At 41.1% G+C, this 72,089-nt stretch overlaps 1 long non-coding RNA gene across 1 annotated transcript; it reads right to left on the minus strand.

Moving 5' to 3' along the window:
* Positions 1-21,324: 21,324 nt before the first annotated feature.
* Positions 21,325-47,897, minus strand: LOC137773895 (uncharacterized). Its single transcript, XR_011075746.1, has 3 exons — positions 47,577-47,897; positions 37,148-37,351; positions 21,325-22,614 (listed from the first exon to the last, which is right to left on the minus strand). It is a non-coding gene; the product is annotated as an uncharacterized lncRNA (long non-coding RNA).
* Positions 47,898-72,089: the final 24,192 nt, after the last annotated feature.

Below are 72,089 nucleotides of genomic sequence, written 5' to 3' on the forward strand. Positions count from 1 at the left end.
TGAAATAGAAACAAAGAAAACAGTAGCACAGATCAATAAAACTAAAAGCTGGTTCTTTCAGAAGATAAACAAGATTGATAAACCTTTAGCCAGACTCATCAAGAAAAAGAGGGAGAGGACTCAAATCAAAAATATTAGAAAGGAAAAAGAAGTTACAACGGACACCACAGAAATACGAAGCATCATAAGAGACTACTACAAGCAACTCTACGCCAATAAAATGGACAACCTGGAAGAAATGGACAAATTCTTAGAAAGGTATAACCTTCCAAGACTGAACCAGGAAGAAATAGAAAATATGAACAGACCAATCACAAGTAATGAAATTGGAACAGTGATTAAAAATCTTCCAACAAACAAAAGTCCAGGACCAGACGGCTTCAAAGGTGAATTCTACCAAACATTTAGAGAAGAGCTAACACCCATCCTTCTCAAACTCTTCCAAAAAATTGCAGAGGAAGGAACACTCCCAAACTCATTCTATGAGGCCACCATCACCCTGATACCAAAACCAGACAAAGATGTCACCAAAAAAGAAAACTACAGCCCAATATCACTGATGAACACAGATGCAAAAATCCTCAACAAAATACTCGCAAACAGAATCCAAGAACACATTAAAAGGATAATACACCGTGATAAAGTGGGATTTATCCCAGGGATGCAAGGATTCTTCAATATATGCAAATCATTCACTGTGATATACCATATTAACAAATTGAAGAATAAAAACCATATGATCATCTCAATAGATGCAGAAAAAGCTTTTGACAAAATTCCACACCCATTTATGATAAAAACTCTCCAGAAAGTGGGCAAAGAGGGAACCTACCTCGACATAATAAAGGCAATATACAACAAATGCACAGCAAACATCATTCTCAATGTTGAAAAACTTTCCTCTAAGATCAAGAGCAAGACAAGGATGTCCACTCTTGCCACTATTATTCAACATAGTTTTGGAAATCCTAGCCACGGCAATCAGAGAAGAAAAAGAAATAAAAGGAATGCAAATTGGAAAAGAAGAAGTAAAACTGTCACTGTTTGCAGGTGACATGATACTATACATAAAGAATCCCAAATATGCCACCAGAAAACTACTAAGCTAATCAATGAATTTGGTAAATCTGCAGGATACAAAATTAATGCACAGAAATCTCTTGCATTCCTATACACTAACAATGAAAGATCAGAAAGGGAATTTGAGGAAACAATGCCACTCACCTCTACAACAAAAAGAATAAAATAACTAGAAATAAATATACCTAAGGAGGTAAATGACAGGTGCTCAGAAAACTACAAGACACTGATGAAGGAAAACAAAGATGACACAAACAGATAGAGAGATATACCATGTTCTTGGATTGGAAGACTCAATATTTTGAAAATGACTATGTGACCCAAAGCAATCTACAGATTCAGTGCAATCCCTATCAAATTACCAATGGCATTTAAAAATTTTTTTTTACAGAACTAGAACAAAAAATCTTAAAATTTGCATGGAGGCACAGAAGTCCCTAAAGAGCCAAAGCAATCTTGAGGGGAAACACGGAGCTGGAGGAATCAGACTCCTTGACTTAAGACTATACTACAAAGCTATGGTAATCAAGACAATATGGTACTGGCATAAAAGCAAAAATATAGATCAATGGAACAGGATAGAAAGCCCAGAGATAAACCCATGCACCTATGGTTAACTAATCTATGACAAAGGAGGCAAGGATATACAATGGAGAAAAGACAGTCTCTTCAATAAGTGGTGATGGGAAAACTGGACAGCTACATGTAAAAGAAATGAGAACACTTCCTAACATCATACACAAAAATAAACTCAAAATGGATTAGAGACCTAAATGTAAGACCGGACACTATAAAACTCAGAGGAAAACATAGGAAGAACACTTTTCAACATAAATCATAGCAAGATCTTTCTTGACCCACCTCCTAGAGTAATGGGAATAAAAACAACAATAAACAAATGGGACCCAATGAATCTTAAAAGCTTTTACACAGCAAAGGAAACTACAAACAAGATGCAAAGACAACCCTCAGAATGGGAGAAAACATTTGCAAATGAATCAACAGACAAAAGATTAATCTCCAAAATATATAAACAGCTCATGCAGCTCAATATTAAAAAAACAAACAACCCAATCCAAAAATGGGCAGAAGACCTAAACAGGCATTTCTCCAAAGAAGACATACAGATGGCCAAGAGGCACATGAAAAGATGCTCAACATCACTAATTATTAGAGAAATGCAAATCAAAACTACAATGAGGTACCACCTCACACCAGTTAGAATGGGTATCATCAGAAAATCTACAAACAACAAATGCTGGAGAGGGTGTGGAGAAAAGGGAACCCTCTTGCACTGTTGGTGGAATGTAAATTGATACAGCCACTATGGAGAACAGTATGGAGGTTCCTTAAAAAACTAAAAACAGAATTACCATATGAGCCAGCAATCCCACTACTGGGCATATACCCAGAGAAAACCGTAATTCAAAAAGACACATGCACCCCAATATTCACTGCAACACTATTTACAATAGCCAGGTCATGGAAACAACCTAAATGCCCATCGACAGACAAATGGATAAAGAAGGTGTGGTACATATATACAATGGAATATTACTCAGCCATAAAAAGGAACGAACTTGGGTCATTTGTAGAGACGTGGATGGACCTAGAGACTGTCATACAGAGGGAAGTAAGTCAGAAGGAGAAAAACAAATATCGTGTATAAACGCATATATGTGGAATCTAGAAAAATGGTACAGATGAACCAGTTTGCAAGGCAGAAACAGAGATACAGATGTAGAGACCAAACGTATGGATACCAAAGGGGGACAGCTGGGGGGTGGGAGTGTGATGAACTGGGAGATTCGGATTGACATATATACACTAATTTGTATAAAACAGATAACTAATTAGAACCTGCTGTGTAAAAAAAATAAAATAAAATTCCAAAAAAGAAAAAAAAGACCTCTGGGATAACATCAAACACACTAACATTCACATTATAGGGGGTCCCAAAATGTAGAGAGAGAGAAAGGGGCCATGAAAATATTTGAAGAGAGATTAGCTGAAAACTTCCTTAATGTGTGAAAGGAAAAAGTAGCCCAAGTCCAAGAAATGCAGAGTCCCATACAGGATTAACCCAAGGAGGAACATGCCGAGACACGTAGTAATGAAGTTGAAAAAAATAAAAATAAAGATAAGAGAATATATTAGAAGCAATGAGGGAAAAGCAACAAATAACATAAAAGGGAACGCCCATAATGCTATCAGCTGATTTTTCAGCAGAAACTCTGCAGGCCAGAAGTGAGTGGCATGATATATTTAAAGTGATGAAAGGGAAAAACCTACAACCAAGAAGACTGTGCAGCAAGGCTCTCATTCAGATTTGACAGAGAAATCAAAAGCTTTACAGACAAGTGAAAGCTAAAAGAATTCAGAAAGACCAAACCAGATTTACAGCAAATGTTAAAGGCACTTCTCTAGGTGGAAAAAAATGGCCACTACTGGTAGCAAGGAAATTAAAAATGGGAAGGCTCATTGGTAAAGGCAAAGATACAGTAAAGGTAGGAAATCATCCACACGCAATCTAGTAGGGAGGTTAAAAGACAAAAGTAACAAGATCATCTATATAAAAAGTAAGAAGTTAAGGGATACACAAAACAATTAGATGTAAAATATGATATCCAAAAGAGTGATTGTGAGAGGAGGTGAGTAGGAATGCAGGATATTTAAAATGCATTTGAAAAATAAGAGATCAGCCACTTAAGACAATCATGTATATATAGAGAATACTATATCAAATCCTCATGGTAACCTAAAACCAAAAATTTATAATAGATGTACAGACACAGGCGAAAAAAGGAATCCAAACACAGCGCTAAAGAACATCATCAAATCACAAGATAACAAAAGAGGAAAGAGGAAAAAAAGACCTACAAAAAACAAATCCAAAACAATTAACAAAATGTCAATAAGAACACACATATTGATAATTACCTTAAATGTAAACAGATTAATTGCTCCAACCAAAAGACAAAGACTGGCTAGATGGATACAAAAACAGGAACCAGATATACACTTTCTAAAAGAGACCCACTTCAGATATAGAGACAGATACAGAATGAAAGTGACGGGTTGGAAAAATTATTCCCTGCAAGTGGAAATCAAAAGAAAGCTGGAGTAACAATGCTTATATCAGAAAAAATAGACTTTAAAATAAAGACTGTTACAAGAGACAAAGAAGGATACTACATAATAATCAACGGCTCAATCCAAGAAAAAGATATAAGAATTGTAAATATATGTACCCAACACAGAAGCAACCCAATATTTAAGGCAAATGTTAACACATATAAAAGAAGAAATTGACAGTAACACATTATTAGGGGATTATAACAACCAACTTATATCAACAGACAGATTGCCAAGACAGAAAATCAATGAGGAAACACGGGCCTTAGATGACACATTAGACCAGATGGACTTAGATAATATTTATAGAGCATTCTGTCTGAAAGCAGCAGAATGCACATTCTCTTCAAGTGCAACATTCTCCAGGATAGATCACATGCTAGGCCACAAAGCAAGCCTTAGCAAATTTAAGAAAACTGAAATCACATCAGGCACCATTTCCAACCACAACACTATGAGATTAGAAATCAACAACAAGAAAAAAAACTGTAGGGGATATTGGTTCAAGATGGCAGAGTAGAAGGACATGCTCTCACTCCCTCTTTTGAGAACACTGGAATCACAACTAACTGCTGAACATTCATCGGCAGGAAGACACTGGAACTCACCAAAAAAGATACCCCACATGCAAAGACAAGGAGAAGTCGCAATGAGACAGTAGGAGGGGTGCTATCACAATAAAATCAAACCCCATAACTGCCGGGTGGGTGATTCACAAACTGGAGAATACTTATACCACAGAAGTCCACCCACTGGAGTGAAGCTTCTGAGCCACACGCCAGGCTTCCCAACCTGGGGGTCTGGCAACGGGAGGAGAAATTCCTAGAGAATCAGACTTTGAAGGTTAGTGGGATTTGATTGCAGGATTTTGGCAGGACTGGGGGAAACAGAGACTCCACTCTTGGAGGGCACACACAAAGTAGTGTGCACATCAGGACCCAGGGGAAGGAGCAGTGACCCCATAGGAGACTGAACCAGACCTATGTGCTAGTGTTGGAGGGTCTCCTGCAGAGGCGGGGGGCAGATGTGGCTCACCAAGGGACAAGGACACTGGCAGCAGAAGTTCTGGGAAGTACTCCTTGGCGTGAGCCCTCCCAGGGTCTGCCATTAGCCCCACCAAAGAGCCCAGGTAGGCTCCAGTGTTGGGTTGCCTCAGGCCAAACAACCAACAGGGAGGGAACCCAGCCCCACCCATCAGCAGACAAGCTGATTAAAGTTTTACTGAGCTCTGCCCACCAGAGCAACAGCCAGCTCTACCCACCACCACTCCCTCCCATCAGGAAACTTCCACAAGCCTCTTAGATAGCCTCATCCACCAGAGGGCAGACAGCAGAAGCAAGAAGAACTAAAATCCTGCAGCCTGTGGAAAAAACCCACATTCACAGAAAGATAGACAAGATGAAAAGACAGAGGGGCTATGTACCAGATGAAGGAACAAGGTAAACCCCAGAAAAACAGCTAAATGAAATGGAGATAGGCAACCTTCCAGAAAAAGAATTCAGAATAATGATAGTGAAGAGGATCCAGGACCTCGGAAAAAGAATGGAGGCAAAGATCAGGAAGATGCAAGAAATGTTTAACAAAGATCTAGAAGAATTAAAGAACAAAGAAAGAGAGATGAACAATACAATAACTGAAATGAAAACTACACTAGAATGTATCAATAGCAGAATAACTGAGGCAGAAGAACGGATAAGTGACCTGGAAGACAGAATGGTGGAATTCACTGCAGTGGAACAGAATAAAGAAAAAAGAATGAAAAGAAATGAAGACAGCCTAAGAGACCTCTGGGACAGCATTAAATGCAACAACATTCGCATTATAGGGGTCCCAGAAGGAGGAGAGAGAGAGAAAGGACCAGAGAAAATATTTGAAGAGATTATAGTCGAAAACTTCCCTAACATGGGAAAGGAAATAGCCACTCAAGTCCAGGAGGTGCAGAGAGTCCCATACAGGATAAACCCAAGGAGAAACATGCCTAGACACATAGTAAACAAATTGGCAAAAATTAAAGACTAAGAAAAATTACTGAAACCAGCAAGGGAAAAACGACAAATAACATACAAGGGAACTCCCATAAGGTTAACAGCTGATTTCTCAGCAGAAACTCTACAAGCCAGAAGGGAGTGGCATGATATACTTAAAGTGATGAAAGAGAAGAACCTACAACCAAGATTACTCTGCCCGGCAAGGATCTCATTCAGATTCGATGGAGAAATCAAAAGCTTTACAGACAAGCAAAAACTAAGAGAATTCAGCACCACCAAACCAGCTCTACAACAAATGCTAAAGGAACTTCTCTGAGTGGGAAACACAAGAGAAGAAAATGATCTACAACAACAAACCCAAAACAATTAAGAAAATGGTAATAGGAACATACATATCAATAATTACCTTAAACGTCAATGGATTAAATGCTCCAACCAAAAGACACAGGCTTGCTGAATGGATACAAAAACAAGACCCATATATATGCTGTCTACAAGAGACCCACTTCAGACCTAGGGACACATACAGACTGAAAGTGAGGGGATGGAAAAAGATATTCCATGCAAATGGAAATCAAAAGAAAACTGGAGTAGCAATACTCATATCAGACAAAATAGACTGTAAAATAAAGAATGTTACAAGAGACAAGGAAGGACACTATGTAATGATCAAGGGATCAATCCAAGAAGAAGATATAACAATTATAAATATATATGCACCCAACATAGGAGCACCTCAGTACATAAGGCAACTGTTAACAATTCTAAAAGAGGAAATCGACAGTAACACAATAATAGTGGGGGACTTTAACACCTCACTTACACCAATGGACAGATCATCCAGACAGAAAATTAATAAGGAAAGCCAAGCTTTAAATGACACAATAGACCAGAGAGATTTAATTGATATTTATAGGACACTCCATCCAAAAACAGCAGATTACACTTTCTTCTCAAGTGTGCACAGAACATTCTCCAGGATAGATCACATCTTGGGTCACAAATCAAGCCTCAGTAAATTTAAGAAAATGGAAATCATATCAAGCATCTTTTCTGGCCACAATGCTATGAGATTAGAAATCAATTACAGGGAAAAAAGTAAAAAGCACAAACACATGGAGACTAAACAATATGTTACTAAATAACCGAGATCACTGAAGAAATCAAAGAGGAAATCAAAAAATACCTAGAGACAAATGACAATGAAAACATGAGAATCCAAAACCTATGGGATGCAGCAAAAGCTGCTCTAAGAGGGAAGTTTATAGCTATACAAGCCTTCCTCAAGAAACAAGAAAAACCTCAAATAAACAAACTAACGTTACACCTAAAGGAACTAGAGAAAGAAGAACAAACAAAACCCAAAGTTAGAAGAAGGAAAGAAATCATAAAGATCAGAGCAGAAATAAATGAAATAGAAATAAAGAAAACAATAGCAAAGATCAATAAAACTAAAAGCTGGTTCTTTGAAAAGATAAACAAAATTGATAAACCATTAGCCAGACTCATCAAGAAAAAGAGGGAGAGGACTCAATCAATAAAATTAGAAATGAAAAAGGAGAAGTGACAACAGACACCACAGAAATACAAAGCATCATAAGAGACTACTATAAGAAACTCTATGCCAATAAAATGGAAAACCAGGAAGAAAGAGAAAATATGAACAGACCAATCACAAGTAATGAAATTAAAAGTGTGATTAAACATCTTCCAACAAACAAATGTCCAGGACCAGATGGCTTCACAGGCGAATTCTACCAAACATTTAGAGAAGAGCGAACACCCATCCTTCTCAAACTCTTCCAAAAAATTGCAGAGGAAGGAACACTCCCAAACTCATTCTATTAGGCCACCATCACCCTGATACCAAAACCAGACAAAGATAGTACAAAAAAATAAAATTACAGACCAATATCACTGATGAATACAGATGCAAAAACCCTCAACAAAATACTAGCAAACACAATCCAACAACACATTAAAAGGATCATACACCATGATCAAGTGGGATTTATCCCAGGGATGCAAGGATTCTTCAATGTATGCAAATCAATCACTGTGATACACCATATTAACAAATTGAAGAATAAAAATCATATGATCATCTCAATAGATGCAGAAAAAGCTTTTGACAAAATTCAATACCCATTTATGATAAAAACTCTCCAGAAAGTGGTCATAGAGGGAACCTACCTCAACATAATAAAGGCCATATACGACAAACCCACAGCAAACATCTTTCTCAATGGTGAAAAAGTGAAAGCATTTCCTCTAAGATCAGGAACAAGACAAGGATGTCCACCCTTGCCGCTGTTATTCAACATAGTTTTGGAAATCCTAGCCACGGCAATCAGAGAAGAAAAAGAAATAAAAGTAATACAAATTGGAAAAGAAGAAGTAAAACTGTCACTGTTAGCAGATGACATGATACTATACATAAAGAATCCTAAAGATGCCACCAGAAAGTTACTAGAGCTAATCAACGAATTTGGTAAATCTGCAGGATACAAAATTAATGCACAGAAATCTCTTGCATTCCTATACACTAATGATGAAAAATCTGAAAGAGAAATTAAGGAAACACTCCCATTTACCATCACAACAAAAAGAATAAAATACCTAGGAATAAACCTACCTAGGGAGACAAAAGACCTGTATGCAGAAAAGTATAAGACACTGATGAAAGAAATTAAAGATGATACCAACAGATGGAGAGATATACCTTGTTCTTGGATTGGAAGAATCAATATTGTGAAAATGACTCTACTACCCAAAGCAATCTACAGATTCAATGCAATCCCTATCAAATTACCAATGGCAGTTTTTACAGAACTAGAACAAAAAAATCTTAAAATTTGTATGGAAACACCAAAGACCCCGAATAGCCAAAACAGTCTTGAGGGAAAAAACGGAGCTGGAGGAATCAGATTCCCTGTCTTCAGACTATACTACAAAGCTACAGTAATCAAGACAGTATGGTACTTGCACAAAAACAGAAATATAGATCAATGGAACAGGATAGAAAGCCCAGAGAAAAACCAACGCACCTATGGACAACTAATCTATGACAAAGGAGGCAAAGATATACAATGGAGAAAAGACAGTCTCTTCAATAAGTGGTGCTGGGAAAACTGGACAGCTATATGTAAAAGAATGCAATTAGAACACTCCCTAACACCATACACAAAAATAAACTCAAAATGGATTAGGGACCTAAATGTAAGCCTGGGCAGTATAAAATTCTTAGAGGAAAACATAGGAAGAACATTCTTTGACATAAATCACAGCAAGATCTTTTTTGACCCACCTCCTAGAGTAATAGAAATAAAAACAAAAATAAACAAATGGGACCTAATGAAACTTCAAAGCTTTTGCACAGAAAAAGAAACCATAAACAAGATGAAAAGACAACCCTCAGAATGGGAGAAAATATTTGCAAATGAATCAACGGACAAAGGATTAATCTCCAAAATATATAATCAGCTCATGCATCTCAATATTAAAAAAACAAACAACCCAATCCAAAAATGGTCAGAAGACCTAAATAGACATTTCTCCAAAGAAGACATACCGATGGCCAAGAAGCACATGAAAAGCTGCTCAACATCACTAATTATTAGAGAAAAGCAAATCAAAACTACAATGAGGTACCACCTCACACCAGTTAGAATGGGCATCATCAGAAAATCTACAAACAACAAATGCTGGAGAGGGTGTGGAGAAAAGGGAAGCCTCTTGCACTGTTGGTGGGAATGTAAACTGATACAGCCACTATGGAGAACAGTATGGAGGTTCCTTAAAAAATTAAAAATAGAATTACAATATGACCCAGCAATCCCACTACTGGGCATATACCCAGAGAAAACCATAATTCAAAAAGACACATGCACCCCAATGTTCATTGCAGCACTATTTACAATAGCCAGGTCATGGAAGGAACCTAAATGCCCATCGACAGACGAATGTATAAAGAAGTTGTGGTACATATATACAATGGGATATTACTCAGCCATAAACAGGAACTAAACTGGGTCATTTGTAGAGACGTGGATACATCTAGAGACTGTCATACAGAGTGAAGGAAGTCAGAAAGAGAAAAACAAATATCATATATTAACGCATATATGTGGAACCTAGAAAATGGTACAGATGAACCGGTTTGCAGAGCAGAAATTGAGACACAGAAGTAGAGAAAAAACGTATGGACACCAAGGGGGGAAAGTGGCGGGGTGTGATGAATTGGACGATTGGGATTGACCTGTATACAATGATGTGTATAAAATGGATGACTAATAAGAAAAAAAAAACTGTGAAAAACACAAACACATGGAGGATAAACAATATGCTACTAAACAACCAAAGGAAGGATCACTGAAGAAATCAGAGGAAATCAAAATATATCTAGAGACAAATGATCCAACAAAAGCACAACAATCCAAAATCTATGGGACACAGCAAAAGCAGTTTTAAGTGGGAAGTTTATAGCAATACACTCTTACCTCAGGAAAGAAGAAAAATCTCAAATAAACAAGCTAACCTTACACCTAAAGCAACTAGAGAAAAAAGAACAAACAAAACCCAAAGAAAGTAGAAGGAAATAAATCATAAATATCAGAGCAGAAATAAGAAAAGATAAACTACATTGATAAACTTTTAGCCAGTCGTCAAGAAAAAAAAGAGAGAGGGATCAAATCAATAAAATTAGAAATGAAAAAGGAGTAGTTACAACAGACATAGTAGAAATACAAAGGATTATAAGACACTACTACAAGCAACTATGCAACTATATGCCAATAAAATGGACAACCTAGAAGAAATGCACAAATTCTTAGAAGGGTACAATCTCCCAAGACTGAAACAGGAAGAAATAGAAAATATGAACAGACCAATCAAAAGTAATGAAATTGAATCTGTGATTTAAATACTCCCAAGAAAAAGTCCAGGGCCAGATGGCTTCACAGGTGAATTCTGTCAAACATTTAGAGAAGACTTAACACTAATCCTTCAGAAAATATTCCAAAAAATTGCAGATGAAGAAACACTCCCAATCTTGCTCTATGAGGCCCCCCTCAGGCTGATAAGAAAACCAGACAAAGATACCACAAAAAAGAAAATTACAGGCCAATATCACTGATGAACACAGATGCAAACACCGTCAACAAAATACTAGCAAACCCAATCCAACAATACATTAAAAGGATCATACACCATGATCAAGAGGGATTTATCCCAGGGATGCAAGGATTTTTCAATATACGCAAATCAGTCAGTGTGATACACCATATTAACAAATTGAAGAATAAAAACCGTATGATCATCTCAATAGATGCAGAAAAAGCTTTTCACAAAATTCAACACCCATTTATGATAAAAACTCTCCAGAAAGTGGGCATAGAGGGAACATACCTCAACATAATAAAGGCCATGTACGACAAACGCACAGCTAACCTCATACTCAACAGTGAAAAGTTAAAGCATTCCCTTTAAGATCAGGAATAAGGCAAAGATGTCCATTGTCACCACTTTTATTCAACATAGTTTTGGACGTCCTAGCCACAGCAGTCATAGAAGAAAAAGAAATAAAAGGAATCCAATCACTGTTTGCAGATGACATGATACTATACAGAGAAAATTCTAAAGATACTACCAGGAAACTACTAGAGCTCATCAATGATTTCAGTAAAGTTGTAGGACACAAAATCAACACACGGAAATCTGTTGCATTTCTATAGACTAACAACAAAAGCTCAGAAAGGGAAATTAAGGAAACAATTTCATTTACCATCACATCAAAAATAATAAAATACCTAGCAATAAACCTACCCAAGGTGGTAAAAGAACTGTACTCAGAAAACTATAAGACTCTGATGAAAGAAATCAAAGATGACACAAACATTTGGAAAGATATACTGTGTTATTGGACTGGAAGAATCAATATTGTCAAAATGACTATACTACCCAGGGCAATCTACAGATTCAGTGCAATCCCTATCAAATTACCAATGGCATTTTTCACAGAACTAGAACAAAATATTTTTTAACTTGTATGGAGACAAAAAAGACCCTGAATAGCCAAAGGAATCTTGAGAAAGAAAAACAGAGCTAGAGGAATCAGGTGCCCTGACTTCAGACTATACTACAAAGCTACAGTCATCAAAACCGTATGGTAGTGGCACAAAAACAGACATATGGATCAATGGAAACGGATAGAAAGCTCAGAAATAAACCCACCCACCTTTGTGCAATTAATCTATGACAAAGGAGGCAAGATTATACAATGGAGAAAAGACAGTCTGTTCAATAAATAGTGCTGGGAAAACTGAACAGCTACATGTTAAAAAATGAAGTTAGAACATTCTTTAACACCATACACAAACATAAAAACCTAAATGTAAGACCAGATACTATAAAACTCTTAGAGGAACACTCTTTGACATAAATCGCAGCAATATCTTTTTCAGTCCATCTCCTAGAGTAATGGAAATAAAAACAAAAATAAACAAATGGGACCTAATTAAACTCAAAAGCTTTTGCACAGCAAAGGAAACCATAAGCAAAATGAAAATACAACCTCAGAATGGGAGAAAATATTTCCAAATGATGAGACTATCAAGGGATTAATCTCCAAAATTTACAAACAGCTCATGCAGCTCAATATCAAAAAAACAAGCAACCCAACAAAAAAATGGGCAGAAGACCTAAATAGACGTTTCTCCAAAGAGGAGATACAGATGGCCAAGAGACACATGAAAAGATGCTCAACGTCGCTAATTATTAGAGAAAAGCAAATCAAAACCCCAATGAAGTATCACCTCACACCGGTTAGAATGGGCATCATAAGAACATATACAAACAACAGATTCTGGAAAGGGTGTGGAGACAAGGGAACCCTCCTTACACTGTTGGTGGGAATGTAAATTGATACAGCCACTATGCAGAACAGTATGGAAGTTCCTTAAGAAAGAAATAATAGAGCTACCATATGATCCAGCAATCTCACTCCTGGGCATATGTCCAGAGAAAAACATGGTTCGAAAGGATACATGCACCCCAGTGTTCACTGCAGCGCTGTTTACAATAGCCAAGACATGGAAGCAAACTAAATGTCCATTGACAGATGAATGAATAAGAAGATGTGGTACATATATTCAATGGAATATAATTCAGCCATTAAAAGGAATGAAATAATGTTATTTGCAGCAACATGGATGGACCTGGAAATTCTTATACTAAGTAAATCAGACAGAGAAAGACAATTATTATATATTGCTTACATGTGGAATCTAAAAATAATGATACAAATGAACTTATTTACGAAACAGAAACAGACTCACAGACTTAGAAAATGAACTTATGGTTACCAGAGGGGAGAAGAATGGGGTGGGAGGAGGGATAGATTGGGAGATTGGGATTGTCATGAACACACTGCTATATTTTAAAAACATAACCAACAAGACCTACCTACCATATAGCACAGGGAATTCTGCTCAATACTCTGTAATAACCTAAACAGGAATAGAATTTGAAAAAGAATAGATACCTGTATATATATAACTGAATCACTTTGCTGTACACCTGAAACTAACACAACATTGTTAATCAACTATACTCCAATATAAAATAAAAATTTTAAAAAGTAAAATAAAAACAAGGAATAAAAAAACCAAATATATTACAACAAATTGGGCAACCTATAAGAAATGGACAAGTTTCTAAAACGTACAGCTCACCAAAACTGAATCAAGAAGAAATAGATATTCTGAACAAATTGATCACTAGAAGTGAAATAGAACCTGTAATTTAAAAAACTCCCTGGAAACAAAAGTCCAGGACTGGATGGCTTCACTGGGGAATTCTGCCAAACATGCAAAAAGAATGTATATCAATCCTTCTCAAACTTTTCCGAAAGATTGAAGAGGAGGGAACACTCCCAAAGTCATTCTATGAAGCCACCATCACGCTGATGCCAAAACCCGACAAAGACAATACCAAAATAGAAAATCACAGACCATATCTTTGATAAATATAGATGCAAAAATTCTCAAAAAAAACATTAGCAAACTGAATCCAGCAACACATAAAAAAGATCATACACTATAATCAAGGTGGATTCATCCCAGGGTCACAAGGATCATTCAACATATGCAAATCAATCAATTTGATACACCACATCAACAAATGCAATGACAAAACCACACGATCATCTCAATAGATGCAGAAGAAGCATTTGACAAAATTCAACATCCATTCATGATATAAAAAAAAAAAACTCTTACGAAAGCGGGAAAACAGGGAACATATCTCAACATAATAAAAGCTATTTAGGACAACCTTACAGCCAACATAATACTCAACAGTGAAATGTTTAAAAACTTCCTGCTAAAATCTAGAACAAGACAAGGAAGCCCACTCTCACCACTTCTACTAAACATAGTATTGGAAGTCCTAGTCACAGCAATCAGGTGAGAAAAAGAAAGAAAACGTATCCAAATTGGAAGGGAAGAGGTAAAATTGTCATTATACATAGATAATGTGATACTATGTTAGAAAATCCTAAAGACGCCACATAAAAACTACTAGAACTGAAAATCAAATTCAGCAATGTAGCAGGATATAAGATTAACATACAGAAATCTGTTGCATTTCTTTATGCTAACAATGAAAGGGAAGGGAAAGTAAAAAACAATCACTTTTAAAATCACATCAAAAAGAATGAAATGCTTAGGAATAAACCTGAAAAAGGAGGTGAAAGACATATGCTGAGAACTATAAAGCATTGATAAAGACAACAGAAGATGATTTAAAGAAATGGAAAGATATCCCATGCTCTTGCTCCACACAATGGAATACTACTCAGCCATAAAAAAGAATGAAATCATGCCATCTGCAGCAACATGGATGGACTAGAGATGATCATACTAAGTGAAGTAAGTCAGACAGAGAAAAATTCCATATAATATCACTTATATGTAGAATCTAAAGTATGATACAAATGAACTTATTTACAAAACCAAAACAGACTCATAGACATAAAAAACTAACTTATGGTTACCAAAGGGGAAAAGGGGTGGGGGAGGGATAAATTAGGGGTTTGGGATTAGCAGGTATAAACTACTATAAATTAAATAGATAAACAACAAGCCCTATTGTATAGCACGGGGAACTATATTCAATATATTGTAATAATCTACAATGGAAAAGAATAGGAAGAAAAAATATATATAGATATAAATGCATAACTGAATCACTTTGCTGTACACCGGACACTAACACAACATTGTAAATCAACTATACTTCAGTTAAAAACACAAAACCAAATAACTACCAACAAGTCCCTCTTCACAACACCAGATCAGTGTTTTCCATCATCTGAACGCAACTTCAAACTACACAAGTAAACTCAGATTTGTGACACCCAATCATTTCAGAGAAAATAATTTTTCTTTCCTGCAAGCCAGTGTTGTATAAGTTTTGGTATACTGTAAATCATCATGTTCATGTCCTACAGTAACCAGAGATTTCATAAACCACTTGCAACCCTAAAATAGGTGTTTGTTGTTGTTGTTTTTAGCTTTCTGTGAATGGAATTACTCATTAACATACTTATCCTTTTTGGATTTTTTTTTTTTTTTTTTTACTTTTCGCTTTTATGTACATTTTTAAGACTACAGTACACACAAATATATGAGTGTGATTTATTGCTATTTTCAGTAGATGGTAATTGAGGTGATGTTAGATGTGGTTTTTTCCTCCTGTTCTATGGGGAAAAGTTTGATGAAGAACCTATTAACATGGGCAGATTGTATGGGCTATTTTATCACGTATAAGAGAGCTGACCTTCACACTAAGTCCATCATTAGTCACTCTGCCACCTGGGCCAGTGGAAGGGAACGTGGACACTGGAGCCAACAGACTTGGGTTTGAATCCTGACTGCACAGCTACCCCTGAGTGATCTGTGTCACCAACAAAGCCTCTGAGTCTTAAATGTCCTTGTCTATAGAACCAGGTATAATACTATTCTGCAGGATTTAAGATTTAATATGGTATTGCATGTGAAGAACAGGTTACTTGGAACCACTCTTACAAATATTGGCATTTGCTTCCCCTTTTGCTTATTTGTTCCATAAAACTGGGCTGTTCAAACCTCCACATTATTTATTCTGCTAGCCAAAAGTTAGAATCACAAACTGCACTTAAACATACGAATACTGGGGCTTCCCTGGTGGCGCAGTGGTTGGGAGTCTGCCTGCCAATGCAGGGGATACGGGTTCGAGCCCTGGTCTGGGAAGATCCCACATGCCACGGAGCGGCTGGGCCCGTGAGCCACAATTACTGAGCTTGTGCGTCTGGAGCCTGTGCTCCGCAACAAGAGAGGCCGCAATAGTGAGAGGCCCGCGCACCGCGATGAGGAGTGGCCCCCGCTCGCCGCAACTAGAGAAAGCCCTCGCGCAGAAACGAAGACCCAACACAGCCAAAAATAAATAAATAAATAACTTTATAAAAACATACGAATATTGCATTTCTTAAAAACAAATGTCTAATTCCAGCTGGTGTCAAACTCAATAGAACATTTGTCCTACATTTTCCCCAGCAACAAAGTTTGTTTCAATACCATCCGCAGCACACGGATATCCCAGGAATCTAAAGAATCCATCTAGAAGCCAATTCCTTTTGTCCCAAACCAAGGAGATGCAAAAGCAGCTAGAGAAGGAGCTTGAAAGCAGAGGAAAACATCTTGTCCATGGCACATGATTACCTTTAACAACCAGCTCCTGTTTCAAATTCAGCTTCCTCTGCCCTCAGCTGTAGCTCCCAAATAGCAACACACTGGGGGTTAGGACCTCAATAGAACTTTTGTGGGGGCCACAAACATTTAGTTCACAAAATCTGCACTTACCTGGATCCCCCTGTCTTGCTGTCATCATCACAGCACCTTCAAGACCCTCACTGGAGACTAGGGCCGGGAGGCCAAGAATGGTCCAGGGCACACCTCTCATACTCCAGGAGCTTACAGCCTAGTGGAGAGAAGATTGGGTACTTATTAAATACTTATTAATATCAACAGCTACCATTTACTGAGAACTTACTATATGGCACCCTTAGCACTACTTTAAATGCAAAGCCTGCACCAACTCACTTAATCCCCACGACAACTCTGAGATGATCACTGGCATTTTACAAATGAGGAAACTGAGTGAGGCACCGAGAGATTAAGAAGCTTACACAGACCTAATCAAATTTATAAGCTTTTGCACAGCAAAGGAAACCAGTGGAATGGAAGAAGGTATTTGCAAACACTGCAACTGACAAGGGCTTAATTTCCAAAAAATACAAACAGCTCATACAACTCAATAACAAAAAAACAACCCAATCAAAAAATGAGCAGAAGACCTAAATAGACTTTTCTCTAAAAAAGACATACAGATGGCCAATAGGTACATGGAAAAGATGTTCAACATCGCTAATTATTAGAGAAATGCAAATCACAACTACAAAGGTGTATAATCTGACACTAGTCAGAATGGCCATCATCAAAAAGTCTACAAATAATAAATGCTGGATGGGTGTGGAGAAGAAGGAACCCTCCTACACTGTTGTTGGGAATGTAAATTTGTGCAGCCACTATGGAGAACAGAATGGAGTTTCCTTAATAAACTAAGAATACAGTTACCATATGATATGGTAATTCATATTTCCATATGGATTATGGTAATAATCCCACTCTTGGGCATATATCCGGAGAAAACTCTAATTTGAAAAGATACATACACCCCAATGCTCATCACTGCACTATTTACAATAGTCAAGACATGGAAGCAACCTAAATGTTCATCAACAGATGAATGGATAAAGATGTGGTATATACACAACAGAATACTACTCAGCCTTAAAAAATAATGAAATAATGTCATTTGCAGCAACATGCATGGACCTAGAGATGATCATACTAAGTGAAATATAGTCAGAGAAAGACAGTAATTCCATGATATCGCTTATATGTGGAATCTAACATATGATACAAATGAACTCATTTACAAAACAGAAACAGACTCACAGACACAGAGAACAAACTTATGGTTACCAAAGGGAAAGGGGGGATAAATTAGGAGTTTGGGATTAACTTTAAAAAACAAAGAAGAAGCTTGCACACTCACAGACTTTGAAAATGATAAAGCCGGGATTCAAACCTCGCTCCATCTGTGGTCTTCTTACAACACGAAAGAGCACGGAAGTTCAGAGATCGACTTCTTGGCTCAGAGCCTGCCTCCACGGGGTGCTGAGCATGTTCCTCTATCACTCTGAGCCTGGACTTCTTCATCGTTAAATGGGCATGATTGCCACCACATGGAACTGCTGCAGGAATTAAAGGCTACAGGTGAACGTGCTTGGTGAGTATCAACGTCCTTGGTGAGGACTGCAGACCACGGGGGCTTCTTTCTGCCCCAGAGGTAAGTGCTTTGGGAGTTCTAACAGCAGAAGTACACACTTGGTTGAGCTGATGGAAGGGAAGCCTGGGGTGCTGGGAGGGGGCTTCTGCAGGTGGCGGAGCAGGATTTTTCGCAGGAAGGGAAGTCAGGGAGATACTCTCCAGCAGGAGAGCTCCCGGGGAGGGGAGGAACGGTGGGAGCAGGGAGCGCCCAGTTGCTGTGGCTCTGCCCCGGTGTCAGTGCCCCACGGGGGCGCAGCTCAGGGGGAGAGGCTGGGCTCGGTGGGCCCACACCTCTTGGGCATCTGCACTTGGGTGATCTGGGTGAGGTTGGTCAGCAACTGGCTCTGGACGGAGGGCAAAGCCCAGGCCCGTGTTCCCTGCAGCCCAGGAGCCAGGAGCTCATTAGAGGAGGGAAGGAGCAATTACCTGCAAACTTCAGAAGGCAAAAGACCAGAAGGAGCGGGGGCAGGGGGAGGGTGGTTCTCTACCTGGGGCCCTGGCAGCATGCCAGGACGCAGAGGGGATGAAAGGAAGATGGAGACAGCTTCCGGGTCACTGGCTGATGTCAGGACGGGGTCAGTCAATCAACCAGGTGGCCCGGAAAGCTGGGGAGAGCGGCTTAGGCTTGATATGACCTGTAATGGGGAGCCCTGGGGAATCTGGAGCAAGGGAGGGGCAGGCTTCAAAGGGAGGAAGGGGCTGCTGGTAACTGGATGGGCGGGGCTTGAGCGGGAGGGAACGAAACCCCAGGGGTGGCTGTGCCCTCTATCCAGGGCGGTGCTGTCGGATAGAAATATAATGCCAAGCCCCTGTGTAATTTACAATTGTCTGATAGCCCATTAGAAACAGCAAAAGAGGTGAAATTAATTCTGATTATATATTTAACCCAATATACCAGAAAGATTTATCATTTCTACATGAAATCAATGTAAACATCATTATTGAGATAACTCACACTTCTCTGGTGTTAAGTCTTCGAGGTCGGGAGTGTATCTCAGCCAGGACACAGGGATTCAGACTAGCCGCGTTCCTGGGGTCACAGGCGGCTCGTGGCTGCAGCATGGGACGGCGCGAGTCTGGACCGAGGAAAAGTTGGGGTGAAGTGGACTGCACATGTGGCCCTTCCTAGGTTTCCATCCTGTGCCCTTTTTAGCACTGCCACCGGCTGGAGGGCTGTGCTGTCCTTTGACCACGAGCCGTGAGCAAGGAAGTGCCCCTGGCCAGCCTCTTCTCTGCTCTGCAGAGCCCTGGGCCAGGCTGGCCTCCACTGCATACCCCGAGTTCAAAGTTAGCCCTGGATTTCTCAGGGGTAGCCCAAGAGAAAGGAGTTGTTTTTAGAAAATTAACTTCTCTGAAGCGCTCCCATCTTCTGAGGGCTGGGGTGGGTTGAGGAAGTGGGTTTTGAATCCGCGGTAGCTGCTCAAACCCCGTTAACGCGGGAGGTGGCGTTGGAGATTTGACTTGGGAGCTACAGCTGAGGGCAGAGGAGGCTAATTTATCAATAAAACTGGAGCTGGTTGTTACAGGTTACCAGGTGCCATGGATAAGAAGTTTTGCTCTGCTTTCAAGCTCCTCCTCTTAGCTGCTTTTGCATCTCCTTGATTTGGGAGAAAAAGAATTGGCTTCCAGGCGATTCTTTTACGTTCCTGGGATATTGGTGTGCTGGGGAGGGTATGAAGCAAACTTTGGTGCTGGGCAACTCTGGGTTTGAGTTTCAGTGTTATGACCCCGAGAGAGCTGGGTCAACTTCCTGCCCCTCAGTTTCCTTATCTGCGACGTGGGAACAGGAGTACATATGATTGGAGGGTTTATTCAAAGGATAAAATGGGAGAGAAAGTGTGTGAAGCTCTTCACCTGGGACATGAGGGCTCCGCAGATGGGAAATGATTTATGGGTCCCAATTACTGTCATGACCATCGCTACTCATGGAGCAGGGCCTGGGCTGAGTTTGCGGTTTGGGTCGGGAGAAGCAACAGGAGAAGGATATGGGGGGACGAGGAGGGGTGCACGGAGGGATGTCTCCTTACCAAAGCCAGTCTGAAAGGGGGTCTCTGAGGGATGAAGGTGGAGCCAGAGGCCTCCAGATGGATAGGGCCTGAGTGCGGGAGGCCCGGGGGCTCGTCCTGGGCTGGCAGGCGAGCAGCTCTCCAGCCACAACTGTGAACTCTGTCTGGGGGTCATGTTCTTCCCCACAGGTTTCCAGCTCCACCTCCCACATCCAGAGTTACCCAAACATTTTCCAAACCAGCCTGACCCCTTTCTAATGTATTCCAGATGCACTTGCAAGAAATTGGAAAAATGCAGAGCCAAGTGGGAAGTTGCACGTTTAGAGCACCAGGTTGGGCCCAAAGATTTTGCCCAGTGGGTACCCGGCGCCAGGGGACGCGTTGCCTCCATTCTTCCTCCTCCCGCATCTCCCCCAGGAGAAGTCTTCCACAGCCCCTTCCCAGAGGTCCCATTTACAGCTGCCCTTGGCGAGGTGGGGTTTGTCTTGGGCATGCACATTGACCCTCAGACCCATCAGTAGGGCTTGGGGTCACTCATTTTCTGAATATTTATTGAGCACCTACTATGATTTGCTTTGTATATATTTTTTAATTGAGATAAAATTGACATGTAACATTGTATTCATTTCAGGGTACTCTATTGATGATTAATGATTTATAAAAACAGTTTTGATCTCACAAACTCCCTGAAAGGATCTAAAGGACCTCCCGGGGGTCCCGGGATCACACCTTGGGAACAGTGTCTTTAAAGGAAAAGTACATGGGTTGATGAGAGCTTCAAACAAGGCAACATGACCCAGCTAGGGGACAAGACAGCAGATTAAAAAGGAGGACATGGGCAAAGCATGTACAAAGGCCCAGTGGTGAGGAATAGCATGATACCCTAGAGGCACTGAAGGAAATACGAATTCTCTGTCTGGGGTATACCGGGGGCAGCTGCAAGTCACCCCACCCCTTAAATTCCTGTCACTAAAAATTTATCGAGATGCTGTGACATGCCAAGTACAGAGCTCATCTCTTCCCTCTTGGAGCTGACAGTCTGGGAGAGGGACAGGATATGCTTATTCCTATCCAGCATTACTGTGATATGTGCAGTGATTGGGGTGCTGGGTTTGATACGTGTGTGTGCAGGAGGGGCACAAATGTCAGATTTGGAAAGTCAAGGTGGCAGGGAGGCTTAACTTCAGTCTTGAAGGGTGAGTAGGGGTGATCCAGGCGCAGGGGATGGTGTGTCTTTACCAAGCTGAAGGACAGCAGTTCTCAAAGGTCTGGAAGCAACAGACAGCATGGGCTTTGGTGGGAATGGGAAGGGTGCACCGTGGAGGGGTGGGGAGACTGGGAAGGGCGATGGCCATTCAGTGCAGTGTGCAGACCAGACCAGTCGACTCTGAGCTCTAAACCCACTGTGGTTTGTTTTAAGATCACAGGCTAAATTCTAAGCCATGACTCCGTATTTTGTGGGTAAGTCACTTTATCCCTTTGGACCAGGTTATAGAGGCTATACTGGTTGGAGTTTAGGAACACAGATTCTGGAGTCTGTCTGCCTGGGCTCAGATCCTAGGTCTGCTATAAACTACCTGTGTCACCTTGGATCAGTCACTCAACCTCTCTGTGACTTATCTCCTCCTCCCTATAATAGGAATAATGCTAGTACCTACCACATATGATTACTGTAGGGAATAAGTGGTTATATGTAGAGTTATAGGACTTAAGTATTATTCTTGACAAATTCCTCATCCCCAAGAGGGATACTCATCCCAGCTTACCCACTTCAGGTGATGCTGTTTAAAGCGTAGCATCTTAGCATTGGCAGCAACCCTGGGGGTTTATCTGGCTCAGAGTCCCATGTGGTTCAGGTGACCTCCAGTGTCCCTGACCATCCGCCCATCCTGGACAAGCGGCTGTTGGGCTGTGCTCGTGCGTGCCCTGTGATGGAGTTGAGAGAACAGGTACTCAAGTGGATGCCCTTCATTCCTGGGAAGGAAACCAGAGGGAGAAATGGAGTCAGAAAAGTGCAAACCTAACATCTATACCTCTTTCTTCCACTTTAGGGAAAGTGATGCGAGTGTGTTTCAACCAAAAAAGAGAAAACCTTCCTCTAGATCTCTATCAGTTCTCTAAAGCACATAGCTGAGCGAGAGCCGAGCAAATCAGCCATGAGAATGGAATGAACTGGAAGATCAGCTGTAACATAATCCAGCTCCGAAGACGGGAAAAGCCACCAGAAGGAAGAAAAATAATGCAGATGGGGTGGACAAGCTCTGTTGCTCTAAATGACACTGGTCCTGTAGCTTCAGAGCACACAGCTGTCACTTATGGTGAAGGGTACAGACCCCTCCTAACCCTGCCTGCTGCTGGGCTGGGGTCCAGGCTGGACACAGCCCTTCCATTCCAGTAACACTTGCTTCTGTGGGATCTGAAAAAGCGGGGCCCTCCCAGGTGTTGGCCGTGTTGGTCACCCAACTCGCTCTTTTGCGAGCAGGTTCACCCAATGGTGGATTATGGAATGAGGAGCCAGGCCTTCTCTCACTGGCCTTCCGGGCTGCTGAGACCCCTGGGCAGAGATGCATTCATGTTACCGAACCAAACTTGGGTCTGCTTGCCCGCGTGCGGTAAAGCCAATAAAGCCAAAAAAAGAATTATTTTTTCGAGTCACATATGGCTTCTCTGACCCCATCAAATAACTTTATTCACACAAACGTCCCTAATTTACAAAGCCTCAGTCATTCATGCACATTAGGGGGATATCTACAGTATTCAAGGAACTTAAATATAATGTATCCTACCAGCCCAAGTAAACCAAGTACCAAAAATATTCATATGTAAAGTTGTTCACACATAGGTCTTAGATTACCAGCTTCTGTGCAAAAAGAGAAAATAAAGCAAAATAGATTTATTACCTAGCCTTTGAAACTAACCTTGTGCCTGGGTTAAAACTTCCCAGACACCCAAGCTGGTCTTTCAATAAAGTGAAACTTTATGGTAATGTGCCAGTACAAGAACAGGCGGCCCATGCTCAAAAACCCCCAACTCCCATAAGGGTTTCAGAAAAGCCTTTTTAAAGGCCAGGTGAGGGAGGGGCATCCTATGGTATGTGCGTGCACCGTTCTTTGATTGGTTGATGGTGAGGTAACAGGGCGGTGTCACAGGGGTTAACATTATCAATCCTTAGGCACCAGTAGGTCTGGGGGCTACAGTGCTCATGGTCATCAAGTAGTTAATTTCTTCCATTTGGTGGTGGTTTAGCATCTGAAAAACTCAGGAAATGTGCATCAGATACCATTATCTAGGTACTTCAGGGAGGAGCTAAAGCAGAGGACATGGGGGAGGGGTCTGTCCCCGGAAGGCCCCATAGGGTCCTGCTCGGTTATATTCATCCTCCGTCAGCCCCAAGATGCAGCTTCTGGTCTCCCTGCACCGAATGACCCACCCACCATGGCTTCTTTCCCTGCTCAACCCCATGGCTTCGTTTCGAAGCACAACCTTGTTATATGATGGAAAGAATGCCTACTGTGCCTTCCTGAGGCTTGTTTTACGACAACACTCAAAGGGTCAAAGGGGGTGCAGGCAGAATAGCTTGGCATAGAGGAGTGTTGGACGTCTGGAGCCGGACTGCACAGGTTTGAACCCTGCCTTCACCAGTTAAAGCTGAGCAATTGGGGCGAGTGACTTACTACAACATGCTCATCTGAAAAGTGGGATAATAAGACCTACCCAGTAGGTTGTAAAGAAGTATAAAAGCACTTGGAATTGTAGGTGCTCAGTAGATATTTGCAAGGGTTGCTGTATGTCAGGCAGTGTGCTCAACCCATTATGTGTGTCACTTAGTCTGATGAGGGTGCCGTTGTAATTGTTCCCATTTGCAGGTGTCAGGTCAATTGCCTAAGCTCCCAGAGCTAGGAAGGTCCACACCCAATTCCAACGGATTCCAAACGCCACGCTCTCACCTGGTTTCCATGTTGCTGCCAACAATAAATGGTTTCCAGTCTTCACTTTGCTACTTTCTGGTTGGGAGACTTTGGTTAAGCTGGTTCCTTCACCTGGACCCTAATTTCCTCCTGCACTAAAAGATAACACAGGGAGGGCTTCCCTGGTGGCGCAGTGGTTAAGAATCCATCTGCCAAGTGCAAGGGACATGGGTTCAAGCCCTGGTCCGGGAAGATGTCACATGCCTCAGAGCAACTAAGCCCGCGCACCACAACTACTGAAGTCCGTGTGCCTAGAGCCCGTGCTCTGCAACAAGAGAAGCCACCACAATGAGAAGCCCGCGCACCACAACTAGAGAAAGCCCGTGAGCAGTAACAAAGACGCAATGCAGCCAAAAAATATAATAATAATACGAGGACTTCCCTGGTGGTCCAGTGGTAGAGAATCTGCCTTCCAATGCGGGGCACTGGGGTTTGATCCCTGGTCAGGGAACTAGGATTCCCACATGCCGGGGGGCAACTAAGCCCACGTGCCACAACTACAGAGCCCACGCACCCTGGAACCAGTGTGCCACAACTAGAGGAGGAGAAAACCCGCCGCCACAGCTAGAGAGAAGTCCGAGCGTCTCTACGAAGATCCCACGTGCCGCAACTAAGACGCAATGCAGCCAAAAATCAATCAGTCAATCAATCTTTAAAAAAAAAAAAAGATAATACAAAGCCTGAGATGTGTAGTGGAGAAGAATGTGACCATGAGGTTGGACTCCACTGAGATCCTGACTTGGCTCTGTTGCTCATTCTTGGGGAGAATTTGACCAAGACATTCCAATGTTCCTGCCTCTGTTTTCCGCATCTCTAAGAATGAAGTAATTTGCCCTGATGGTTTCTGAGGCTCCTCCTATATTGGACATTCTGAGTTGCTTCTGGGGAAGCTGAGGTCCAGAGAGGCTAAGAAAACAGCAGAGCACATAAGTATCAGACCTTACAAAGCTGCCAGGGGCCTCCACTCACAGGCTTGCTGAAAGGTGGCACGGGAATCACAGGGTGAGCCCTCTCTGGGAAGCCGTACCTGACTGAGAGGCCCTTCAAGTGTTGAAGATTGGGGGGGTCACCGGAATTCAGCCTGCCTGGCATTGAGTCCTGGCTTTGCCTCTTACTTGCTGTGTATGTGACACTGTTGGATGAGCCACTTATTCTCTCTAAACTTCAGTTTCCCCATAGGTAAAATGGGGTAGTAATGCCTCCTTCGTAGGGTTGCTGAGGGAGATGAGGTCATTCGTGCAATGTGCTCAGCACTGACCACACCGAGTCTAGCATGTCAAGTGCTGACTGTGGCCGTGAGCCTGTGCCTGATCCGACTTACACTCTAGTCTCCTCGAGGTCAGGCACCTGTCTACCCATATCTGTATCCCCAGGGCCTAGCACAGCATCTGCCGTGCTCATCACATGCCTCTGAAATAGGGCATAAGCTCCTTCCTGTTACAGATGAGGAGTCTGAGACACAGAGAGGGAACAGTCTGTGCCCAAACAGCCAGCTGGTGGAAAAAGCAGTACAGGATCCCTAGCTTCTAGATTTGAGCCAATGGTGCATCCATGGCAGTGCACAAAACCTTGAATTTTGTCAAGACAATCACCTGAAGGTGACTTGAAATGTCTTCACTTAGTGCCACGGAGTGAAGGGTGTGGATTTAATACCTTTGGATCTGTATTGGACCTTGGGAGCTGGTAAACCCTTCTATAAAACTGATTTTGATCACTTATGTGTAGAATCTAAAATATGGCACAAATGAACTTATCTACAAAACAGAAACAGACTCACAGACGTAGAGAACAGACTTCTGGTTGCCACGGGGGAGGGGGTGGGGGAGGGATGGATTGGGAGTTTGGGATTAGCAGATGCAAACTGTTATATATAGAATGGATAAACAAGGTCCTACTGCATAACACAGGGAACTATATTCAATATCCTGTGATAAACCATAATGGAAAAGAATATGAAAAAGAATGTATGTATATGTATAACTGAATCACTTTGCTGTACAGCAGAAATTAACACAATATTGTAAATCAATTATACTTCAATACAATAAACTAAAAAGACCCCTGATTTTGGGAGGTCCTCACAGCCTGAAAGAATGCAGAGGGGATCTCTGCGGTACAAATTGGGTAATTTTATGCTTGCATACTTACAGGATGGGGCTTGCCAAGGAGATGGGGGGCTGGTGCCAGTGTTGTCTGAGAGGTGACCTTGCTAATGGTTCTTCAGTGACCCAAGCAAGTCCAAAGGCTCACAGAAATCTGTAGAGCCCTGCTGTCTACCTAACCGCCCTGGCATTTCCAAGCTGAGCTCTCCTGCTGGAAGCAGGAGGTGGGTTCTCACAGGTCCAGAGCTGCTCCATGTTGAGCAGGAAACACTTTTCATGAGCCCCGTATAATGAGGTGTGGCGACCTCTTGTAATGAAAACTCGTCCTCCCTCTAGGAATGCCGCTTTGTGTCTACTGTGTCTACACAGTAGGCAGTGATGGATGTCTATGACTTGAGGAGATAATGAGAGTAAAGAGATGCTCAAACATGTTTGTCAGATGGCCAAATGGATGTGCACAGAGCATCCCTCTGGTTGGGAGGCGTGGGGCAGACTTAGAGCATCTGGTTACTGGAAGCCATGGCAGCCCCATGGACCATTGGCAGAGAAGCCACAGATTCACCAGTAGGATATTCAGGGTGTCTTTTTAAACACACAGGCTCAGAGAGTGGGTATGTCAGGCCCATCCCCAACGTCTCCCCTGAGTTCTAGACTCTTAGCTGCAACCCCCATTTGACATTTTTCCTTGAGCATCTTAAAGACAAGTTCTCTAGTTACCCTCCCCGCCCCCTCCCCGCCCCGACTCCTACACGCACTGTAACTCCCGGTCCTCTCCATCTCAGCGATGGTGCCACCAACTGCCTAGTTTAAACTGGACATCCAGTCCCCACCCTTAACTCTTCCCTTTCCCCACCTCCAATCCAGCACTGTTTTGTGGGCTCCACCCCCCAAATATATATTGACTCTACACAGGATCTGCATTTCCACACCACCACTTTGGTCTCAGCCACCTTGGTCTCTCTCCTGGCCTCCTGGAAGAGTCAGCTACCCTCTGCTTCCAGCCCTGCTCCCGTGTGGTCCGAGTGATCTGGTCCTGCCCAAGTCTCGTCTCATCAGCCTTCCGTCCTCCCATTCCCACTTGCCCCAGCACAGGCTGATGTTCTGAATCTTCACGCCCAGGGTCTTTGTATTTCTACTGCCTGGAATTTTTTTCCCTCATGGCCCTTCACAAGCTATGTTTTTGTACTCCTTGGGGGTCTCAATTCGAATCACATTTCTCCAGTGATGGTCTCCCTGACCTTGGCCCGCAGTACCTCCACATCTCACCCAGTGATGCGCTCCAGCTGGCTTAGTCAGTAATCATCTTATTTTCCTGTTTAGTCTGTCTTCTGGAACAGCAAACTTTTTCAGTAAAGGGCCAGATAGAAAATATTTTAAGCTCTGTGGCCCTACGGTTTCTGTCACAAAGATTCGACTCTGCCATTTTAGTGTGAAAGAGCACAACCAGACAATATGTAAGTGAATGCATGTGGCTGTGTTGCAATACTTTATCTGTGGACACTGAAACTTGAAACTCATATAATTTTCACGTGTCACAAAATACTCTTTTGATTAAAAAAATCATCAAAAAATGTAACAACCATTCTTAGCTCCTGGACCTTACAGAAATATTCAGTGGGACAGCAGGCTATAGTTTGCCAACCCGTTTTAGAATGTAAGCTCCACGAGGCCAGGCTTCTGTCTGTCTTGTCCATCACAATATCCTAAGTATATAGCAGTTCTTGGCACATAAAAGATGCTCACTAAATATTTGGGGAATAAAAGAAGGCAGAGGAGGCTGTATCTGGAGCTCACTGGGCATATCTCAAACATGTGGCCATCATGTTTCTGAAAACAAGGAATAAAGGAACAAGGATAAAAAGGAAGAACAATCATGAGATAGGTATCTGAAGACCTGTCAACATGACTCTCTGGACATCACGTCCATCCTTCTAGCCAGGATGACACTCGACCACCCATGATCTGTATTTTCTAGGCCTAGAGATTCTTCCAAGTCAAGCAAGAAACCAACAATCCTCTGAACTGGCAACTCGGCCAGGCTGTCAGAATTCTAACCCACGGAAAGGCCATGGACATTTTGTCCTGGCACCGAGAGTTACCATCTGAATAAATTAATATTTACGTGCTTTTATGAGGAAAAATTGTCTTGATCTTTAACAAGGAGAATCAACCTTTCAATCCCACCTGGCCTTTGTATCTCTTTTCATTTTCACCTTGCCCACTGGCTCAGAATAAATATTTCTCTGATTTTTTAAATAGCATTTGTTCCCACAGCTATAGCTTTGAGACAAAATACTTTTCTTAATAATACTCTAAGAGGGAAAATATTTGGCTCTCTCCTCCATAATTTTTGATGGAACCTGTTTATTGCCTTGTGGTCATTCCATTGGCGGTCATTTGATGCTTTGGACTGCCGAATGAGGCCTCATTTGGGCTGTGTCTCTGGACACCAGTAGAAACATTTGGAAAGTTTAAAGAAAACTCAGACAACTGGTTGCACTTGGGGAAAAATATAACTAGATTCTATCTCTCACCTCATATCAGAATCCTGGATGAGTTAAAGATTTAAACAAGAAGAAAATATGAATGAACATTTAAAACATAGTTTTGGGGATATGGACACCTCTAAACATGTTACTGAAGGCAGAAACATAAAGACAATTACATAAGAGTTAAAAAATCTTCAGCACAGACCCCCTCCCCCAAACTCTTAAAGAAAATCTTGAGAAACCGCAACCTTATAGAGTTATTTGCTGACAAATGGTTAATTCATTAAAAAATTTTTTTTGTTTACCCGTTTTGGGGAGAGAACATTTAAATTCTACTTTCTTAGCATATTTCAATTACACAATACAGTGTTATCAACTATAGTCACCATCAGACATTAGTTCCTCAGAACTTTCTCATCTTATAACTGAAATTTTGTACCCTTTTACCAATCTCTCCTTATTTCCCCCATTCCCAGCCCCTGGCAACTACTTTTATACTCTCTGTTTCTATGAGTTTGACTTTTTTTTTTTTTTTTTTTTAAGATTTCACATATAAATGATACCATGCAGAATCTGTCTTTCTCTGTCTGGTTTATATCACCTAGCATAATGCCTTGCAGTTTCATCCATGTTGTTGCAAATGACAAGATTTCTGTATTTTTTAAGGCTAAATAATATTCCATATATATATATATATATACACACACACACACACATATACATACATATATACATATATATAACATTTTCTTGGTCCATTCATCTGTTGATGGACACTTTGTTTCCATACCTTAGTGACTGTGAATAATGCTGCAATGAACATGGGAGTACAGCTATCTCTTCAAGATAATGATTTTGTTTCCTTGGGATATAGACCCAGAAGTGGGATTGCTGGGTCATATGGTAGTTCTATTTTAATGTCTTGAGGAACCCCCATGCTGTGTTCCATAGTGGTTGCACCAGTTTGCATTCCCAACGGCAGCACACAGGGGTTCCCTTTTCTCCACATCCTAGCCAGCATTTGTTATTTTGTCCTTTTGAAAATAGCCATTCTAACCAGTGTAAGGTGATAGCTCATTGTGGTTTTGATTTGCATTTCCTTGATGATTAGCGATGTTAAGCAGGTTTAATTTCTTTAATATATAAAACTAATCATCGAGGGGAAAAAACACCGTTGAAAAATGTGTAGAAACTATGTAGAGGTGTATATTTAAGGATGCTGGCAGAAAAAATGAATGAAGGACATAAGCAGATGACTCACAAAATAAGTTCAACTAGTCAACAAATATTTGAAAAACATGTTCGATCTTATTAGTAATTAAAAAAAAACCCACAAGACAATCCTGAGATACCATGTTCTGCCTGTCAAATTGGAAAAGATAAAAAAGAATGATGGCAAGTGTGTGGTCGACTGCTGGTGAGGCAGCATGGCAACATTTATCCAAAGTTCCAAATTCAACAGTTCTACTTCTAGAAATTAAGATTCACACAGTATTTGGAGAGTTTCCTCCATTTTCATTACCATTAGGATGGGGAGCCTGTACCAAGGATGAGAGAGTGTTTTGAGTAGCAAGACATTGGAGACCTTCTCCATGTTCATCATGGGTGTTGCTTAAGCACATCCACAGTCTAGGTTGCCAAATGCCCAGTAGTTTAACCAACTATCTACCAGCTTGTTGACTAAACTGACATGAATTCAGTCAAAATGATGCCTTGCGGGGAGGGGTGTATGCCTTGTTTCTATTCCATCAGGTATTCATGCCAGGGACACCACTGTTGCTTCTGTGTTGAATTGGAGTCAAAGCATATGAAACACTTTCTACATTAAAGGGTTAAATATATTCATGATCACCCACTGCTGGATTGTTAAAGGCCTAATGCACCAAATGTAAATGTGCCTTTCTTTCGGCCTCCTCCGGTGTCAGGACTTTGTAGAAAATACTATCTTCTACTTTAGCAAGCACCAACTGCACACACACGTAAGCTAGACTTCAGTCCTGGAGTGAACACCAGCATCAAAAACCTTGGAGAATAACATTCCTGCTTGAGGCAATCTAATTAAACTTCTCCTGTCAACTCAAAGTGGCCCCCAATGGACAGATCAAACCTATTTTTAGGTTCCAAGTGTTATAAGAAGAAATATTTAATTAGAATGGGGGATGTTTAAAATAGCTTTCTCTCTTAACATCGGTGCCTGCTGGCTTGTTTTTCCTGATGTCATTAATCACCAGTGAACGGATGTCAGAATTCACAGCTATAGCTCCCCTCGAAATCTGCCTTCTTTGGGTAGTTTGTCCCATAACTCAAAATGCCATGTCTCTCCAGAATTTGGCACTTTCTTGCAAGCCAGTGGCACTGAGAGCTTTAGACAATTGAATTTTGAGCTTTTCTTCAGAATAAGAGCCCCAGGCAGGGTATTTCTCCCATGGAGCTCTGTGGTTCTTGGCATCAGTGGAGAGATGGTCGTGTTCAGACTGAGGAGTAGAGAATGTTCCGTGGTCCTGGGACCAAGAAGGGCTTGATGATGCCTCGGGACCTACGTGAAGAACTGAGCTATATAGAAAGTGATGGAAGGGAGATAATTCGAGCTCCTTTAGGGTTCAAATCTAATTTTTGGTATTCCTTTATAATTTTTCTGGATCAACAAGTTTTTTAGAAATGGGAGAGAACTAGATTTACTTTGCCAATAATTGTGCTATCTAGAAAGTTATATAGATTAGACTTTATTTTTTAAAAAACACAGGAGTACTTAGTAAATGGCTGGCACTGTTCTCAGTGCTTTATGTGTTTTAAACTCACCTAGTCACCACAACAGCCCTTTGAGGTGGTAGTATTATTATTCCCATTTTACAGATGAGGAAACTGAGGTGCAGGAAGGATAAATAACTTTCCCAAATACACTCCCTAGTGGGTGGCAGAACCAGGATTCCAACATAGTCAGTCTGGCTCTGGAGTTGGGTGCTTAGCCATGTCTTCCATTTTATTACTTTATGATTAATAAGGACACACTTTCTTTATTCCCAATAGATTTTAAGTGGTGCATATCTCCTAGAACTTCACCTGCTGGCTTCCTACAAATTATTGCCCTTCTCCCAAACTCAAAAGCTGTTAGAAAGTCATTATTTGTGAGAGGACAAGGCACTTTTATATGGCACTTGTGGGAGTATGAATTAAATCTGTTTGACCCTTTAGTCCAATGTTTCTACTTCTAGAAATGGATCTAAGGAAATAATCTAAGATGTATATAGAGAAATCTGTTTAAAGTGAACAGACACTTGTTTCTAGTATCATCAGAACCTAGAACAGTTTCTGGCACATAGTGGGCATTTGGTAAAGAATTATTAAGTGAACAAACTGCAAATTACAAGCAAATGAAAAACAAAGATACAAACAAAACCTCAAGGTCCACCCAGAGGATGAAATAATTTTATATCTCTGATGGTCTTCTATACAGACATTAGAAATCATGTTTGTAGAAGGAATTTCATTAATAGCAGCTTTTACACAATCTATTAAGTGAATAAATCAAGCACCGAAAGATTAGGGACATTATTTTCTTGGGTTCCTATAGTACAACAACCACTCTTAGCAGGAAAATGGTGTGTTTATAGATTTTTCCCAATTAATAAATCACTTATTCACTGTAAGAGGTATGTTTAAAATTATTCACATTTTACATTTTATTGTTTTAATGTGTATTTATAGCTTTAAACAATCTGTTTGATTCATTTCAAAACATCACCAGTAGTTATCTGCTTGGCAAGTTGTGAATGGCTGTTATTCTATCCTTCGGATTTGGAATGTGTCTCACCTTTTCTACAATAAATATATGTACTTTTGTAATCAGAAGAAATAAATGTTTAAAATTTTACCTTCCATGGGGTCAAAAGGAAGGAACAAAGATAACTAAGGACAGAAGAAATGTGTTGATAGGAAAAATACCAAAAAGTTAATAGTGGTTGTATTTACCTGGGGGGATTAAGATTAGCATTTCACTTCTTTTAATTGATATAGGCTTTCCAATTGTATAATAATGAACATATATTATTTAAACAATATAACATTTATTTTTTTAATGGAAAAAGTAGAGTCTGGGTGGGGGAGTTTTAAAATTGGCTGCAACATCTGCCACTGGTTAGGGAGGTTCACTTTGGTCTCCACACAGGACACTCGCCTCTCCTACCCGCCCCCCAGCCCTTATGATCCTGGCCATCTTGCTGACCAGTTGGGGACTACCATGCCTCCAGGATTCTGGCATCTGGTAGATGTTCACATGTTTGTTTAATGACTAAACTAAATAGCTGTGGAGTAAATTGTTAATTTAATATTTAAAAATGTGTTCTGTTTGCTTTGTGAGGCACAGTTTTCTTACCATGTCCCTCACCTATGATAATCCCTCGTCTCCAGGCTGGGATATCCACTTCCTGGTGTGTTTCAGGTTGTTGTGCGTTATGTCCTCTTCATACACCAAGGGGATTGGGGGCATCAGCAGCCCCTGTTCAGAGAGAAGCCTTTGAACCACCTGGAGGAGGGAGAACTTGCCTGGGAGACTCATGGCTAGGCTCTGACCCCTACCTTCTGAGGGTGTTGAGCCACCTATGCTGGAATTTTTGGTGGCGGGGTTGGGGGTGACAGTGAAGGCTGAAGAATAGTCACAAAGCTCAGAATGGCCACTGGGGGTCAGTCTTATGCATGGGAGGTACGATGGTCCCCAGCACCCCTCCTCCCCCAGTATCTTCCCAGCTCACAAACTGGTCACTGAGATTCTGCCACAGGAGATACACCTTTTTGGTTTAAGATTTCTGCCAGCGCTAATATTTAAATACTGTCAAACATTTACATTTCAATGTGACTGAAGGTTCTGAAAGCACATTGGGTAGGAAAGTATTGGGGATGGCCTATTGCCTCTTCTTTGTCAGGTTTTGCCTTAGGAGCTTTACAGAGTAACCACAGAATTTATCCTCCAAACTGGGATGCTTCTGAGAGTGAAAAGAGATGCTCATTTGATGGATGGGGTGCCAGGGCAACAGGCAAAAACTGGGAGTGTCTTGCATCAACGGGTTTGCATGGTCTCCTCATGTATGGATATATCACGTTTGTAGCAATGAGAAATTATCCTGCCCATTTAGACGAGGGAACTAAGGTTCAGAGAAGTCAAGAAACATGTCCAACGACCTTGGTTTCAAAGACTGTGCTCTTTTATCCCCTTAAGGCTCAAGGTCAGTGGGCTCCTGGAAATCAACAGGAAAGGGATATCACTGTGGGGAGAGTGGGAGAGGACTTGAACAGGATAAAACGAGGACCGACCCAATGGTACTTTGTTAGCTTGGTGATTTTTGCCAGGACCAGCTCTGGACGCAGTCTGGAAGGTATGTGCGGTAAGGCTCACGGTTGAAAAAGTCCCCTGACCCTTTGCTGCTCTGCCTCAAAGGTGCCTCATCATGAGGTGTCAGGCCACCTGTGTAGGAACTGTGTGTCCCTCTCTTGTGCTGTGTGTGTGGCCTGCCAGGAGGCCAGAACTCTGCTTCCTTTGTGTTATGTTCCCTCCATGCTGTTGCCTTTCTGTCTCTCAGGTCAAGGGTACGAGTGGGAGGGTCTCTCACACAGCTTGCATGAGAGTCTAGGGTCTCTCTCACGTTGTCAGGTTTTGAAAATTTCCCTGGACTTTGCCTTATGAATGAGGGAAAGAGAGGAACTTATTTCATGTCCTGGAAAGTCTTTTGTCACAGACGCCAAGGAGGGTTTGAGGCACCCATGCTTCATTGCAGGGCCTGGGATTCCAGGGGAGGAACAAGGGTGCTTAGCATTTATCTCATACATTAGGAAAGGCGTTTCCCTGAGAGGGGAACACACTTCCTCCCATGGCATGTAAGTGACCACCTCCCTACATTTCCATGCTAGGGCCCATCCCAAGTATGGAGAACTGACCAACAAAACCATGTTCACCTGGTGGAATTCATTCCACAAGTACTAAGGCTGATGCTTCTCAACTCCCATTTTTTCATGTCTATTCACATATCTTTGGTCTTCACGTCTTGGCCTCCTCCTTATGAAGTGGTCATCAGAGCTGAGCCTGAACTCTTACCTGGAGACTTTGGGATGCCCCAAGGAGATATTATGGCAGGAAGAGACCACCCTGCCACTCACCACCAAAGAGACAGTCATTATGACCCAAGAGCTCCTGACTGCACTGAACCAGACAGAGCTCCCTGTGTACCTTTTGAGAAAGTCCAAAGCCCTCACAGATACCTCTGTTCTTTTTCTAGGGCTCCCTCCTTACGGTCACCTCTAGATCTGAGCTCCTTGTTCTTTTGCATTTATTTTGTAAAATGTATTGTCTCACCGTGCTGCATTTTCTCATTATCCCACTCTGTTCTAGGTTGAACCAGGAGTTCACCCATTTCCACCAAAAAACAAAAACAAAAACAAAACAAAACCCAATTCTAGGTTCTGGGAAAGTGGTAGTGGATGCATCTTTTTTAATCTTTCCAAATTCCTCCATACAAAAAGGACAGTTGGATAGCAAAGCCATAAACCAACGGTCAACATTTACCAAACATCTCAACATTTACCAAACATCTCAACTTACCAAGGTAGTCCTACAAACTCCCAAATGGAAGGAGTGAGGATAAACCATCAAGAACCACAAGACTCCCAGGGATCAGTGTCTATGTAGCAGAAACAGAGGGTAGCAACAGGGCATCTGATGGGCTTGAGAACAGGAAAACCTGGAAATATCCCACTGGCAACACGGTTGGCCAATTCAGGAATGGTAGTTGAACCTGGGGGAGGGGCTTGTGCTCCCTAATCACAGGTGAGGGCCAGAGCGCCCCAGTAAGGTTAAGAGGGGCAGGAGCAGCCTAGCAGCCTAGCCCCTGTGAACTCCAGAAACTGATCCACTCAAAAACATCAGCAGCTCCTTAGTGTATAGAGAGTTAATCCTAGACTTTTTTTTTAGCTTGACATTCAAACCCTTTGATAGTTTCACCCTAGTGTGCCTTTCCGGTATAATTTCCAACCACATCTTTTGATTTGCCCTCTATGCCAACTACTCTGTTCTCAGGGGTTCCATTTGCCTTCTCCAATTCCTTGGGTCTTGCATTTCACTCAGCCCTCATGGTATGGCTCAGGTGAATTCTAGATAACATCACTGAAATGTGCAGGCTCAAGACACAGTTGGTGTCTCTCGGTTAACTTTTGGCACAAAATTTTTATAAATACAAATTCCTTTTGGAAGAGAATACTGCTTCTGCCAGACAAAGTTTACTTAGTTCCACAAACAACAGTAGGACACTTATCGCTGTAGTTCTTGTTATAACACACAAGTCTCCCTTGACTTTCTCCTACTTTAAAATAATTAAATCATGTTTTTATTAAAAAATCCATCCCATTTGCTTGATTTCTGAAATAATGATAGGGCATTTCCGTTTGCCCAGGGAGTACCAGCCAAGGTCAAGGTCCACATAAGGTGTGGACCTTCACCAGTTCTGAAGATTCCCGGGGGGAAATGAATGCCCATGTAGGAGGCTTGAGACAGTAAACTTGATGTCCTCCTGGTGACTCTGGCTTTTCCCTGACCCATGGTCCCATGGGATGTGAACAGAACTGCCCTTGTTGAGAGAAGGCATGGATGCAACATTTTCCATTTCTTTCACCAAACATAAGTGTATGATGGGAGGAAGATTTTGATATGCAGAATCCCACCACGTCCTCAGTCAGAGACACAGATGTACCATATGATTTTGAGCGTGGCACCCAGGATTTGGGTCTAGTTCAAGCACGCAGCTCATAAAAGCCCAGACAATAAAAAGTGAAGATGTAAAAGATAAAAGGGTTGCTTTCAGATGCCATAAAATATTGTTTAAAACCCTTCTTAACCATAGCGTTCTAACCTTTACATTTCCATTTTTATGCATGGAAAAAAGGACTGTTCAGTATTTGTACTAACCGAGCCTCAGGAAATGAACATCTTCTGGCCATTAAAAGCAGGTTCTACTAGTTCAGTAATGGCATCTGAATCACTCTCTTCGCAATCCTGGGCTTGCATCTGAATCACTCTCTTTGCAATCCTGGGCTTGCCGTCATACATTGGAATGCGTTCATTTCCTTGCGCTCAGGACCCTGCTAATGCTTTAATTCCTGTAGGTAAATCCTGTGGGAAAAAGTAATACTGCATCTGAAATTTCTGACAAAAATACATGCAAGTTTTTTTTTTTTTTTTTTTTTTTTAATAACAGGAGATTTGTTGTAGCTGTTTTAAGATAGCAACCATTGTGGAGACCTCTTGAGTACAATTATGGTTAGACTTGAACCTTTAAATATTTAGCTAATGCTATTTTCTAGGTATCATTTAAATTAATAGCAAAATAATAATGATAAAAAATAATAGCTTATTACATCATGCATTTTCTATGGATTAAGCCCTGTGCTTTTTAAATCTTCCCAACATGTCTGGGGCAGGTACTGATGGTTAGCTCCATTTTATAGGTAAAGAAAGTGAGACTTAGAGGTAAAATTAACTTGCCTGAGGTCAGACAGTGCCAGAATTTTATTCCAAATCTGTCTGGCTCAGAAGCCCAATTTCTTAATCACTTTTGATGTACTGTATTTTGCCCACTTGAAATTTTTATAAAATGCAAAACACAATTCCTTAAAACCAGAAACTGTGTTTAAAATATAAAACCATCTCCGTTTTGACTCTGAAGTTGGGCAACCACACTGTTCCCTATGTAAAGGCATTGTAGTCACAATAACTAGTTTAATTGCCTGGGTTTTAGTTTTTTCATTGGCAAAATTAAGAAATTGAGCCAAAAACACCTTTTCCTTCTGACATTCAGTCATTTGTCTGTTCAGCTAATGTTTATTTGGATATCTACTATAAGGAAAGACCGGGTGATCTAATCATAATAATGGACTAATGAGGTATGATCCCTAAGTGTAAAGAGCTCAGTTTAATGGAAGAGAAGAATTCACCAACGAACCATCAGAATCCAATGTAGTCTGTGCTGTAAAAGGTATGTGTGCATGTGTGTGTGTACACATACATATAAAAACACACACAATCATACGTATACATACGTATGCACAGACACATACACATACACACATACACACACACACACACCTATGGGAACAGAGTAGAGGCAGGGACTTAGGAATTGGGTGTTTCACACAAGTGTGACAATAATTCCATGAGGAGAAGGGGCCGAGTCTGTTTTTAGTCCCCCTGTGTCTTGGGCCTGGCAGATCAGTACATACTTGTTGAATGATGGCATGAATGAAAATGAGACATAATCTGCGTTGTAAAGGAATCATGGAGGTTCACCAGGTGGAGAAGAGGGGGTAGAACACACATTCCAGGTGGCAGGAACAGCATGTACAAAAGTAAGGAGCACATACAAATTCATGGTGGTTTGAGCAAGGCCTTGGAAGCTTGGCTCCAAAAGGAGGGTGCATGTGGGGAAGCAGCAGAAAACAAGGTTACAAAAGGTAAATTTTGGCCAGGTTCATGGTGGGTCCAAAGCCATGGGTTTGGGTGAGGTGTGACTCTGCAGAGTTCTTTCAGTGGGGAGAACCTGTAGCTCTGGATGCCTTACTTATTCACAGCTATTGGACCCAAAGTAATGTAATATGACTACTTAGCAGATAAAAGGGTAACAGTGGAAACTCCACTAGGAAAAGATATTGTGGGTGGGCTCCCTTTTTCAGGGGAAAAAAAGATATTACCAACTTAAATCAGAGGAGCAGTAAGAATTATTAACATTAAACAACAGGTAGTCAGATTGAACCTGAGTACAGGAACCTGTTTGGAGGCAGGAAGTTCTTGTGTCTGTGAAGGTCTGTCCGTCCACTAGGAGAACCGAGAGTAAGAGTAAAAGTAAGGCATCCTTGGAAATGTGATTTTTCAGTCCCACCCATTAACAGGTAGGAGCCTGTTTCCCCATTCCCTGAATCTGGGCTGGCTTTATAAATTGTATTGAAATAGTAGTGAGGGAGGGCCAATTCTGAGCCCAGGCCTCAAGAGACCTTGCTTGCTTCCATTCACTCTCTTGTAACACTGCTGCCAACACGTGAACAAGCCTGGGCTAGCTTGATGGTTGTCACCCCAAATTGAAACCCAGCCAATCTCTAGAGGCATGGCTGAGGCCATCCTAGACCAGCCAGCCCCCAGCCAGCTCACGAGCTGCACATGAACAAGCTTAGTTGAGTCCAGCCTCACTCAGCAGAACTGTCCAGGCAGCCAGAAGACTCATGAGCAAGAATAGATGGTAGTTGTTTTAAGGTAAAAACAAAGGAACGAAGGGAGGGAGGGAGGGAGGAAGGAAGGAAGGAAGGAAGGAAGGAAGGAAGGAAGGAAGGAAGGAAGGAAGGAAGGAAGGAAGGAGAAAAGGGAGAGAGGGAAGGAGGGAGGGGGAAGGAAGGAAGGGAAGGAGGGAGGGAGCAAATGTGATAGAAAAGGGTGATGATGAGTTGCCTAGCATCTAGCTCTTACTATGGGTTAAGTCCTGGGCTACCCACTTTACATACCTTATTTCACTTAATTAGTTCTTGGTTATATCACATTTGTTCATAAATGCATCAAATCTCTCTTCAAAGGAAAGTCTGATTCCAAAAACTTCCAACTTGATTTACCAAGCTGCATGCCAGAAGGATTTTATTCAAAGGTTTTGGAATCAGACAAATCTGGGTTTCAATTCCAAATTCTCTCTTGCCCTCTGTATAACCTGAGGTAATGTATTTAACACAAACCCCAGTGTCAATTTCTGCACCTGAAAAAGTGTTATTAAATAATACTTACGGGGAGACCTACAAGATGGCAGAAGAGTAAGATGCAGAGCTCACCTTCCTCCCCACAAATACATCAGAAATACATCTACATGTGGAACAACTCCTACAGAACACCTACTGAATGCTGGCAGAAGACCTCAGACCTACCAAAAGGCAAGAAACTCCCCATGTACCTGGGTAGGGCAAAAGAAAAAAGAAAAAATAGAGACAAAAGAATAGGGACGGGACCTGCACCAGTGGGAGGGAGCTGTGAAGGAGGAAAGGTTTCCACACACTAGGAAGCCCCTTCGCGGGCGGAGACTGCGGGTGGCGGAGGGGGAAGCTTCGGAGCCGCGGAGGAGAGGCAGCAACAGGGTTGCGGAGGGCAAATCGGAGAGGTTCCCACACACAGGATCGGTGCCGACCAGCACTCACCAGCCCGAGAGGCTTGTCTGCTCACCCGCTGGGACGGGTCGGGGGCTGGGAGCTGAGGCTCAGGCTTCGGAGGTCAGATCCCAGGGAGAGGACTGGGGTTGGCTGCGTGAACGCAGCCTGAAGGGGCTAGTGTGCCACAGCTAGCCAGGAGGGAGTCCAGGAAAAAATCTGGAACTGCCGAAGAGGCAAGAGACCATTGTTTTGGAGTGCGCAAGGAGAGGGGATTCAGAGCACTGCCTAAACGAGCTCCAGAGACGGGCGTGAACCGAGGCTATCGGCGCGGACACCAGAGACGGACTTGAAATGCTAAGGCTGCTGCTGCCGCCACCAAGAGGCCTGTGTGCAAGCACAGGTCACTATCCACACCTCCCCTCCCAGAGCCTGTGCAGCCCGCCACTGCCAGGGTCCCATGATCCAGGGACAACTTCCCCGGGAGAACACATGGAGCTCTTCAGGCTGTTGCAATGTCACGCTGGCCTCTGCCACCACAGGCTCGCCCCGCATCCGTACCCCTCCCTCCCCCCGGCCTGAGTGAGCCCGAGCCTCCGAATCAGCTGCTCCTTTAACCCTGTCCTGTCTGAGCGAAGAACAGATGCCCTCAGGCGACCTACACACAGAGGCGGGTCCAAATCCAAAGCTGAAACCCCAGAGCTGTGCGAACAAAGAAGAGAAAGGGAAATTTCTCCCAGCAGCCTCAGGAGCAGCGGATTAAATCTCCACAATCAACTTGATGAACCCTGCATCTGTGGAATACCTGAATAGACAGCGAATCATCCCAAAATTGAGGCGGTGGACTTTGGGAGCAATGATATATATATATTTTTCATTTTCCTCTTTTTGTGAGTGTGTATGTATATGCTTCTTTGTGTGATTTTGTCTGTATAGCTTTGCTTTTACCATTTGTCCTATGGTTCATGTCTGTCTGTATTTTTTTTTTTTTTTTAGTATAGTTTTTAGCACTTGTTATCATTGGTGGATCTGTTTTTTGGTTTCATTGCTCTCTTCTTTCTCTCTCTCTCTTTTTTTTTCTTTTTTTATTACTTTTTAATTTCTTTTAATTTTAATAATTATTTTTTATTTTAATAACATTGTTTTATTTTATTCTTTCTTTCTTTTTTCTCCCTTTTCTTCTGAGCTGTGTGGCTGACAGGGTCTTGGTGCTCCGGCCGGGTGTCAGGCCTGAGCCTCTGAGGTGGGAGAGCCGAGTTTGGGACATTGGTCCTCCAGAGACCTCCTGGCTCCATGTAATATCAAATGGAGAAAGCTCTCCCCGAGATCTCCATCTCAACACTAACACCCAGGTCCACACAATGACCAACAAGCTACAGTGCTGGACACCCTATGCCAAACAACTAGCAAGACAGGAACACAACCCCACCCATTAGCAGAGAGGCTGCCTAAAATCATAATAAGGTCACAGACACCCCAAAACACACCACCGGGCATGGTCCTGCCCACCAGAAAGACAAGATCCAGCCTCAACCACCAGAACACAGGCACCAGTCCCCTCCACCAGGAAGCCTAGACAACCCACTGAACTAACCTTAGCCACTGGGGGCAGACACCAACAACAACGGGAACTATGAAACTGCAGCCTGTGAAAATGAGACCCCAAGCACAGTAAGTTAAGCAAAATGAGAAGACAAAGAAATACACAGCAGATGAAGGAGCAAGGTAAAAACCCACCAGACCAAACAAATGAAGAGGAAATAGGAAGTCTACCTGAAAAAAAATTCAGAATAATGATAGCAAAGATGATACAAAATCTTGGAAATAGAATGGAGAAAATACAAGAAACGTCTAACAAGGACATAGAAAAACTAAGAAGCAAACAAACAATGATGAAAAACACAATAAATGAAATTAAAAATTCTCTAGAAGGAATCAATAGCAGAATAACTGAGGCAGAAGAACGGATAAGTGACCTGGAAGATAAAATAGTGGAAATAACTACTGCAGAGCAGAATAAAGAAAAAAGAATGAAAAGAATTGAGGTCAGTCTCACAGACTTCTGGGACAACATTAAACACACCAACATTCGAATTATAGGGGTCCCAGAAGAAGAAGAGAAAAAGAAAGGGACTGAGAAAATATTTGAAGAGATTATAGTTGAAAACTGCCCTAATATGGGAAAGGAAATAGTCAAGTCCAGGTAGTGCAGAGAGTCCCATACAGGATAAATCCAAGGAGAAACACACCAAGACAAATATTAATCGAACTATCAAAAATTAAATGCAAAGGAAAAATATTAAAAGCAGCAAGGGAAAAACAACAAATAACATACAAGGGAATCCCCATAAGGTTAACAGCTGATCTTTCAGCAGAAACTCTGCAAGCCAGAAGGGAATGGAAGGACATATTTAAAGTGATGAAAGGGAAAAACCTACAACCAAGATTACTCTACCCAGGAAGGATCTCATTCAGATTTGACGGAGAAATTAAAACCTTTACAGACAAGCAAAAGCTAAGAGACTTCAGCACCACCAAACCAGCTTTACAACAAATGCTAAAGGAACTTCTCTAGGTGGGAAACACAAGAGAAGGAAAAGACCTACAATAACAAACCCAAAACAATTAAGAAAATGGTCATAGGAACATACATATCAATAATTACCTTAAATGTAAATGGATTAAATCTTCCAACCAAAAGACACAAACTAGCTGAATGCATACAAAAACAAGATCCGTATATATGCTGTCTACAAGAGACCCACTTCAGACCTAGGGACACATACAGACTGAAAGTGAGGGGATGGAAAAAGATATTCCATGCAAATGGAAATCAAAAGAAAGCTGGAGTAGCAATTCTCATATCAGACAAAATAGACTTTAAAATAAAGACTATTACAAGAGACAAAGAAGGATACTACATAGTGATCAAGGGATCAATCCAAGAAGAATATATAACCATTGTAAATATTTATGCATCCATCATAGGAGCACCTCAATACATAAGGCAACTGCTAACAGCCATAAAAAGGGAAATCGACAGTAACACAATCATAGTAGGGGACTTTCACACCCCACTTTCACCAATGGACATATCAACCAAAATGAAAATAAATAAGGAAACACAAGCTTTAAATGACAAAGTAAACAAGATGGACTTAACTGACATTTATAAGATATTCCATCCAAAAACAACAGAATACACCTTCTTCTCAAGTGCTCATGGAACATTCTCCAGGAGGAATCATATCTTGGGTCACAAATCAAGCCTTGGTAAGTTTAAGAAAATTTAAATCGTATCAGGTATCTTTTCCAACCACAATGTTATGAGACTAGATATCAATTACAGGAAAAAAACTGTAAAATATACAAACACATGGAGGCTAAACAATATGATACTAAATAACCAAGAGATCGCTGAAGAAATCAAAGAGGAAATCAAAAGAATACCTAGAAACAAATGACAATGAAAACACGATGGCCCAAAGCATATGGGATGCAGCAAAAGCAGTTCTAAGGGGGAAGTTTATAGCAATACAATCCTACCTCAAGAAACAAGAAAAATCTCAAATAACAACCTAACCTTACACCTAAAGCAATTAGAGAAAGAAGAACAAAAAAAAACCCTCAAAGTTAGCAGACGGAAAGAAATCAGAAAGATCAGATCAGAAAGAAGTGACAATAGAAACACATGAAAAAGAAATGAAGGAAATGATAGCAAAGATCAATAAAACTGAAAACTGGTTCTTTGAGAAGATAAACAAAATTGATAAACCACTAGCCAGACTCATCATGAAGAAAAGGGAGAAGACTCAAATCAACAGAATTAGAAATGAAAAAGGAGAAGTAATAACTGACACTGCAGAAATACAAAGAATCGTGAGAAATTACTACAAGCAACTCTATGCCAATAAAATGGACAACCTGGGAGAAATGGACAAATTCTTAGAAAAGCACAACCTTCTGAGACTGAACCAGGAAAAAATAGAAAGTATAAACAGACCAATTACAAGCACTGAAATTGAAACTTTAATTTAAAATCTTCCAACAAACAAAAGCCCAGGAACAGATGGATTCACAGGCAAATTCTATCAAACATTTAGAGAAGAGCTAACACCTATCCTTCTCAAACTCTTCCAAAATATAGCAGAGGGAGGAACACTCCTAAACTCATTCCACGAGGCCATTACCCTGATACCAAAACCAGACAAAGATGTCACAAAAAAAGAAAACTACAGGCCAGTATCACTGAAGAACATAGATGCAAAAATCCGCAACAAAATACTAGCACACAGAATCCAACAGCACATTAAAAGGATCATACACCATGATCAAGTGGGGTTTACCCCAGGAATGCAAGGACTCTTCAATATACGCAAATCAATGTGGTACACCATAGTAAGAAATTGAAGGATAAAAACCATATGATCATCTCAATAGATGCAGAAAAAGCTTTTGATAAAATTCAACACACAGTTATGATAAAAACCCTCCAGAAAGTAGGCATAGGGGGAACTTACCTCAACATAATAAAGGCCATATATGACAAACCCACAGCCAACATCATTCTCAATGGTGAACAAGTGAAACCATTTCCACTAAGATCGGGAACAAGACAAGGGTGCCCACTCTCACCACTATTATTCAACATAGTTTTGGAAGTTGTAGCCACAGAAGTCAGAGAAGAAAAAGAAATAAAAGGAATCGAAATTGGAAAGAAGAAGTAAAAGTGTCACTGTTTGCAGATGACATGATACTATACATAGAGAATCCTAAAGATGCTACCAGAAAACTACTAGAGCTAATCAATGAATTTGGTAAAGTAGCAGGATACAAAATTAATGCACAGAAATCTCTTGCATTCCTATACACTAATGATGAAAAATCTGAAAGAGAAATTAGGGAAACACTCCCATGTACTCTTGCAACAAAAAGAATAAAATAACTAGGAATAAACCTACCTAAGGAGACAAAAGACCTGTATGCAGAAAACTATAAGACACTGATGAAAGAAATTAAAGATGATACAAACAGATGGAGAGATATACCATGTTCTTGGATTGGAAGAATCAACATTGTGAAAAGGACTATACTACCCAAAGCAATCTACAGATTCAATGCAATCCCTCTCAAACTACCACTGGCATTTTTCACAGAACTAAAACAAAAAATTTTGCAATTTGTATGGAAACACAAAAGACCCCGAATAGCCAAAGCAATCTTGAGAAAGAAAAACAGAGCTGGAGGAATCAGACTCCCTGAGTTCAGACTATACTACAAAGCTACAGTAATCAAGACAATATGGTACTGGCACAAAAACAGAAATATAGATCAATGGAACAGGATAGAAAGCCCAGAGATAAACCCACACACACACGGTCACCTTATCTTTGATAAAGGAGGCAAGAATATACAATGGAGAAAAGACAGCCTCTTCAATAAGTGGTACTGGAAAAACTGGACAGCTACGTTGTAAAAGAATGAAATCAGGACACTTCCTAACACCATACACAAAAATAAACTCAAAATTGATTAAAGTCCTAAATGTAAGGCCAGACACTATAAAATTCTTACAGGGAAACATAGGCAGAACACTCTGACATAAATCACAGCAAGAGCCTTTTTGACCCACTTCCTAGAGAAATGGAAATAAAAACAAAATAAACAAATGGGATCTAATAAAACTTAAAAGCTTTTGCACAGCAAAGGAAACCATAAACAAGACAAAAAGACAACCCTCAGAATGGGAGAAAATATTTGCAAACGAAGCAACTGACAAAGGATTAATCTCCAAAATATACAAGCAGCTCATGCAGCTCAATATCAGAAAAACAAACAACCCAATCCAAAAATGGGCAGAAGACCTAAATAGACATTTCTCCAAAGGAGATAAACAGATTGCTAACAAACACATGAAAGGATGCTCAACAGCACTAATCATTAGAGAAATGCAAATCAAAACTACGAGGTATCACCTCACACCAGTCAGAATGGCCATTATCAAAAAATTACAAACAATAAATGCTGGAGAGGGTGTGGAGAAAAGGGAACCCTCTTGCACTGTTGGTGAGAATGTAAATTGATACAGCCACTATGGAGAACAGTATGGAGGTTCCTTCAAAAACTAAAAATAGAACTATCAATCATACCACCCAGCAATCCCACTAGTGGGCATGTACCCTGAGAAAACCATAATTCAAAGAGTCATGTACCACAATGTTCATTGCAGCTCTATTTACAATAGCCAGGACATGGAAGCAACCTGTGTCCATCGAGAGAGCAATGGATAAAGAAGATGTGGCACATATATACAATGGAATATTACTCAGCCATAAAAAGAAACGAAACTGAGTTATGTGTAGTGAGGTGGATGGACCTAGAGTCTGTCATACAGAGTGAAGTAAGTCAGAAAGTGAAAAACAAATACCATATGCTAATGCATATATATGGAATCTAAAAAAAAAAAATGGTTCTGAAGAACCATGGGGCAGTACAGGAATAAATATGCAGACGTAGAGAATGGACTTGAAGACATGGGGAGGGGGAAGGGTAAGCTGTGAAGAAGTGCGAGAGTGGCATTGACATATATACACTACCAAATGTGAAATAGATAACTAGTGGGAAGCAGCCGCATAGCACAGGGAGATCAGCTCGGTGCCCTGTGACCACCTAGAGGGGTGGGATAAGGAGGGTGGGAGGGAGACGCAAGAGGGAGGAGATATGGGGATATATGTATGTGTATAGCTGATTCACTTTGTTATAAAGCAGAAACTAACACACCATTGTAAAGCAATTATACTCCAATAAAGATATTAAAAAAATAATAATACTTACACCTTTGAGTACTATTCAGGCATAAAAAAGAAATGGGGGGAGGGTGGAAGAATTGGATGTAAGTGGTCAAACAGTACAAAATTCCAATTATAAGATAACTGGAACACATACAACTGAGGATATAATGTTCGACATGATGACTACAGTTAACATTGCTGTATGGTATATTTTTAAAATGCTAAGAGAGTAGATCCTGAAAGTTCTCATCACACGGAAAAAAACTTTTTTTTTTGGTATTTGTATGAGACGTTGCATGTTAACTAAACTTATTGCGGTAATCATTTTCACAGTATAAGTCAGTGAGGTCAATATATGCTGTACACCTTAAATTTACACAGTGCTGCATGTTAATTATACCTCAATAACATGGAAAGAAAAAAATTAATACTTACCCTCTTATTGCATGAGGATTAAATGAGTTCTTAATCCAAGTGCCTGTCATGGTGCCAGCAAGTACCAGTGACCAGCAGTGACAGCTACCTTATCATTGCTGCCTGTGAATTTGAACAAGGTACACATCGAGGGAAAGAATATTTTATAGCAGAGGTTCTCACCCTGTTTCCAGCCTGCACCCTCATGACCTCACGACTTCGGGCATGACACACTCACTCCGTGGGCACTCCCCGGCTTATGTTTAATTTCTTGTACTTCATTTTTCTCTCAGTTAAGGTATATATCAGAGAGTGAAAGTGACATCATAGGCACAACCTTTAAATCACTCTCAACTGTAAATTAAGACTGGATGATTGCAAATTTGAATAGCTTATTACCTACAAATCACTGGCAACAACCTGACATCTGTCAGGACCGAGCAGAAGTTGTGTCTCATGCATCTGCACATTTATTCGGAGCACTCAGATACACGCCCCGCTCCCCCTCCGCTCTCTGGACTCTGAGTATCACTCAGGCAAAGGCGATGTGGGATCCTTGTGTGTTCTTGGCACACAGCTCACTGTCTGGCGCATAAGTAGTAATTAATAAGTATTTGCTGAGTGAACAGCTGTACTCTCCCACCCCAAGGGAGCGACAGAGCAAAGGTTTCCACCCCCCGCTCCCCCATCCCCCCCGCAGTAAATCAGTGAGCCCTCCAGAATTGGAAGGGAGGAATTGGACAGAATGTCATGACTTAAAGGATAAACAGCAGCTTCCTGTCAGCAGCTGGACTATCTTTTTGGCTTTATCAGCCCAATAAGAGCGAAAGAAAGGAGTCTTGTTACCCAAGTGGACCACTACCAACGGTCTAAAGCTAAAAGGGGAGTTAGCATCTTTTCAAGTTCATGTCTAAATTTCTCTTGAATTTGAAGTCCTGGAATCTGCCTTCCTTATTGAAAAATCTCCTCGTTAAAGAGGAGAGCAACAAGCTCTAAATGAGGTAAGAAGATAAATACATAGAATATTAGATGGTGGTGAATATTAAGCAAAAACAAAAGCAGGGAACAGGGCTTGGCAGTATTGAGGGGAGTGCGAATTTGTGTAAGAGGCAGATTCATTAATAAAGGAAGTGGGTGAGGCGGTGAGCCAGGTGTCTGGTGCAGAGTGTCCCGGACACAGGGAACAGCAGGTGCCAACTCAGCAATGAGAGCTCTGAGGTCTGGGTCAGAGTGAGCCAGGCGAGCCCAGTAGGAGATGATGTCGGGGAGGTGATGGGCTGTCAGGTCATGGGGGGCCTGGTGGGCCATGGCAAGTCTATTGGCTTTTGCTTTGCATGAGATGGGGGAGTTTTGAGCAGAGCGCTCCAGTCCGAGTTGGGCTTTAACAGAATCACTCTGGCTGCTCTGTTGACAACAGATTGAAGGAGGACAAAGGTGAAAGTGGAGAGACCTGTTAAGAGGCCAGCAGGTGAGGGATGACGGTGACCTGGAAGATGGTGAGAAGTGGTTGGATTCCAGATGAACTTTGAAAGTAGAGCTGACGGCTTTGCTGGTAGCTCAGATGTGGGGCAGGATAGGGAAGGCCCTTGGAAGGGTGCTCTATCCTCTCAAGGTTAGGCCTGTGATATGTGGAGGGGGTGGCATTATACCATGGGGTAAGAGATAGACGCCTAAGCATCTTCACAAATCCTGTAACCAATGGACTTCACTCAATCATCCTTTCTGAAACCATTTCCAAGTTTGGTACTATTTGTAGCTTTCCTTGGGGTGCAGCCTTCAATCAGAAAGTCACAGATGGTCAGCTGGGAGGCAACTTTGAGATCAAATAAGCCAGTGGGTCCCATGGTGTCTGGAGGTCCCTGATGTTCAGCCAAGGGATTTCAGATGATACATGGTCATGGATGTTACTGCATCACATTTGGAGAAAGCAATTTCCTTTTCAGTCCTGTTTCCATTATATACCAAGAAGCAATCTCAGCTTGGTGGTAAATCTTAAGTGCTTCTTGAACACCTCTTTTTAACTACGGGAGACCAGACCTTTGGCTCAGAGCTATAGCAGGCAACAGAATCTCACTGGAATTGAACAACATGGTTTCGAGTGCACTGAGTGTATTTACTTTTTCCAAAAGTATATTTACTTGTGGACTCACATTCATTTCTTTTTTGGACTCAAAGGACAGCAAATGGCTCTAACATTTGATTCATATAATTCCTAAAAGCATTAGGATGATTGCAGGTATTTTCTTGTGTGTTCAATTTTAAAAACCCATATTTATTGAAATGTATATTCATATACAGCGAAGCACTCATAAGTATACAGCTTGATGATTTTTCAAAAAGTGAGCACACACACATGTAACTACTGCTCAGATTAAAACATACAGTATTAGAACTATCTCAGGAGTCCCTTTCTCTGTAACTGTCTCCCCAACCCTCAACAAAGGAGAGCACTATCTTGACTTCTAATACCTTAGATAAGCTTTGCCAGTTTTGAAATTTATGTAACTGAAATCATTCAGTATCACTTCTTTTGTGTTTGGCTTCTTTTGTGTCATACTGCATATCAGAGTTTCATCTGTGTTGTTTATGTAACACTAATTTATTCTTTTTTCTTTGCTATGTGTTATTCCATGTATTAATACATCACAATTTATTTAGCCATTCTATTACGGATGGCCTCTGTTTCCAGTTTTTGGTTAGTAGTTCTAGGTGGCTAGGAACATTCTTTTCCATATCTATGCTTTTCTATTAGGTACACAGCGTTCAGTCATTCTTGCAGGTGTGTAGTTAAACCTCATTGTGGTTTTGATTACAGATTTGCATTTCTCTGGTGATTAATGGAACGGAGAGTATCCATTTTTTCTGTTTCTTGGTCATTTGGATATTCTCTTTTTGAAGTACCTGGTCAAGACTTTTGCCCATTTTTCTATTGAGGTGTCAGTCTTTTTTTAAAATTGACTTGTAAGAGTTCTTTATGTATTCTGTATACAAGGTCTTTTTTAGGTAATGGCATTGTAAATGCTTTCTTTCACTCTTTGGCTTTCTTTTTGATGCTGTGGTCCAATTTATCAATGTTTTTCTTTTTGGTTGGTGCTTTGTTTTGTGTTTTTGGTCTTATTTAAGAAATCTTTGCCGACCCTAAGGTTATGAAGATATTCTCTTATGTTATCTTGTAGAAGAAGCTTTATTGTTTTACCTTTCAAGTTCATGTGTATACTCTGTGGGATCAATTTCAGTGTAGAGTGTAAAGTAGGGATCAGAATTTGTGTTTGTTTCCCCATTGGATGCATAATTGATTCAGCATAATAATATTAAAAAAACATCATTTTTCCCTACTACTTTGCAGAGTCTTTTGTTGTGAATCAAGTGCCTGTATGTTTCCAGGTTTGTTTCTGGGCTTTCTAGTGTGTTCCATTGATCTACTATCTAACCTTGAGCCAATATTGCATTATTTCAGTGAGTATTGATGTTGAATATCTTTTCATGTACATTATTGGCCATTTGTATATCTTCTTTGGAGAAATCTCTATGCAAATACTTTGCCCATTTTTAATTAGGTTATTTTTCTTTTTATTGTTTAGTTGTAAGAGTCCTTTATAATATTCTGAATGCTAGATTCTTACCAGACATTTGATTTCAAATATTTTCTTCCATTCTGTAGTTTGTCTTTTCACTTTTCTGATAATGTCCTTTGATGCATAAAAATTTTTGTTTTTGATGAAGTCCAATATGTCTATTTTTTCTATTATTGCTCATCCTTTTGGTGTTGTATTTAAGGAACTTGCCTAATATGTGGTCATAAAGACTTACACCAATGTTTCCTTCTAAGAGTGTTATACTTTAGCTTTTACATTTTGATATTTGATCCGTTTTGAGTTGATTTCTGTATGTTGTATGAGGTATGGGTACACATTCATTCTTTTGCATATGGATATTCAGTTGTCCCAACACCAATAGCTGAAAGACTATTTTTTCCCCACTGAATGGTCTTGACACCCCTGTTGCAAATCAGTTGATTATAGATGTATGGGTTTATTTCTGGACTTTCAATTCCATTTCATTGGTCCATATGTCTATCCTCATGCCAGTACCACACTGTTTTGATTAGTGTAGCTTTGTAATAGGCTTGAAATTGGGAAGTGTGAGGCCTCAAACTTTGTTCTTCTTTTTCAAGCTTGTTTTGGCTATTTGGGGTCCCTTGCATTTCCATATGGATTTTAAGATCAGCTTATCCATTTCTGCAAAAGAGACAGAATTTTGATAAGGATTGCATTGAGTCTGTAAATCAATTTGGAGAGTATTGCAATATTAACAATATTAAATATTTTTATCCATGAACACAGATGTCTTTCCCTTTATTTAGATCTTTAATTTCTTACAAAAATATTTTGTAGTGTTCAGTGTACAAGTTTTCTACTCCTTGGCTAAATTTACTCCTAAGCATTTAATTCTTGTTGATGTTATTATAAATGGAATTGTTTTCTTAATTTTGTTTTCTCCTTTTTGACTTCTGACAGAACCGTAAGGTCATAAATTTGTGTTGTTTTAAGCCACTAAGTTTGTGGCAATTTGTTACAGCAACAAGAGAAAACTAATACACTCTATATTACTCCAATTCTTTGATATTTGTTTTGATGTGCTTTATGGCCCAACAAAAGGTCAATTTTAGTAAATGTTCCATGTGCAGTTGAAAAAAAAATATGCATTCTATATTGTTGAGGCTTGAACAACATGAGTTGGAACTGCATGGGTCCACTTATATGTGGATTTTTTCAATAAATATGGACTACAGTACTACACCATCCATGGTTGGTTGAATCTGCAGATGTGGAACCTTCAGTACAGAGGGTTTACTGTAAATTTATATGTGGACTTTCAACTGTGTGTGGGAGCAGGGTCTGTGCCTCAACCTCCATGTTGTTCAAGGATCAACTGTATATATATATATGCAATCATATAAGTGTTAGACACTTAGGTTGTTTCCATATCTTGGCCATTACTCTCCACATTATTGTGTCATTGCTGTACCTATTTTAGTTCTACACATATTTTACATAGCCAAATAAATTAATATTATTTGGTGCAGTTAATATTTATTTGGTTTTACCCACATATTTGTACTTTCTATTGTCTTCATTCTTTTCTACATTTCCATGCTTTCATTTGATCTCATTTTCTTCTGCCCCAAAGAATTTTCTGCAGTATTTCTTTTAATGCATTTCTGTTGAACATGAATTCTCTCATGCTTTGTTTGTTTGAAAATGTCTTTATTTCATGTACAGTTTGAAGGATATTTTCAATAAGCCTTGAGTTCTAAGTTGACAATTCTTTGCTTTCAGCACACTGAAGATGTCATTTCATTGTTCCTTGGCTTCCATCATTTTTGTTTAAAAGTCAGCTTCCATCATTTCTGTTGTTCTTTTTTTCTTTTTAAATATTTGTTTATTTTTGGGTGTGTTGGGTCTTCGTTTCTGTGCGAGGGCTTTCTCTAGTTGCGGCAAGTGGGGGCCACTCTTCATCGCGGTGTGCGGACCTCTCACTATTGCGACCTCTCTTGTTGCAGAGCACGGGCTCCAGATGCGCAGGCTCACTAGTTGTGGCTCACGGGCCTAGTTGCTCCGCGGCACGTGGGATCTTCCCAGACCAGGGCTCGAACCCGTGTCCCCTGCATTGGCAGGCAGATTTTCAACCACTGCGCCACCAGGGAAGCCCTTCTGTTGTTCTTTTGGAGGTAATATGTTTCTTTTCTTTGGCTAATTTCAAGATTTTTTGTCTTTGCCTTTAAGTAGTTTCACTATGATATGCCTATTTGTGGTTTTCTTTATCTTGTTTGAAACTGTAAAGATTTAAAAATCTTTAGCTTGATGTCTTTGGTAAATTTGGGGAAAATTTCAGCTATCGTCTATTCAAGTATCACACCTGCTCAATATTCTCTTGTCTCTCCTTCAGTATCTCCAAATACATACATGTTAGAATTTTTCACCAAGTCCCATATCTTTTGTACATTAACTATAGTTGTTTTTTTCTGCTTTCCATTCTCAGTCTGCATATTTTCTGCTGTCATATATTCCAGTTTACAGATTCTCTTTCCTGCATTGTCTAATCTGCCAATAAACCCCATCTGGTGAATTCTTATTTTTGGTTATTGCATATTTCAATTCCAGAGTTGCATTTTTCGTTTTACAAAGATTATAGTTCTCTTGAAATTCTCCATCTTGTCACCTACTTTCTTGAGCTTATCAACTGTGGATATTTTGAAGTCTGTACCTGATAACTCCAATATCTTACTCACATATGGATCTGCTTTTTTTCTTTGTTTTTAGTAATTTGTTTACGTCTCCTGGCATGCCTGATAATTTTTGGTAAATGCTGGACATACTCTGTGACAAACTGTAGAGCCAATTTGAAATTCTGGATTATGTTACCTTCTTTCAGAGAAAACTACATTTTCTTTTGCTTCTGTCAGGCCTTTTGAGTACTGGTAGATCATCTTTTCTTATCTGGGTTTGAATGAGCTCAAAATTGGATTTTAGTCTTTGTGAGGGTTGAGCTATTTCTGCTTCACTCTCATTTCAAATGTGTAGCCCTTTCATGGTTCCAGTTGGAAGTCTGAAGTGTTTACCAGGGCCCTTCTCTTTGGTGGACCCCAAACATAAATTTTTATCATGAGACTGGCTGTAGACTTTTGAGCCTCTGGGTCCTATGAAGTTTACAAATCAGCAAATGCCTGGAGGAAAACAGTACTTTAAATACTGGACTTATTTCAATGTTCTCTCCTTGTCTCCTGGCTCTTGGCTCTTGAGGTCCTAGCTGCCTTAGTATCTCCCCAATGTCTTCAAACAGAAGTTCTTTGTTTTTAGTTTTACATTTTATATACTTTATCCAGATTTTTAAGTTGTTCTTGGCAAAGGGATTGGTCTGAAGCAAACTAGTCTGTCATGGCTAAAAGCAGGAGTTCATTGTACTTATTTTTGTCATTACCTTCTATTTTAAGACCAGTGATTCTGGCTTTCCTTTTATATTAGTGAAATAATTTCCTTTCTAAATAAATGTATTTATTATGAGAAATGTACAAGTTGTAGCAAAACGCAACAAACAGTATAATAAATACTCGTGTCCCTCCCCAGCACGTAACCATATTCAAATAAAGAAGAGTTGACTTAAATGAAAGACGTAAATAGCAATACTGATGGTGCTTGGGGATGGTAAAAATGATGGTGATGGGGTTCAAAAAAGTTGTTTTATATAGAGAGAAATGGAAACTCACAGAAGTCATTGTCTTGCCTAAAATTACACAGAATATGCATGGTAGAGCTTATATGATGATTCAGGTCTCTTGGTGCCCAGAGTAATCCTTTATCTGCTCTAACATAGTTCCTAGGGGCACTTCTCCCTCCCTGACTGGCTCTCAGAGATTTGATTTTTGTAGTTTATTTTCCATTTTGGCCTGAATTCGTCCATATGTATCCTAAGCCTATTTTTATAATTGTCTTTTAGTTATTGGATTGTAAATAAAAGAAAGTATGTCTAGGCCTAACCCATGAGTGTGTTTCTGTGGGGTGGGTGTGGGTGTGTGTGTGTGTGTGTGTGTGTATGTTTCAAATCCCCATCAGTTTTTGCTCGCAGTTTCTATATAATGTTTGAGTCCATGAAATTCAGGGTGATTGATCCTTCTAAATGTTCTGCTCCTTTTAAAACTGCATGCAAAAGAATGACCAGTTCTGTGGAATTTATTGTTACTAAATCTCCTCTCTATTTGCTTAACTGTATTATTTGCCTGGGGGATGCTGTTTAAATGTGGAGCCAAGTTAGCTAAATGAAACATGATCCTGGCGCAAGAAAATAATGATGTGTCTCTTTTGCTAAATAACAATCTCCCCCTTCATCTCCAGATGCTTGGAACCACACCCTCATTTTTCAGAGGCAAGAGAGGGTGGTGCCAGGCGTTGTCTTGGCTGTCAAGGGCATTGGCCAGGGAGCGGGCAGACCACTGCAGTGGAAGTGGAGCTTGGAGCTGGAGAGCGAGCAGACACCAAGGACACTGTGACTGGAGACTTGGGATCTTCAGCCTTCCCTCTGCTCCTGGATTTAGGCCAGGTCTCACCCCTGCCCAACTAAGCAGCTGAAAACCAAAGCTGTTGGTTAGCCATTTAGTTGAGAAAATTGTCAAGGTTGGACAAGGTTTGAGGCGATCATCTGCTTCCTTTTTATCTTAAAAGGTCACTGGGACTCAGTACTTAACGTTTCTATTTTAGTGTTTTTTCAATCATGTCATGATAGAACCCTTCACAGACTACCTTTCTCAGCTTTTTGACCTTCCCTCTTGGGGCCCTCTGAGGTCAAATGAGAGCATGGGATGCAGCAAAGACCACTCTACTAATATTTACCAAGTGTCCACGGTGTGCCAGGCACTAGTCTAGGCTCTGGGGACGTGGCAGTGAACAAAATAATGAGGCCTGCCCTTGTAGAGTTGACATTCAGGGTCAGGTGGGATAAGAAAAGACAAATCAAATATATGGATGGCATTGTGAATGAAAGTGTTATGGAAAGAAATGAAACGGAGATAAGGAGGGCTGGGTGGGGGTAGGGTGGTCAGGGAAGGCCTCCCGGAAGAGGTGAAGGGGATGAACCTTGTGGTTTGGGCTGGAGGGAGAGGTTACGAGTGGCTGCTAAACTGATGGTCTTGAATGCTAGCGGGTGTCAGAAGTGTGGTAACAAAAGGCTCCCAGGCCCCAGCCCCCGAGATTCTGACTCATTAGGTCTAAGGCAGGGCCTGGCAATCTGCTTTCTAGAAAGCCCCTATGCAATTCTGATGGAAGGGTTGTAAACGAATTTTTAAAAATGTATATTACTTTGAACTTTCTGTACTTTGAAAGCCCTAAAAGGAATTATTCTGAGGACAAGCAGTTTTCACATTCCAGAAAGGATTTTGCTGTAGACTGCCATCTTGTTGGCAAACACAATCCCCAGTGCAAGAAAGAGGGAAATGGGCAATTACTGAGTGCCTGCTGTGTGCTGGGCACATTCCCTGTTTACTGTCTTATCTGATGTTCCTGACACTCTCTGGGGCTAAGTGTCGAATAAGCAGAGAGGCTGCTGCTCAGGGCTTCAAAGGAGTCGACTCCGCATTTAGTGCTCAGCCCGCTTCACTCGGAGTTTTGGGTGTGGAGAAGCAAGTGGGCGGGTCTGCTCAGTCTCCCTCCTCTGCCAGGGCTAGCACCTTCACCTCTCTGAGCCCAGCCTCTGCCAAGGCTAGCTAGACTCTTGGTGAAAAATTTTCCCAAGAAAAGTTTCTGGAACAACTCCTGGGTGTAAGGTGTTTTGAATAACTGCTGACTTCCTGAATTAAAAGGGACCTCGGATATCATGTAGCTGCTCAGGAGTAGGTAAAATGTGCTGTGTCTGCCACCATCCTTCCCCCCTTACCTCTGTAGCCATGGAAACCATCGGTAATGTGTGGCGGCATCCTTTCTTAAAGAACCTAGATGCAACCTCAGAGCCCTCTTAACTCAATGTGCTAGTTAATAGCTACTGATTCATTCAGTGTGGCCCACAGAGAAGAAACCTATTTGCCATCTATTTTGTGGACCATTCCTTCTTAACACATCAGAAAGCCAGGGCTCAGTTTATCAAAGACACACAGTAAGTTAGTAGCAGAGCTGGATCTCATACCAGAGCACTGCTTTTCTTTTTTTTTTTTTACTAGCCACTTCAGTGGTTTAGGAATCTCATCCTTCAGACTCAGGTATGTAAGATATATAGCTATAAACAACCATCAACCATGCTCAGCTTCTGAATCAAGCCATTTCTGCCTGGTGGCAGGAACATAGCATCCGATTCTCCCTTTGGAGCTGTGCCGAATTCTGGGTGACAGCAGAAGGCCAAGGCATGAGTGCCTGTATGCTCCCACCTTGGTCCCAGCTCTCTGTGCTGGCATCTACAGGGGCTGTCCCATCCTCTGGTTTTCAGTCGTCACCCTTCTGCTGGCATGCTGGTGCCCAAGTACGTGTCCCTCATCTCGTCTGATCATTGGCCTGGATCTCAGAGCTGCTGCTAAGTCATTCAGGATTGCCATCGGCAAGGTCCCTTCACATCCAACTCTCTCTCCTTCAGCCACCGGCCCTGTGTCCTTGTTACTCTCCAAGGATGTGGGATATTTCTGTTTGTGTGTCCTTCTGGGAGGAAGGGTATTCTGTGAGGTAGTCTTAGGCTTGATTTGCCCAGCCCATCAAGAAGACACATTTTCTCTGGCATCCTGTTGTTCTGGGCGGGGGGACTCAACTCAGCATCTGTGGCCCAAGATTCATCTATGCTCAGACACTATACATCAGCCTGGGGGACCTGAGGTCTTTCTCCCTCCGCTGGCGCTCAGCCTAGGATGGCCTTGGGTCCCCTTTCTAACGGTGCGCAGATAGCCAGGTATCCACGTGTCCACGTTCAGGCTTGCCATCCACCTCCTGAGGCCTTTCCCCCTGCCAAACAGACGCATCCCTCTTCTCCCACATCTATTGTTATCCAGGAGTCCTCTCTGAGCTCATTTCCCCACAATGGGGAGAACTAAAGACATAGGTTTTCAGACTTCCAAAGCCAGGAAGAGAGTCTTATTTTTTCTCTGCTGCGTTATCTTGTCCTGAGGCAATGAACTCAGGCAGCCTTACCTGAATGGAGAAAAGGCCAAGGGGAGAGCAGGGAGGAAAAAAAAGGAACATCACACTGTTTCAGAGCATTATCTTATCACATCAAGTTGCCTCACAAGTCTAGATTTCAGAACTTGCCTATTGACTTTTACTTCGAAGTTGGCAAACTATGGCCAGTGGGCCAAAACTGGCCTGCTGTCTCTTTTTGAACGGCCTGCAAACTAAGAATTGTTTTTATATTTTAAATAGTTACAATTAAAATTGTCATGAGGTAACTATAGAATATCCTCTATTTGCTTCTTGGCCCATAAATTCAAAAATAGTAATTACCCAACTTTCTAAGAAAAGCTTACGGACCCTGGTTTAGAGCACTGAGTGGAAGGGGGGATATTTTCTCTCAGTTCTCAGTGGCTACAGGGGAAAGGGATTCCTGGTTTAACTTTGCTTATCCACATTCAAACTCTTTAAAATAAAATAGCATTCACTGCTCTGCCCTCACCAGCTGATCTCAGTTCCCGGTCGGTTGAAAAGGAAAAATGTTCGGAAAAGTCGATGAGGGACAATCTTCCTAATAAAGATCCCCTTCAGCACGACCGTTGCCCTTAGTGATCCCCGGGAGCAGACGTTGTCTCTGGGGAGCTGCTTTCGACTAGCACTTACATGTGGAAAATCTACTGTGGATGTGAAGTTTCCTGCCCGTAAGCTTGTATTTTGGCATTGTCCCATGGAATACGTTGGGAAACAAACGTAATTCCTACAATTTGGTTCTCCCGACAGGAAAATATGTCACTTGAGTCAAAGAATAATATATGTTGCTATATATTTTTAATAAAATGAACAAATTGTTTCTGAGTATTTGGAAGACTTAATTTTTCATTTGCTAGCTAGTTTTGAAACCATTACAGTTCTGTGTATTACTCCCTACGAAGACATGAAATGAACCATCATATTTTCTGCTGCGGTCTGAAAGTTGAACAAGTTAATGTTTCACCCATATGAGCTTCTTTCCCTTCACATTTGCTCTATCATTAACTTCTGTTTTTGAGCTGGCAATAAAAATTACATCACAATCAAATTCAAGGAAAGGTTTTGTGTAAGCCAGGCCTAACACAGATATTTATTACTGGGCTAGAGGCTCAGGAGTCAGATTGATTTGGATAATTTGTTCACAATTTATGCTGTGACTATTTTAGACTCTAGAACACACAAACACATGCTCTCATGTCAACCCATTGCCATAGTGATGGGCACATCAACTACCCTCTGAGAGTTGGGTTTTGCTGACATTTATAAGCTGAGACCTTTGAGCAAGTCTTTGCCCTGAGCTGTGAAAATTCATCTTCTTAGCTTTGGTTAAGCTGCTAGTCATACCAATTTGATTATTTCTACTTATCGTAGAGTTATGATAATAATGAAGGTTATCCTTTTTATGTGGTCAAGCCTTTACATATATTCTCTCTTGATCCTTGGACACCCTGTAGACTAAGAACATAAATACCCCTTCTACTTAAAAGAAAGGAATGCAAAACCCAGAGAGGGAAAATGGATCAGTGGAGGCCACACAGCTGAAGCCACCAGTTCCTCTGCCTTCTAGCTTTAAACCCCCCCCCCCTTTATGGATCATACTATCTCCTCTTTTGGTTTGATGGTCAACATTTGAGGGGACCAGATGACCCCCATTACCATTAGGTAGCCTGAGTGTGTTTAAGGTGCCTGAGAATAGACTTTAGAATAGACTTAAGCATTTTGGTCCTGAATTTAGAAGCAACTTTACTTTTTTTGAGGTTTTGGTCAAACCACTTGAGGCAAAATAGAACTTCTTTGTTCAAAGGAAATAGATTTTTTAAAGTCTCGTAAAATAGACCCATAATGCTTTCTGGGACTCAACTCTGGCCCAAAACGTTTTAATAAATTAAATGTAAGCGGATTAAAAACAGACAGATTGTCTTTTCATGAAATACACCCAGGCCAGACCCAGAAGGAGAAACACTCATAGAAACGCGTTTAGGGTTTCGTGGACTCTGGCACGCACACATCTTGGCCTCACTTCTCTTTCTGATAATGGAAGGGAGGTGAAATCTGGTCTTATTCCTGAGTCTGTTTCTTTGTGCCTTTCCAGTATGCATCTCTGAATGGGGCTGTGTTTAACCCTTACTCTATTGAATGGTGTTATCCCTGGCTTCAACGGGTAGCCATTTAATCAGGTACGGGGGGTGGGGTTGATGGTGTGAGACTTGGCTGTGTCCATTATCTTTGCTATTCCAACCTAAAGGATGCACATGTAACATCAATAACAGGGCAGTGATGGGGAGGTTTTGGTGGGCTGTAAGTACAGTGGCTAAGAGTGTGGGATTTAGAGTCAAATGGATGGGGGTTAATCCCAACCCTCCCACTCACCCTGTTACATAAGTAAGCTAGGTAATCTTTTTCAATCATAGTTTCCTCGGCTGTAAAATGGAAATAATCATAGAGCCTATCTGTTATTATTAAGTGGGGTGATCTATGTTAAGTGTGTATTTAGCTGGCTGTATAGCACATAGTAGGGACCTGACAGATATTCAGTGTCTTCATTATGGTGGATGTTGGTTGCTTTTTCTCCTTTGCCTCCATAGCCCTTTCCTTACTAATAGCACTTGATTTTCCTTTGGGGAGCTCCTCTTCCCTAACCTCATGGAGTCTTGCTGGGATTGTCAATTTAGGGGACCTTCCAGCAACAGAGAAGGGAGTGGGAAGGCGGCCTAAAATAGACCAATAAATTGTCTCTCCTGGGATTTGACACGGGAGCCAAGAGAGTCAAGGACTGAAAGTGGCTGAAGTTTTAAATGGTTTCTGCTGCCCAGGGAACGAATGAATATCTATCTGTCTATCTATCTATCATCTATCTTTCTATCTATTATCTATCTATCTAACTTTTAAAGTTAAGTAGTGCCATTGTTACCCAAGGTATGTATTAATTATATTGCTGAATTAATTTCTAACTGATAAATTTCACCATCATTGTTATCGTCCCATGCCTTAGGTGAAGAACTAGATGGCCAAACGGCACATGAAAAGATGCACAACATCACTGATTATTAGAGAAATACAAATCAAAACTACAATGAGGTACCACCTCACCCCGGTCAGAATGGCCAACAGCAAAAAGTCTACAAATAATAAACGCTGGAGAGGGTGTGGAGAAAAGGGAACCCTCCTACGCTGTTGAAGGAAATGTAAATTGGTGCAGCCACTAGGGAGAACAGTATGGAGGTTCCTTAAAAAGCTAAAAACAGAACTGCCATATGACCCAGCAATCCCACTCGTGGGCATATATCTGGAGAAAACCATAATTCAAAAATATACAGGCACCCCTATGTTCATAGCAGCACTATTCACAATAGCCAAGACATGGAAGCAACCTAAATGTCCATCGACAGATGAATGGATAAAGAAGATGTGGTGCATGCATACAATAGAATATTACTCAGCCATAAAAGAGAATGAAATAATGCCATTTGCAGCAACATGGATGGACCTAGAGATTTTCATACTAAGTGAAGTAAGTCAGAGAAAGACAAATATTGGGTTGGCCAAAAAGTTTGTTTGGGTTTTTCCATTTTGGCCAACCCAATATCATGTGATACTGCTTATATGTGAAATCTAAAAAAAAAAAAAATGATACGAATGAACTTATATACAAAACAGAAATATACACACAGACATCGAAAACAAACTTATGGTTACCAAGGGGAAAAGGGGGGTGGATAAGGGATAAATTAGGAGTTTGAGATTAACATATACACACTACTGTATATAAAATAGATAACCAACTAGGACCTATCGTATAGCACAGAGAACTGTACTTGATATTTTTTAATATCCTATAAGGGAGAATAATCTGAAAAAGAATCTATCTATCTATCTATCTATCTATCTATCTATATCTTTGCTGTACACCTGAAACTAGCACAACATTGTAAATCGACTATACTTCAATAAAAAAAAGATCCATAGCAGGCAACACACACAAAAAATAAAATTACAAATCTGAAACATAGTTTAAGGGAAAAAAAAGAGAGAACACCATAAAAGGAAACAAAAATTATCCATAAGCCTTTAACCTGGAGATATCCTCTCTTAACATGTTTATAAATGTACTTGTCTTCACATATTCTGTATGTTTTTGTGTATTTCCTTGAAATTATTTTTTTTATGAATACCCATAAACCTTTGAAGATGATGTCAGAGAGAACAATGTGTGGGAAAGTCTTTAGAGTCAAGATAAGGAGCTATTTGTGGAACTTTTGGATGACCCAGTGACAGAATTCTCATAGTAGATATTTATGTAGGAACTGAATCTTGGACTCTTGAGTATGGCTCTGATGGTCACCTAGGTTCACGCCCAAGAGTTCCACTTCTTCAATCCAAGTGGTTATCTGGTTGGCCATCTCCAGTTTTGGGGAACTCTGCCTACCAGATGGATAAGTGATAGCTTAAGAGATGGATGGTCAAAGGGTGAGGTGCTGCACACACCGAGAGCCAGAAGACAGTGGACTGTCACCAGAGCCACCTCCTCTTTGCTGAATACTGGACATGCTTTCTACACAAGCGAGTCATATTGGACACAGGAGTTATGTCCTAAGGGAAGCGAGTAAGCTAAAAATCAAAAGTAGTCATCGTTACCCTCCACGCTGGGCAGATGATTGTTTCTTTGGTAGAGCACCGAATGAAGTATCGGCTTGCCTTTAGAGACCGGTCTTTATGAACTATAGGTCCAATGTTAGAATCATCCGCACTTGCTTGATGATTCCTTGCCTCCCCACTTCCTCCCCTCTCCTTTATAAAGGCGTAAAGCCGAGACCAGACATGCAAGGAGCAATCTTACACCTTTTGTCTTGTACTTACTCCAGGGTGTATACACACTGGCATGCCAGCAGAAACCATGAGTTGCTTTTTTTTTTTTTTTTTTAAGTTTTAAAAGGAATGGTAAAAATAAAGCAAAAAGAAAAAACACCCATGTTCTGCTGAGCAATCGTATTTGAAGTCTCTGAAGCTGAGTGTTTATGTGTGCAACTCCCCTGGGCTATGCTTAGAGATGTGGAATTTTAGATCTAAACTGCAGACTCAGAGCCACCAGCCTCAGAGGCTGTAACCATAATAAGACAAGTGTGTTAAGTGGTCCCCACCAGTAGGAGTGAATTGGCTTGCAGAACTGGCTTCAACCAGTAACGCTTCCATCCCATCCCTCCATGTAGGGGGTTCTTCAGTTCTTGTACAAATCTCAGGGCACTTCTTTCCAGAGAGCAACAAACCCAGTTTTATCAGACATCTATTTGGTTGTATTTAAAAGAAAATTGTGTCATAAAGGAGGCTTCTCATCTTTATCCTTGGACCACGGATTTAATAGACTCCTTGCGCAGCACTTGTGAAGGTGATGGACAGTACCTTAGTCAAGTGGCCGTTTACATTAGAGTCATCATTGCACTATTGATGCAGCCCTTTAATGGAAATTATTTTAAAACTAGCCTATCATTTTGAAGTGTTTTAAAAGAGAATTTCATCAAACTGATAAAAATTATTAGCAATTATAATTTTTATAATTATAGTAATATTATAAAAATTATTCTTAGCAATTATAAACTATTTACATGAAAAGCATTTAGCAAGATACATCGACCGGGACTTCTAGAGGTGAAATCACAGCACACGTTAGCAGAGAGGCTGTGATTCTGAGAGCTAGTGCCGTGCAGCGATTGAAGTACCTTGGAGCTGGACTTCCAGGATTCAGAGCCCTGGCAGAGCCCTAGCAAACGGGGCTCAGCTGTTTGCTAACCTCGTGACCCCAAACAAGTCATTGTGTGTCTCTGAGCCTCGGTTTTCTCATTTATAAAGTGGGGTTTATAATGGGGTAAGTTCATGAGTTTGTGATGAAGATGAAATAAAATATTATGCAAAGGACTGACCTACCATAAGCACTCAAAAAATAGTACCTGTTTATTACAGTTGGCATCTCTGTGGTGGTGGTACTTTGTTAAAAACTATAAAGGATGTGGAATCTGTAATAGAAATGAATTGCTTTGGTCTCTTTAATTTGTGTGATAAGAAAATATTTCTTTTACTAAATATCATTCTCTGGATTTCAGAAACTCACTTTTATCAACTTCAACTGTCAAGTAAACACTTTCTGAGACCACCTATGTGTCAGGAGCTGAGCTAGGCTCTGTGAGGAGTTTCATGGGACCCCAACATGCTTCCAGAGTAATTGGGGATGATGGTGAGTACCCAGCATGCTTTCTGATGTGTCACGTTGTAGGGCAATGGCTCCAATAACCAGTGTTCGGCAGCCCAGAGGAGGGAGCAGTGGCCAGGGCTGGTGTGGTCAGGGGAGAGTTTGCTGATAAAAGAATCTTGGTCTTGAAAGATTTTTAGACTTCATACAGGTGGAGAGGAATAATGAAGGCATTCCAGATAGGAAATTACCAGATGCAGGTGGGCATGGGCAAGGTTTGGGTGTAGGCAAGAAGTGAATTTAGTGGCACATGTAAACGTGTTCCATGAGAATGTATAGCTGCAGGCATGGATAGATCTACATATTCTAAAGAGTCTACCAGGCTCCAGTTTCTGTTCTCTCTTTATCTCATCCCTGGCTGTCTGATAGAGGTCACTTCTCACAAGGAATCGCCTTTCCCGGTGGCAAAATACTGATTGCTGCAGAAGCACTGACTTCATTCTTTCTGGTTCCAGCGGAGTAGGGGAGAGACTTTGGTCTTTATCCCAACAATGCAGACCAAGGTCTGACTGGGTCTCACCGACTTTGATTGGGTCTTGTGCCTATCCCTGGGCCACCCACTCTGGCCAGGGGAATAAGATATGATTGTCCCAGGTAATAGGTGGTTGACCTAAGTTGGGGAAGGGTGGATCCCCCAGTGCAAAATGGACCTGATGCTGCCAGTAGCAGAACAGCACAGGATTCCTATGGAGAGCAATGCTTTTCACCAGAGGATATTTTATGTCTAGGTTTATGCTCTTGAATTTGACACCTGATTTACGACAACCTGAAAATCGGGAAATCTATGACATACCTTGAAGATACTGAGTTTAATTCTCTGTACCCTTTTACATTAAAAAATGTACAATTGGGAATATTTGTCTTGGTCAAAATGAATAATACCGGATTTACTTCATGGCAAATCATAGGCCCCTTCATCCCCTAAGAGTACTTTGTTTTTTTATAATATGAGGGACAGGATATGACCAAACAGGCCATAATTGTTGCTTTAAAGTTTTGTCAGGACTGCAGCTAACTTATTTTCTCTGATCTCCTTGGTTCTTTGAGTCATTTTGGAAATGGCTTTCTGTGTTTTGGTGGCACTTGGCCTCCTCAAAGTTGAGGAAATAAGAGTCAGGGTTTTCAGAAGGCAAGCATGAATGAGAAGGACTGAACTGCATTTTAAAACCGGTACTTTTATACCAATGAAAATTCTCCTCATTGTCTCCTCCTTGGAAAGGCTTTCTCCAGTTTCTTATTGCATGAGAAGTACTCACAATGACCCCATGCAAGGTGGGCTGGGATTCCTCTTTCACTGTATCCAGCCCTTTTTTGGCTGAAGACATCCGTGATAATGAGAACAGTGATGGACATGGTTGAAGTGAGAACTATTATCTATTCCGCGCTTGCTGTGTTTATATCTATTATTTAATTTAATCATAACAATAACCCCGTTAGTTTCACCCTGGTATCTCAGATAATGAATCAATGAGTGGATCAATTATCCCTCACATGTAACAATTTCTTGGGGAGGCAGTAGACGCAGTGGTGAAGAGCATGGGTATTGCATTTCCTGCCAGCTTGGTTCAAAACTTGTCTTGACCATGCATAGCATGAATCAATGGGGCAAATATTTAAATGCTGTGCCCCAAGTTTCCTCAGTTGCAAACATTAACTTCTTTATGAGTTGGTTGTGATGCTTGACTAAGAAAGTTTGCATAAGGATTTACTAAGTTCTCAATAAGTGATAACGATTATTAATTAGTCCCTTTGGGCTCCAGACTAGACTTTTATACAGTCAGTTCCGCTATGATGCTTGTCTTATAAATTCACATTTATTTCAATGAGATATTAAAATATTAGGGAACAATTTGAGCATAACACGAGTATTACATTTGGGTAGGCTGAATTTTGTCCGGAAGAAACACCTGGTGAACTCCGGAGACTGCAACCCAGCTGAACAAAGACATGTAGGAACACACCAAACGCACACCCCTCAAACACCCACCGTCGACCTCAGGTCACCACGGGTGTTACGAGCCACATCGCCCACATCTGCTGCTCCAACTTTCCGTCTGATTTCAGATCATCTTCTGCCACTGCACAAGAAGACCTCACAGGCTGCAACCCTTCCCATGCCCACTTCCATGAGGGAACATCAGGACTTTTTCAAGGTAAACTGCCATATTTATTACAGTACTATGTATTTCTCAACCGTTTAACACGTGTAAAAATGCGCAGCCGTTTTTATGAGGTTCATGTCTTTTTAAAAAATGCATCCCTGATGAAGATTTTGAGTGTTGTGCTTCAACACCTTTTCCCCTCATAAGTCCTGTGGAAAACTCTGGCCCTGTTTCTCAAAGGGGGGGGTTGCAGTTAAGTAGGGGGTCTTGGGCCAGTAAGGTTTGATTCAGATCATTTGCGTCCAAGCCCCAAAGGCTAATGGTTTAACTTCAGAACAGGTGTGCTGTGCGGAATACGGCCAGACCGTTGCCAGCTGGATCCTTCCCTGGTTTCTCAGAGAAGCTAAATGGAAGCTATGGTTGGCATAGTCTGGAATGTACTGACCTTTCTTCACAGGAAATTGCCAGAAGTAAAGCTTGCCAGCACTTTCATTTCTCTCTTTTCATCTTCTTTTCATCTCTCATGTGCTTGAATCCCTGAAGATGGGCATGCGATACCATCTTTCCGCTTGAATTGGCAGCTGCTTCTGGTAGTAACAATGCTTCACATTGGCACTGTGCTTTAAGATTTCTTTTCAATGTACTTTTGCAATTAATTAGTCTACTTTATAATTTTAAATGTCTGGAGAGGTTGGTAAGACTGTCTTCTTTTCATTATGGAATGTGTGGGAATAGCACATAAATATGTATGGCCATCTTTCATTTCATGCCATGGCAGATATTACTCATTCCTAAATTTCTTTTCGTGCTGAGCTTGAATTCTTCTTGAGCCAGTACTGCACAGAGCTCCTACCAATGGGTTGGCAATAGAAAATGATTTGTCTAGACTTTTGAGCTCCTTAGGGCAGAATGTATCTCTAGTCTCCATCACAGCATGCATGAACAAATGTTGAACGGGGTGGACTGAGGGACTGAGGAAACAGGCAAGGCAGGTTAGGTGATGTTCTTGTGGTAGGGATGCCTATATTTTACAATGCATGTTAGGCAGTGGGATATTAAGGATGTGCTGTTAAAAAAGAAACAGACTCACATATATGGAGAACAAACTAGTGCTTACCAGTGGGGAGAGGGAAGGGGGAGGGGCTAGATAGCGGTAGGGGATTAAGAGGTGCAAACTATTATGTATAAAATACATAAGCTACAAGGATGTACTGTACAACACAGGGGATGTAGTCAGTATGTTTTAGTAACTATAAATGGAATATAACCTTTAAAAATTGTGACTCACTATGTTGTACACCTGTGACATATAATATTGTACATCAATTATACTCCAATTAAAAAAAAAAAAAAAAGAATGTGCTGTTAGCTGTAACACCCTCAGGCAGCTAATTCCCTAATCAGGAAGTCAGACCCAGGGTTGGGAGCCAATATTTTGATCAGAAAGCCTATTTGGCTTTCTCTAGCTCTTCTCTCCATACCATGGGCTCTGGGGATTTGCAGAAAGAATGCTAGAAATGGGTTTTCCTTGGTGAAATGAGTGGCTTGTCCATTAACGTGGTGAGTGTTAGAAATGGGCTCTCACTGGTGAAACTAGTGTATTTAATATATGTGAATTGGTTGAAATATACCAGGGACAACTTCTCATCCTCGCATTAAACAGGTTGTGAAAACCCACCTGTGGCCTGTTCGTTTGGGGCTAGACTCTGAGGCATGACCTTAAATGAGCCTATGCTCAGCCACTGGGGCACATATTTCTGTTTGTCTGAGGCAGACCATACAGGTCACACAAACCTGACTGTAGATTACTGCAACATCTGCTTCAAGTCAACCTTTCACACAAGCTATGGTCAGTGCTCCTGAGAACTCACAGAGCTGGGGTCTCATCGATTTTCCAGTGCAGGCTGTGTGAACTGTTTGGTGCATCCCTGCCGATTAATGTCTGTTTATAAAACGTCTTCCAGTGGGGCAGATTTAGGCTGAAACTCGTTTTCAGTAGGAAGGTTGTGGGGTAGAGCTAACCCTCACTCACATTTACTCAATAAAAGTTATGTCCAAAAAAAAAAAAAAAAACCCTAATATTTTAGCATGATTAGCTTAGGCTATTCAGAACTCCAAAGTTACACAGAAAATTAGGTCAAATCTGCAACAACCACCCACATCAGTGCTCTTTCCCTAGAGATGTATGATTTTTTTTCCCCTAGGGCCACCATGTATGGTTGTGCAGGTGGTGCACTGCACAAGTGTTCCATCTCTAAGAAATACCATTTATATCACAAATATTGGCTACTAGGATATTTATTACATGCGTTTTCTGGAAGATATCAGTAGAATGCTATGTTCCCCCAAAATGTGGTAATTATTTGATTATGACAACTTTTAGACAAGTGGAAGTAAAGAATTTTGAGGGAAGGGTTGCCTGCTTCTAGTATTCGCTAGTTGAATACTAATGGGTTGATCTCTTAGCATTTCATTTAATCTTTCCCACAGGTGAAGCAGCAGGAGGTCTCTCATCCTCCCTCATGCCTGGCACCAAATGGGAACTCTATAATTAGGGGAGTGAATAAGCAATTAAGAGAGAGAGGAGTTTCACATTCCTAAACATACTAAAAGGCCGCTCTTTATAAATAAAGAACTGAGATAACAAGAATATAAATCTTGTGAGGGCTGTGGTATTGGCTGTGTAGTTAAGAAAATAAGTGACAAAAGAGGAGGAGAAATGAAGGGGCTTAATATGCTTCAACCAAGAGGATCTTCCAACCCCCCAGCTTCCCTAGCGAAGGGAGTGTCTCTCCACCAAGTCCCACTAAGTTCCTTCCCTCACCATGTTTCCACCTCTGCCTTTCTCACAGTCTGAAGTTGCTCTGTTCATTTGTCCCTTCACTAGAATGTGTGCTCAGTGAGAGCAGGGGTTTTGAACTAGTTTGTTCAGTGTTGCATCCATAGCACCTAGGAGAGTGTCCAGTCCTCCATAAATAGCTGTGGGATAAGGGAATGCAGATCGCAGACTTCCAGCCTCTAGAACTGTGAGAAATAATTTTCTATTGTTTATAAGCCACTTGGTCTATGGTATTTTGTTACAGCAGCCGGAATGGACACTATCTAAGACACTACCTAATTTCCAGTTTCACAGATGGTGAAGTAGAGGGTCAGCTGGGGGTTGCTGAGCATCGTTTGAGGCCTTTGTTGCTGATTTCGGAACCAGACTGATTGCTCCTCTGGACCAGCACTAAGTTTTTATGCCTAGAACACATTGCTCATGCTTGGTACCCTAAGACCAAGCTTTGCCCTCACAAACTCTCACCATCTTTCTACCAGGAAGGTGTAGGAATAGGGGCAGGAAGAGACAAATCTAACAAGAACCATTTGGCAGCTACAAGATTTAGGGAATTGAGGCCATGAAAGATGCACTGTATCTCAAGCATTTGGTGCTCACTCAGCCTTCCCCTTTGCAGTATCTTGCTGCCAATAGAGACTCAGTCACACAGAATCTCTCAGCAGAGCACCTCAGAAGAGTATACATTGGCCTCCCAAACTTTAAGGCCCCAAGTCCAGCACCTTGCTGCTAGCTTCCTGCCATGATGGGCCATGGTGGTGTCTTCACAGAGCAAAGGGTGGGGTAACACCCCTGGAGGACTTTGGTGTATGAATTCTTTGCACTTGAAAGCTGCACTTCACTTAGAGATGAAAGGAAGGTGTGTCGATCAGCTGTGAGCCTGTGAACTTCCCGCAGGGACCTTAGGATGTACAGGGATTGCTGGGAAGCAGCTTGGGAGAAGCCCCTGCTACATATGGCAGTCGAGAGGGTCTCTGAAAATAAGGCTGCACACGGGCACCTGGGGGAAAGTTCTGGAATCCCCATTCTTGTTCTCTCTCTGCCTGCCTCTTCCCATTTGGTGCTCACATGCCTTGAGTGCTTGGCTTCCTGATGAAGTGGATAGTCTAGCTTCTCAGCAAGATGAGAGGACACTAAGGGCAGACTATAGAGCTCCTAGCTCACCATGGTGCATATATTAATATCTGTACTCTGCAGGGGCTTAATAAATGCCCATGGACCACAGATGACAGCTTACTACATCTGGAGACAGATGAACTTTAACAAATATATACATCCATGTAATTATACTCCAATCAAGATACAGAATAGTTCCATAACCCCAGAAAATTTCCTCATCCTTCTGTGTAGTCAGTCCTCCATCTAGAGGTGTCCACTGCTCGGATTTCTATCCCATAGATAAGTTTGACCTGTTCTCGAGCTTTGCATAAGCAGAATCCTACCATAGGTACTCTTTTGTGTCTCCCTCTTTTGCAGAAAATCCTATTTTTGACATCTATACCATCGTTACATGATTCGGAGTTATATCCTTTTCTTGATGAGTAGTGTTTCATTGTATGAATATACAACAGTTCATTCTTTCTGTTGATTGATGCACAGTAGAGTTGCTTCTAGGTTTTGACTTCTTTGAATGAAGCCTCTTGGTGAATTTGTGTGCACGACTTTTTGTGGACATATTTTCCTTTCTCTCAGGTAACTATTCAGGAATAGAATTTCTGGGTCAGATGACGAGTGGATGTTTACCTTTATAAGCAACACCCAAACCGTTTTCCAAAGTTGTCTCATCCTCTTATGGTGCCATCAGCAGTTACAGCTGCTCCACACTGTTGCCAAGAGTGAGTATTGTCAATTTAAAACATTTAACCATTCTGGAGTAGGCTGTGCTAGCTCATTGTGGTTTTAATTTGAATTTCTTTAATGACGAAGACTAGAGATTTATGTCCTAATTGGCCATTTGTATATCTTCTTTTGTGAATTATATATTTAAATTTTTTACTCATTTTTATTGGATTATTAATGTTATTATTATTGAATTGTATGTGCTCTCTATATGTTTTGGATGCAAATACATCTTAGATATATATAATATTTCCCCCGGTATGTAGTCTATTTTTTACTACTGATATCTTGTAAAGAGCAGATGTTTTTAATTTTTATGAACTCCACTTTATCAGTTTTTCCCGTAATTCATACTCGTTTTATCCAATCAAATAATCTTTACCTAGCCCAAACTTATGAAACTCGTTTCCTAAATTGTTTTATAATTTTAGCTTACATGAGGTCTATGAGCCATTTTGAATTAATCTTTGTTCATGGTATGATGTAGAAAATGTTCATTGTTTTAAAATAAAGATATCCAGTTATGTCAGCACTATTTGTTGAAAAGACCATCCTTTACCCAGTCATTCATGCTGACTCTTCTGCTGTAAATCAACTGACCATATACATGTGTGTCTATTTCTGTACTAGTTCCATGTTGATAGCTATGCCCTTATTGCATTGTTTTGATTCCTTCCACTTATTAGTAAGTCTTCAAATCAGGCGGTATCAACTCTCCAACTTTGTTCCTCTTTATCAAAGTAGTTTTGGCTATTCTTTTAAATTTTAGAATCAGCCTGTCAATTTCTACAAGAAAAAGCATACTGGGATTTAGATTGGGATTACATTGAATAAACTGATGTATCTGGGGGA

The sequence above is a fragment of the Eschrichtius robustus genome, chromosome 12 (genome assembly GCF_028021215.1).
Source record: "Eschrichtius robustus isolate mEscRob2 chromosome 12, mEscRob2.pri, whole genome shotgun sequence".
Taxonomy (NCBI): Eukaryota; Metazoa; Chordata; class Mammalia; order Artiodactyla; family Eschrichtiidae; genus Eschrichtius; species Eschrichtius robustus.